The sequence below is a fragment of the Falco peregrinus genome, chromosome 3 (genome assembly GCF_023634155.1).
Source record: "Falco peregrinus isolate bFalPer1 chromosome 3, bFalPer1.pri, whole genome shotgun sequence".
In the NCBI taxonomy this organism is placed as follows: domain Eukaryota; kingdom Metazoa; phylum Chordata; class Aves; order Falconiformes; family Falconidae; genus Falco; species Falco peregrinus.
Genome location: NC_073723.1, coordinates 40,325,033 through 40,397,121, shown reverse-complemented (window position 1 = coordinate 40,397,121; position 72,089 = coordinate 40,325,033). Strand labels below are relative to the sequence as shown.

The 72,089-nt window shown below is 38.8% G+C and overlaps 1 protein-coding gene across 2 annotated transcripts; it reads left to right on the top strand.

Moving 5' to 3' along the window:
- The first annotated feature begins 18,900 nt into the window (after positions 1–18,900).
- PI15 (peptidase inhibitor 15) lies at positions 18,901–48,194 on the top strand. Of its 2 annotated transcripts, none has more exons than XM_027792060.2 (6): positions 18,901–18,966; positions 20,338–20,679; positions 38,225–38,343; positions 38,626–38,758; positions 38,926–39,041; positions 42,028–48,194. In XM_027792060.2, the coding sequence occupies exons 2-6, from the start codon at positions 20,407–20,409 to the stop codon at positions 42,161–42,163; spliced, it is 777 nt and encodes a 258-aa protein (XP_027647861.1). In that variant the 5' UTR covers positions 18,901–18,966; positions 20,338–20,406; the 3' UTR covers positions 42,164–48,194. The 2 variants fall into 2 exon arrangements, with proteins under 2 accessions (XP_027647861.1, XP_005229947.1); XM_005229890.3 differs by lacking the exon at positions 18,901–18,966 and adding an exon at positions 19,586–19,784.
- Positions 48,195–72,089: the final 23,895 nt, after the last annotated feature.

Genomic DNA, 72,089 nt, shown 5'->3' with positions numbered 1-72,089 from the left:
ACATATAGAGTTTTAGTGGGAAGACAGGGTAGCTGTTCCTGTGGGTCTTCTGTTCAATTTGAGGAAGAAAACGTGCCCCAGCTAGGGCCATGCTAAATAGAGGGATACACCAGTTCCCCACTGGCTCCAGTTCATAACATTGTGGGGCTGCCAGTCAGCATACAGGAAATCTTATTTCAGGCAGAAAGCATAATTCTCAGATTTGGGATGGGCTACAGACTAAATATGATACATGATTTGGCAGAATTATTCAGACTGGCCCACAGTGCGGAGGAGGAGTAGTAGAAAGGAGTTAAATTCCCCTAAAAAGAGGATTTCAGTAAGGGGCAATCTCTAAAATCCCATCGTACAGTTGGTCATTAAAGTACTAATAAATAAATGAAGGTGTAACCATGCAAGTATTTACAGCTTTTATTTTATTTCAGAAGACCCTGCCATGTGGTATATATATATGCTTTGTCCACATATGAGCTTAAAGTTTGATGTGATGGGTGGTAGTATAAGTGCCTAGAATAATCAGAGAAAGAAATGGCCTGCATTGATGCAAAGGAGAAAATGTCTTAGATTTATTTTATGAAGCCAGACATTTCTTACAACTCTGCAAGGAGCTTTTATAGAGGTTGACTTAGTGATCAGGTCTGGTGGCCGGCCCTAGATTCATTCTCTAGCTGCTGCCAAATGCCTCAGTGGGTCACATCATACAGTGACGGCTACCCTGGACTCTAAAGGAAATATTTTAATAATGTTTCTGGAGTGGCTAGTGCAGTGCATGACGAAAATGCCTGTGCCCCTGCCAATATGGAGCCAAACCAAACATACATAAGCCTGGGATACCCTAGAGTTGATCCTATTACCAAACTTCCAAATAAAACTCAAAATATTACAACTTCCTTTTTCCTTACTTTTTTTAAAAATTGAATGAAATTTTTAGAAGTGACAAGGGAAAATTATAAGTAGAGAGAAAATGTTGCATGATCCCTTAGCTAGGCGTCTGGAAATCAGTCAGCCCTGGAGACAATCTTGGACTAGAGATCTGATTCCTTTATCTTCTTTATCCACAAGTCCAGTTCATATAAATACAAATCAAACCCCAAACTCTACCTCTGAAGACCCAGAAATATATTCCAAATATTTTCATTGCTTTTCTTGTTTGGCAGGAGATGGCAACCTGGGGTGAAATTATCTTTCCAGTTTGTGCTAGTCTGCAGTTTGCAACAGAACTGGGGTTTTGGTTGTTTTTTTTCCTTGGTGGTTTGTTTGGGTTTTTTTTTTCTTTTTTCTTTTTAAAGTAGGGATTTTTCAGGAACATTGGTGATTTAAATGGCAAAGTGTTTGGGCTCATTCTGCTTCCTGCTTTCCCCTCCTTAGCCTATAATTCCATAAGATTGCCACCAGATGGCCAAAACGTCCAAGTACTTTCTGGACACGGTTCTCCAAAGTGCTCTCAAGAATGAGAGAGAAGGTAGAATGTGCCATTTGAGCTCTGTGTCATAGGCTTTCTCAGCGCCTAGGGAATAGTACAAAAGGTTTTTCAAACTTCTAGCATTCAGAAGTTAAATAATGATCCCATCTATGAACAGTGAGGGCAAAAATGTTATTGAAGAACTATATGTCATTCATATGGACATAATCTTTCCACAACATTACCCCAGAGGACAGAAAATGCTTGCAAATTCTTGTACTCATTCGGAATTCTTTCTCTGGACTAACTTGGTAATCCAAGTGTTGTATGTCATCTCAGGTCACATAGGTTTACGATATTTAACATGTTGGGTGCCAAAGAGATATTACATAACAGCAATACTTTAATGTAAAGTGATATACCAAAAAACTTACGTTTACGTTCTCATACAAAAAGTGTAAGATCCTTTAGGTACAGTTATGAAATACAAAATAAACAGTATTTGAAGATAAATTTTATTTGTATATGCAAATACCTCTTCTTTTAGTACTGGCTAAAACAAGCCCTCCAGTGAGAATGCAGTTAACTGCTCTTTGGGGTTAATCTATAACAACAAAACTGTAGAAGAGCAAAGTAGCAGACTAGGAAGAAAATTGTCAATGCAAATAGGTCTTAAGATTCAGCTCTACTAATATTCTCAGATTGTCTTCATTTGGCATTGTGACCAGGAGTGTGAGTATATGCCATGCTTCATGATGGAGTCCAAGCTCCTGAGTCACCCCCACCTGAGACTTGGGCACAGTGTGCTGCAGGTTGCTTCCAGGCCACTTTCCCAGTGGTCCTGTGGAAACAAAGAAGCAAAGAATAGGGTTAGGGAGGGCTTGTGGGCTCCTGAGTCTCACCCTCACCTGGAATGAGCAGAAGGAGAGAACATGACTGCTGGTGAAAGTCTCATTAGGTGCAGCTTGAAGAATTTATGTTTCTCTGCTGAATACATTGGGAGTCTCAGGAGACTGAGAGGATGGGGAATTTTACAAAGGTTCCCTCTCAAGTCACTGGTAATAAATTAGATTCCTCTTCTGAAAAACTACTCTCTATTGACTAGCAAGGGAAGCCAGGGCAAGGAGTCTCACCAGACTATGTTACTTTATGTGAATTACCTTCTAAGCCCCTAGCTGACTGGGTGATACTTCAGTGACACTGAAACTGGGTGATATAACTATCCCATGTTGATATGGTATATGATACTCTTTTTCATTCATACATGGTAGAATAATATTTAGAGCTCTATGTTTTTAAGGTCAAGAGATGTGTCTTGCTCTCCTGGCAGATTTTAGTGAGCTACGTAAAAGACAGGGATGACTAGGTTAGTTCTCTGGGTGGGTATCACTCCCATGCTTTTGAACCAGGAAAACATTGCATCCGGTGCAGATGACAAATAGCAATAAAGCAATAAAGTTTCAATTAAAATACTATCTTTCTTTGAGTTTAAAAATGGTGCTTTAGTCATAGGTCTAATTCCTGTGTTTGCATTTTGAATCATTTCTACTTGGTTTACTGACAAAAATAACATATTGCTACATTTTATTTTCTCCGGAGCCAGAAAAATACAAGATAGAGCTGCACATTTGGTTCTGCCTTTTCTTTCCAAATCTGAGATTGTAAGGACCCTATTTTTGTCATTAAAAGAAGCAGCAGTTTTAAAAGAAAACTCAAGATTTACCCCTTTCTTTCCTACAACAAAACTGAAGTACTACAAAAGTGCCTCTGATCACTTAATTTCACAGAAAAAGTTTCATTACCAGTGATGATGCTGGAAGAAAACCAGCATAAGCTGAAGATTCCATCTAGAATCTAGGGAGTATCTAGAGTGCCAGTTAGAGACAGTATTTCTGCTTAGGAAAGTAGTATGCTGGCTTCAGAGGTCATTGATATTTAATAAGCCTGGAGTCTCATACTCTTTTGCAGCAAAGTTTTACCTTAAAAATTAGGGATGGTATAATTTTTACTATTTCATGATTACATTTCCTGCTACGCTGTATAGACTCAACATTTCTGCTACATAGACATGTAATTCATTACAAGTATGATCACTTTTCTGTTCCTGTATAATTTTTTTCTTAAGTTTAAAGACTTAAATCTTTAGGTCCTATATAAATAGATTTTCATCTGAAGAAAAATATTAAGAAATTAACATTGGCAGCATAAATCCTAGGGATTTATGCATCTTCTCTTAGTTGCTGTTCAAAAAGCTTCTCAACATATGCACTTTTCTTATAATATCAGAAAGCTATAATGTCAGAACATCTTAACTGAAAATCATTGTAAAAAGCAAACTTTTGAGGAAAGCATACTTGAAATGAAAACACAAATTGCAGAAGGAGTCCTTAGAAATAGGTCTCAGGTCCACTCAGAAGATTCATGAGCTGTTTAATAAATACAATCTCAGTTTGAGGATTCATTTCCCACAGGTTCATGATCATGCAATAGTGGTTTTTATTATTGTCTACTACCTGTACACTCTTAAGTTGTTCACCTGACATGCAAACTCTGTCAGTGGCAGCGGCATCCAGTAGTTTCTTTTGTATGGAGCCAAAGGATACTGAAGTAGGATGTGGCAATTTTGTGATGATGTCACTATAGGAAAAGAACAACCAAATAGATGGACTAGTTAAAAATACCCAGATGTTGATGAAAAATGTTTCTTCCATAATAATTCCCTAGGTTTTAGTGGGTAATTTTAAATAAGGAGCTTTAGTCATTTAAAATATCATTCAGCATAAAATTAAATGTCATTTGTGTCACAGGAATACCCAGCTTTGGAAATCTTCACTTCAGACTGCTTTTGCCACTCAGTTTCTCCTTGTGGATGGTGTTTGAACATCTCAAAACTCCTTCCAATTGTCACTTGGCAATGTTAGTGTTAAATCATCATTTTCAAACTATTCACTCAATGCTGATGTAATTTACATATGAATATGGCCCCAAGTTCTGGTATTAGTTTGGGATAATTGTTTTTTCAGGTTTTAGTAAATACATGTGCTAAGCTCATTATAGAGTGTGTTTGAACTATCTTGTCAAGCATTGTTCATCTTTTGAAGCAGCAAAGTTGCAATTAAGCACCAAAACAAGAGCAAAAAGACCTGTTTCTTAGTGGTGCTAACCCAGTTGTAAAAGCAACAGCACTGAACTTCAATAAGGTAAACCGATGAACTTGCTGAAGGACTCAGGTTTTATCTGGTTCAAAGTGAAATGAAAACATGAAAGAACAGAAGAAATAATTTTCAGTGCAAAATTTGGTTTGACACAAATGATATTTCTCTGTTTTTCAGCTTGTTAATACCCTTTTATTATCTTAAAGTACTATTTAGAAATATTTTAGGATAAAATGACAAGGGGTATTTCCAGTTAATCTCAGTAAAAGGTTGGTGTTTCTCCTTAAGCCAGTTCATGCGTCATACTGCTTTCACTTGTCCAGCTACTAATATAAATGATGATCTGTTGAAGCGCATCTCTCTTGGCAATATATAAAGCTGGCAAGGATTTCTGGACAGTTGTGTGCATTTACTTTATGAACAAGTACACCATTCTGTGTACCAGCACTCACTGCATTGCATTAAATAGTCTTGCAAATATAGAGTGACTTTCTGAGAGTTTTAACTAACAAGTCTTTTGTTGCAGGGATCTAAGACTTGCAGGAATTGTGGCTTCTGTTTTGTCAGGGCTGGTAAATTTCTTTAAAGATTATGAGGGAGAGAAATTAAGCTAATCTGAGAATGAACAAGGGGATGAAAGGCCTCCATCTTCTTTGCCCTGTACCATATCTACACTTACCGTAAATACCTGGAATGAAACTATGGACACATTTAACGACAGACATCCTTTGACTTCAGTGTATCCCAGATGACACCATTAACATACGGTCTTCTCTGCTCTTACAGCAAAAAAAAAAAAAAAATCTGCTATGACTGGTTACACTGAGATAGTAACCAGTTTCAGGATAATGTCTTGTGAGTATGGCTAAGGGACAGCAGTAGTATTTTTTTGTGGAAAATCTTCTGGAATTCCTAATTTACCTTGTCTGACAATCTGCTCTACAGGGTGGAGGTGGATGCAAGATCAAATCCTGACTAATAAAGATTGAGGCCTGTACCAGGAAAGCACTGGTATGCGGGCTGGAGTACCATGTTTGCACTCTTTTTAATCTTTGAGCTGATTGAAGACTATTCTGTGAAAGCTGGGCCTTTTTTCATGTGTTGGCAGCTAAAATGTTATAGCATATATTGGAGTAGTCTGTGTTTGCCTGTGCAGATTATTTTCTTAATGGACAACGCTAAAACTGTGAAGAAAATGCAAAAACGTAGTTTTGCATTCTTGCTATGTAAGTCTTTGCATTGTTGCCAGCCCATCCTGTTCTTCACCTATGCTGCAGCATTTTTATAGCCTTACAGAATCTGGCTGAAAGTCTAGACATGCTTTTTACAATATTGATATGTACAATAACATAATTTCATATGATGCTTTAGAATGTAAAGGTTTGTAAAAAAAAAATAGCCATAAAATCTCATTTGCTGTGTCACCATATTTATGGCACACAATTCGCTGATGGCACAGCGCAGGGATTATAAACACAGCAGTCAGAGTTTAATCATTCCCATCAGCAGTGATTTCACTCATCCTCAGACATCCTTAAATGTACCATCTTTAAGCTGACATAATACAATCTGTCAGCGTTGTGCCTTTTTGTTGAAAAATAAGGCCCTTGACTCTAAACTTGTAACCCTAGAATTTAAAATAACTAAAGGAACCTGCATGGTCACCATATAACTCCTGGTACAATGCTTTTTCACTGCTAGAGAGAGTGCACAGGCATGAAAAAAAGTTCAAAGTAAGATTAAGTGGAACATGAAATGGTGATTTAGCTAGCTGCATTGTTCTTGAAAGTCAGTAATGAATCACTGACCCTGCATCATTTTGCAGGATCAGATTTTCCGATAAAATTTGAAACTGAGCATTTGACTAAGTATAGTCATTAAAGTTCACATTGAGCTCTGCAGAACAGTGGAGGTATTTTCCTGGATGTTTTAGCTGTATTATAACTTGGATACTTGCATTCAGCCTTCTTATATTTCCCCTGCTGATTGACAGGAAATGCTCTAATTTTTAATCTATTGGGTTTTTTTGGGGGGTTGACTTTTTTTTTTTCTGTCTGCTGTATTCTGCTGAATGTATTTTGTGCTGACAGGGGCACACCTGGCTTTTGCAGAGAGGAAAAAATCAGTTCAAGATAATGGTAGTGGATTGTCAGGTTTGTATTTGAGTTTAGCAGTCTAATGAAAATAAGATGCTCATCTTCCTATTTGCATCTGGAGTTTGCACCTGCAAGTAACTGTTGACCAATAGCTGACTTTCTGGCAGATCTGGCTGTTATGGTTTATACTGGTACCCAACTTAGGGGTTTTAGCCTCACTAATTTTCAGTGCAACTCAGGTGATGTAGACACCTTTGATGGTCAGTCAAGAGAAACTGCAAACAAAGTTGCAGGTGAAATAATTTGTCTGAAGGGTTAAAATATGTAACACACCCATTGAGATGACTTTGTAAGAATGAACAAGACGCATTATCCCTGTTCCTCTGAAAACTCTCCTTAATTCCTGTTGACCAGAACTGTTTCGTACTATTAGGGTAAGGCAACATAGTTAAGTTTGTGATATGTTATGTATTACTAAAAGTCCCTCTCAGATGCTGAAGAGTATGAAATTTGGCTAAATAAAGCCTCTGTCTTCTCTCTAGTGTATTGATGCTGACTGTGATCCATACCATTTGAAGAACTGGTAAAGCCCAGTCGTAAAATATTTTTAAGGTGAATTTTTCTGATCTGGGGCTCTCCTTTTCAAAGACTTCTGTTGAAATACAGATTGCAGTTCTTAACATATGTTGGGATAGATAGAATCACCCTAACTTCAGTGTTCCTTTCCAATCTTAAATATCTCTTGAGGGTGAAAGCAGATGAGAAGAAAATAATATTTGTTTTAGATAGGTAAAAAATCAGTTAGAATTTCAGCTAGCCTTGGAGCTTTGTTAGAACATTTTGAGATTATGAATGGTGCCTATGGCTCTATGGTACCGTCGGTACAAGATGAGCAAGTGGTGTCTCTCAGCAGGTCACAGTACCACTGATTCTTTAACATCTGCACCAGAATTTCTGTTATTTTTTCTAGCATTCAGGAAACACTTGCTCTAATTTCTCTTTCAGAAGAGAAAAGATGTTCTGTAAGACATAAAAAGTGTATGAGTAGCTCATTAAAGAGTTATAAGTAACCAAGGAAATTCAGGTACAAATGGAAGCTGTTGTTACATGTGGATTAAACCACTTCCGTTATTTAATATGCCAGCATAACTTTCAGCCTTGCTTAGGTAGCCTAGATGTGCCTTTCCATGTTCTTTACAGCACTGCGTTCTCTAACATATGCACTGTTGGCTGTTAAAAGCCGAGAGTTTCACAGTCAATAGAAATGTCTGACTTTAGGGGCCAAAAATACCAACAGGAGGAGGACTGAAATAAGAGTGGCAGCTTTTCAGTGCTGAGAAAAACTATCCTGTATATAGCTTGTAAAACACTTTATAATCTTCCCAGATTAGGGTCATTATGCAGTATAAAATATTTATTAGCAAATTAATAAAAAGAACACACACAGTAACTAAGCAAACTTAGAGGCCAAAAGAAACCCCAGTGTAATCAGTGGAACTTAATTGATTTCATATGAGCTGTTTCTACCTCCACTTTCGTTGAACTTAGTCATTTATACAAGTGCTTAAAAAAATTCATGAAAACACCCTGATTAGCACTATGTCAAAAAGTCTGATGAAACAATGGCTTTGTTTTACTAAATTAAAGGATTTTAAGATTAGGATTAATTGCATTTTATGAACTTGAACTCCAATCAAGAAAGGAATGTCATTTTCTTACCAAAAAATCAGCATTGTTGTATACAGCTGGAAAAAAACATTCAGAGGGGCATCAAAGAATAATATTGTGCTGTGTCTCTTGTTAATACAGAATGTGGAATTCCAATTTGCATTTGCATCACTTGGCAAACCTGCTGTAAAAACAAACTCAACACCACCATTCCCCTTTTTTAAAATATTTTGTCTAGTTGTATTACCAGAGATCTTTGTCAGAGATCTTTGCTTGAGGTCAAAGAGGCCATTGTATTGCCTGTATTCATAAAAGTGTAAATAATCTAACAGGACATAGAAGATTGACATGAGTTGAAGGTATCTCCCTTAGTCTTTTTCCAAATTGAATGCAGATGTTTTTAGGGGAAAACTACTGATGACAGGAGTGATCTCAAAATGAAGCAGTAAAAGAATTACCCTTCCAGTGACAGTATTTTTAATTCAGGTGATATAAATAATTGGAATGGATCTCTCTCCAAATCTTTTAGCCCCAAGGACTAAGTGTTACAAAATTAGTTGAAACAAAGCAACTATAAAAAAATACACCTTTCCCCAAGTCCAAGATTTTAATTCAGGATCAAGCGTGATAAAACCATTGCCACCACTTCTGTTTAGCAGTACGAAATCCTTTTGCCCATCCCGTCTACCTCATAAGGTACGGTTTCCCCAGAATATTTCCAGCCAGTGGCTCAATGGCAACTAAAAAATGCCATTTATCCTTCTTCCCTAATAAATGTACACATCAAGATACTGCTAATTGTCTAAGAGCCAGTGAGTCCCACATGCTTTGCCTAAAATTGAGCCAGTTTCTTGCAGTTTTCTAAGCAGATCACAGGACTGAGCTTCATTTCTTCTATCAATGCTAATAAGAAACATAGAAACAGATGTGAAATTTCTTTAACATGAAAGGACTCTTAGTTCAAATGCAGCACTACACATTGTTTGCTTTCTACACGGTGTGCTTTCCACCTCTTTGTTGAAAATAAGGCTTTTATGTATTTAAGAAAACATTTTGTGAACCACATTTGGACCACTGGCTGCATGATTCAGTTCATACATAAAATATGAAACACATAAAAAAAGGTCATTTACCCAGGATCCGACGTGATTGGGGTATCTGCACCAAAAATGTCAACACTTGGGAACAAATTCATGTAAGGCAAAAATTCCAGAGGGAACCAAAATCAAACATATGTCAGATACTAATGGCTTTCTCTTTCTCTCCATGTCATTAGGGTTGGACTTGCTTGAAATGCTTAAATCACCATTTCTTAACAGAAGGCTACATATAACCATAAGCACGTTTCTTCTGATGTAAATCTGATACTTTACTGGATGTTGCTGTATTTTTCACAATGACTGTTGAACCATAGGGAAGCAGAAGAAATGAAAGGGGAAAAGTAGAGTAAAAGCTGAAACAGCTGTCCTTCACACATCTACAATGGGGGATTCCTCACCTGAAAGGCCTGTGATTGCTTACCTTATCCTTACACAAGAGTAACTGAAGCAGGGACAATATCACTTCAGAAGCAGACAAAAAACTGAAAACTTTTTGATTACTAATCCTTCCTTGGAAAGAGGAAGAGTGAAGAAAAATTACCCAATTTATTTAGAGGGAAAAAAAAATAATACACAGTTTACATTAATCTGCTTTTTAGCATAGAGTATAGAGTATACGGTAAAAGGTAAGTTCACATTTCTCACCATCTTTGTTGCAGGCTAAACAGGAGTCACAGGAGTCAAACCAAACCTGCAGAGTTGCTTTCTCCTCTATAAAAAAATAGTCCTTTAGATGGCAACTTCACAGAATATAATTGTAGCTGGATAAGCAGTCTATATTTTCTCACTGTCAAGTAGTAAATGCGAGCAGTGTTTTAAATTCAGTGGTTTAAATGAATGGGTTTTAATGTCATTTCACTACTTTGCCTAAGGACAAAGCTAAAGTATACCATGTTGTGAACAAATAATTCTACTCAGTCTAAAGCACAGCCCTGAAAGCATAGCATAGCAGGCTCTTCAGAAGTTTTGGGAACCAAAACATTAAATCATGTCAGAAATCAGAGTAACTTGACCTAGGTACAAAGACAGTTAACAAGTTCTTCCTAAAATGGGAAGAAGCTTTCTGTAGATAGAGGGTTCTTTCCCCTGGGTTCTAGTGTCAGAGGGTTGAGATGAAGTTCAAAGTCAGATAAAGTCAGTATCTTTGACCTTATTTTAGAAAAACAAACACTAATACTGAGTGTCAGTAACAGCTCAATAGCAATGAAGTTTTTCTTAAAGGATAGCATAGGGGCCTCTGCTCTCCCTTCCTTTCTGAGGGTGATCTTGTTACACTGCTGGAAGACTGCACTTCAAGTCAGCTCAGAAACTGAAGGATGTCAATGTATTAGCGTGGTGAGAGCAGCTCCATGGACACGGACAAAGAAGGAAGGATTTGGATCTCATCAGTATTGTAGTTACTGAACACAAAAGCCAGGGACTTGCTTTATGACTGTACATCCTGAATGAGAAGAAACTTCCAAGAAGCTGTCATTCCACAATGATTCTTAGTCCACCTTTTCTTGATCATGTACTTAAACAAATGTTTCTTCATTTTGAACTTTTTTCCGAGTTTGTACAGAAGTTTAGCATTGACATTTTCTTCTATGGCATCTGTCCTTTTGGCTTTTCACTTGCTACCTTTAATCAGTTTTATCTGCCTTTAATGACACGTTTTGCTCCCTGTCTTCTTGACTTTTTATTATAAACCTTTCAGGTAGGTCTTCTGACACAATTCTAAGCCTTGCCTTTTTAAGATTTGATTTACTTTTATGTTTAGTAAGTAGGAATCATCTTCCCCACATACGACTACATTTTAACGGTGTTCCAGGATTTTGGATTTTTTCAAACTTTTTTTTTAAATTTCATATATAGTGGTGATCTGTGATTGTGCATCTCACTTATAATGTATAAGGGCTTCATCAAAGTGTTGTTTCAATCTTAGAAGGTAACTGTGCAATAATTCTTGACAGTTGCAGAAGAAATTATATTGGTTGCTGCTGCGTTCAGTTCTGTCCAGTATTGCAAATGCTGTCTTCATGTTTAGAGCATTTCTAATCTTATTTCTTCACAGCTGCAGTCTAGACTTTTCCAAAATAAAACCTCTGTCCAAAAGCAGGATACAGTTTAGGGCTATAACTTGCTTCTATACTATATGCAGTCTTTGCTGTGTCTCAAAAACAAGAGTTGTTTCCTGCTTCACTTTGCTTTTGTCTTACAGTTTCTTTGGAGCTGTCACTTTTGACTTCATGTTAGATATTCCTGTGGGATATTGCTTTACAAGTCCATTCTACAGTACTATTGTCTTGCTTTTCTTCCAAGAAATTGATCTGGCTCTGCTCTGCAATCATAGAACAACACAGATTGGAAGGAGTCTCAAAGCAGGGGCAGCTCTGAGCTCAGACCAGGTTGCTTAGGGATTGTCCCTGTTGGGTCTTAAAAGTCCACAAGAGTGGAGATTGTCCAAACTCCCTGGGCAACCCATTCTGTTGCTGGACCAGCCACAGGAGGGAAAAGCTTCTTAATAAATTCCAACCAAACCTCTTGTTTCAATTTACATCCATCTTCTCTTGTTCTGCTGTGCACCACTGTGACTATACTGGCTCCATCTGCTCAGTTACCTCGTCATAGCTTCTGCCAGACTGCTGTCAGGTCTTGCCCAAAGCCATCTGTCCTCCAGGCTGAACCAGGCCTACTCTTAGCCTCTTCTCAGGGCAAATGCTCCAGCCCTTGATCATCTTGGTAGCCCTCTGCTGAAGTCACTCTATCCTATTGGTGTCTTTCTCATATTGGTGCGATGTGTCTGGGGAAACTGGATGCTCTACAGTATTCTAGATGGTGTCTAAAACTTCCAAGTAAAAGTGAATAATTGCTTCTCTTAATACATCCCAGAAATCTGTCAGCCTTTGATGTGAGGACACACTGCTGGCTTATATTCGTTTTGTCTACCAAAGCCCCAGGTCTTTTTCCACAGAGCTGCTCCCTGCCAGTATCCCAGTAGGTCCAGCTTGTATCAAGGGTTTCTTCCCAGCTGAAGGATTTTACATTTGTCTTTGCTGAGTTCCTGTTGGCCCATTCCTCCAGCCTGTCTGTCATTTCTCCAACCTTTTTCACTTCTTTTCCAATCAGTCAAGCATAGTAGGACATTCCCTCCTTCTGTGAAGTTGGGTTCCAGCATCTCATCTCTGCTGGGTCTCTGTCATCTTCCCAGATGCTGTGTAGTCTGTTCCTTGTCCCACATCTCCTTAATGCAGTGATCTGACTCCTCAGCCAGCGTACGGCTCCTGCAAGTGAGGACACAGTCCCCCGCCATGTCATCCTGCAGGCTAGGATGTGGATGGCCACAGCCTCCCTCCAGAACTCTCTGCCTGGGTCAAGGCCTCTGCTGTGCCAGAGTTAGCTGCTCCAGATAGGACAGGGGACAGTGCCCCATGGTTACCAGTGCCACTTTGTCCTCAGTTACCCATCTCCCTCCATACACCCAGCTGCACAAATAGCTGTTCTAGGAGCTGCAGGCAGGACCTGACAGTCAGTGTGGGTCTCTTCCTAGCACTAGCTGAACGGCTGCTTGACACTCCCAAATCAGGTGGCAGCTGAAGATAAAAGATGTATGCACTTTTGGCCATAAATAGCTGACAGAAGCATTTAGAAACTGCTAGATTTGGTAGAAGAAAAAAGTGTGGAGTAGCTACCTTTTCCCAGCGATATCAGTCACTCCAACGTTCCTAGAAGACTTTCTAGAAGTCCCCAAAGATATTAGAAGGCCTCAGAAGATCTAAAAGAAGAGCCTGGAGACTACTCTGCATACTATTGTGTCTGTTAGCTTCAGTTTGGCATATTTTTGTAGCTATCATTTATGTTAAAGTCTCATTCTCCTAGCAATCTCATTCTCCATTTTGGGTCTCTGATTCTTACTACAATTTAGTCTTGAATTAGGGATTCCATAAAACCTCAAAATTACATGTTTAACTCAACAGTCTCAAATCTGTTGTAAATGTTTGAAGAGTTTCATCCTTTGCATTTTGATAGGAAATTGATATATTTCTATCTAGGAGTTCTGTTTTCCTAAAATATCTGTAGTGGAGTCTGATAGCTGCCTTATGCCATTTCAATTTTCTGGAATAATAAATGGTCCTCCTACCTCTGGCCCAACACTGTGTTTGTGTGTGTGTGTGTGCATGTGCATGTGCATGTGTGTGTATATATATGTATAAAACATCTTTTGCTTACCTTTTTTATTTTTAAGTTGATTTGTTCATCCTTAAGAAGAGATGAAATCCATGCTCAACCTTTGTGCTGCATTTCTGAGGAATTTTTACTGCACTGAAACTTTAGCTTATTAGTTATTAGGCATTTAATAACTCAGCACTCAATCTTTCATGTTTTAAGAAAGTGTTCTTCCATTTCCTTAGATGGTGGTCTGTGGGAAACTTGTGTCAGAACGTCTAACAATACAATGCTGAGCAATTTAACAACATAAAAATAAAAATGTTGTGAAGGTGAGAGAGATCTAAGCACACCTCTATCACAATAAAATAATGGTTAAAAATCACAATGCTCACACAATACTGTATTCTACCCCAGGCCTCAAAAGCTTATCTGTTTACTGCAAATAGATGAGATGGAAAGAAGACAGAAGGGCATTTAGAGACACAGGTTTAGACCCTTCCCTGAAGCTGTAAGCAGTAAAGTACATTGCCCAGAGTAACAGAGAAGGTCAACAAGTGGTCCAGAAATTGATGTTAGATTTTCTGTGTCCAGTACAGTGAACTGGTCACTAAACCATATTGCATTCAAAGTTAATACCTAGAAACTGTTTCAGGTTTAAATTTAATTTCCTTAAGCAAAGTTCATTTGGGTATATTCAGGTCAAACACCATTTAGGTTCTTTTGCTCACAGAAGTTGCATATGAAGGAAGATGAATTCTCTAAAGGTCAGGAAAAATACTGCAGAATATACACACCCACTCCTCAAAACTGATGCCAAGTTTCTATGTATCTTTCCACTGAAAAAAAAAAAAGAAATATTTTAAGTGATGAAAATGACACAATGCTAGAATCAGAAACTGATTTGCAGTTGACAGATGTTGAGCACCCACCCAAATATTCTTTTTCACTTCAGTACTCTTCAAGTGAATTCTTCAATCCAGTGGAAATGAAACATGAACTTCTGCACTTGGAATGAGAAATGTTGCCTTTTTTAGTATTGGTATACACTGGATTTTTCAACTGCATTTTCAATTATAAAGATGCTTAAAGCACCATATAAAGGAACTACATTACCAAGGAACTATGAGATAACACAAAATAGTGCTTAGGTTTGGTCACGATGAGCCCACAAGGCAAGCACTGCAGACACTACACTGATGGTTAGGGAGATTTTGTTTTACAATTTATGTATCCAAAGAAGTTAAGCACTGATGCATTTATGCTAGTTATGATAAGATTCCTAAGCAATGCCCAGAGTAGTGAAATATGACACAATATCCAAAAGAAAGTCTGGAAAATGTATCCTTAATATGACAAGTACACAGCCTAGAAAATTCTTAACCCTTCTACTTCTCTGTGGCCAGTGGTTTCTGCTGAAGTATTAGTGAAAAGAATACTGATTTTATCAGTGCCTCGAAGTGTGCTAATTACCTCATTTCTAAGAAATGTTATATTATGCCTGGAACAGCTCTTTAGCATCCACTCTACTCAGCAGTAATTTCTTGGCAAAGCAGAGTTCTTGCTACATGTAATTAGCATTTCCTCCCATTATAAATAATTGTTCCTCCTTTTCTACTAATTCTTTTCTAGGCCGTTGATATACTTCCAGTAACAATAGACAAACTGTTTCATGAGCCTTCCATATGCCAATTTTATTACTGTTGTGACCCAGTCCTGTGCCATTGGCTCCACAGTATATTAAGAATAATAATGATTGTGCTTGATGGAAGTTATATTCTAAACTTGTTTGGAAATTCAGGAAAAAAAATTAATACTGAGAATATGGTTGCCCATATTGTACTTGTTCTATCTTCTTTGTTTAAAGCTTTGATTTCTGGGTGGAATTTGGATCTAGTACATGTCGATATATTGGATAGCATTCAGCTGAAGATGGAGAGACCAAAAGTGGTGTTTCTGTATAAGCTGAGTGCTTAAGCCTCCATTGTAGTTAACAAAGATACAGTCAATACAGTCACTGATGTTCAAGCAGCCTGCCAGGGTGGGTGACTGATGCAACTTGAGATGTCCTCATCTGGTCACCTGCCGTACTTCAAAAAGGCACAGATCTTCTTAAGTCCCACGTCATATCTGTGAAGCAGGTATCTCAAATGTCTGTGCATCTTAAATGAAACTAGAAGTCTATGTCTGGGCAATGAAAAATCTACCTTGGTGAGCTGAAATCGTTACTAGGCTCCACTGTTCATCAGCCACCAAACTGAAAACTACCACTACAAGCCTGATTGTCTTGTGGTTCAGACTTCATCTACGATACTGCTGTAGTCGATGACATTCCTGTCACTGTACTGCCAGAAGGAGGTAGATATTGCCAAAGCATTCTTGAATGAAGGATTTCTTTCCTATTCTCATTTCACTTTGTGATAAAAAGGTCATCCTTTTTTTTGTTTGTTTGTTTTTTGGTTTTTTTTTTTTTGTTTGGTTTGGTTTTGGTCCTTGAGGTACAGTAGAAAACTTAGCTTCTTTCCCAGGATGATCCAGAGGCAGAAGCAGATCTATAGTCTAGGACCTGGCAGAGCTCAGATCAAAGTACCACCCCCTACGTGATTCTTGAGTAACTACAGGTATGCTACTTCTCAATGAACCATTGTCTCTGTGTGATGGCTATCAGTATGATGAAGTATCAAAAGTAAGCTTTTTTGAGAAATTTGAATGTGTGAGACTTTTTGAACTTCACTATGCCTGGAGATACAGAACAGGAAAAAATACACACTTTGTGCTTTGATTTTATGAATGAATTCTCTGAGAGTAAAGTTATAATATCAAAAGTATCTGGAATCCCACAGGTATTTCTAAGGTAGTTAAAAATAAAAGAAATTATACTAAATGTTTCAAGCTTAACTTGCTTAACAAGCAACCAGCATAAAATTAATTTGGTGTAAGTATGCTATTCTTAAATGATGACAACTCTGCTTCTATACAGTCATAACTCATTTACTAAAATAAATGTCAGTCAAAATGATAAAGTGCGTACTACTTTGTTGAGTAATGGAAGATTAGAAGATCAGAATTTATGTTTTTAATCCAAGGAATACACTGCAGAAGAACCGTAAGTGTTGTAAGTCATCACTTTTATTGTGCAATGAAGGTAAAGATGGTGTATTTCATAAACTTATATCCTATTCTTTCTGACCCAAGCCTATCTTCCAGATAAAATCTTGATCTTCTGCTGATATAGTGTATTGCCATTTTTGCTTTTTGCCTATTTGTGAACACTGTTTCTGTTAAAAGTAGATATTTTCCAGTGAAACCTTAAAATCTAGTCCATTTCCTAGAATTGAGAGAGTCTTTCAGAAGATAAACAGAGTTATTTTTCTTTCTTAGTTTCTTCTACATTCTTTCTCATTCTTGATTGTATAACTTTTTTCATTGGTAACATTTGCCGACATTAAATACAAGAATTATTGCCCCCTTTTTTTTTTTCCAGGCTGCTCAGTAACAGTGTTGTGGCTGCCTCAGCTGGCACATTCTGTTCTTAATTAGGTTTACAGATATTTTGACTCATTCCACAGTCTCACTAATGTCTCTCTCGGGCCTGCAATAATCTTTTGTCACTAGTCTGATTGTTCTTTTTTTGTATTTTTTGAGTGGGCTGAAGACTCGGGAAATAGTTCTTTTTGTGTATGTTGCAGACAGTTCCATCCACTCCTCACTTTTCTCCTTATGAGCCTGCAGACATCTTAGATCCTTCTTTGCTTCATTCTTCCTCATTTTATCCATTCCTCTCCTTGGTGTGGACCTTCATGAAGACTTTAGTGTGGCTTCATTGGTCTTGCTTGCCAATTTTCACTGCATGTCAGGCCATTGACTCATTTTTCAGAAGAAAACTGAACACACACATGCACGTGATTGTCTAGGGTTCCTAAGTTGTCAAGTTTGAGAGTTACTATTGCTCTTTCACTATTTGCTACTGCTTCTTATTTGAGAACTTCAATATAATAGGCTTGGGTCGAGGCACTCTCACGCCCTAAGGCCTCTCCCGCTCATCATGTACTTTTTGCTCTTGTGCTTGTTAGTATTGCTTATAACCTTTTTTCCTACATTTAGGTGAGTAGTTACACCGACTGCCTGTTAGACATGGAAACAAATAATTAGGCAACGACCACAAGCAATGGAAATCAAGGAAATTTCATAAGCTGGCGTGTTCTTAGGGAAGTACAGCTCAATTTTACAGCTGTGAATGTTACAGCTATTTTACATTTGCTTGTCTATCCTAGCTGTTCCGTGTACAGCCCTATGTCATAACAGCCTCCAAGTACTGCCACAGTGTGAGTATGAGGAAGTAATTATAGCAATCTAAAATGTGACTAAGTAATAAAATCTACCCTCTGAACTTCCTGAGATGTTAAGCTCGAGTCTTCCCTTTGATAACTTATTGCAGCTCAGATGAAATCAAAGGACCTGCGGCAATTCAAAGGAGCAGAGAATTCTTCCCATTGTATTCAAACAATGGGGGAACAGTTTTTAACTGTTTATTAACATTAACAAATAAGCACTTCATTTTCGAAGGAGGAAAATTGGATTAAACGAATCATCCAACATCTAGTCCTGTAGAGATAAATGACGTATAAGTTTCTTGTACAATCATGTAAAGCAATACCTGTAGCTGCGTTGCAAGGAGCAGTTTTGGACAGGCTGGGTTTACATATGGTAATATAACTAGTGATGATACTTTATACTTACTTAACACCTTTCATCACAAAGCACATTATCAAACATTAGTGATTTGAGCCTTATAACATGTCTGTAGAAGGCTGGTATACCATTGTAGAGATTGCACAAAGAGATTAAATGGCTTGGGTTAGGCCACACAGCGAGTGAGCAGCAGAGCCAAAAGGAAAGCGTGAGTGTTGGCTTCCAGCCCCGTGCTCCAACTACTGGACTTCGCTTCCTTAATACTTAATTCCCATATTGCTTCTCTAACAGAGCTACTGAAACTTGTGGGTGTAGTATCAAACCGGTTGTGTTTCTCCCTCCTAGCTCCTTTATGATGTCACAAAATCCTGTAATTACATTTCTACGTGTCTCATTTTACGGGTTGCCCCAGGTCGCCGAGCCCTGGTGGGGGATCAGCCTGACATTGTGTTGCTCCTATCCCGTCTTCAGTACACAATTGCTGGCGGCGGCAGCGGCGGCTGCTGCTGCTGCTGCTGCTCTCTGCTCGCTTTCGTCATGGCCTCAGTGTTATGCCCTCAGCTCTGCTGTGTGAGTGGCTGGGCCATTCTGTGCTTAAATAATCCCAGCTATATGCTAGCTAATGTGAAACAGATGTCTCCCACGCACCGGCGAGAGCTTTCTGTCCTGCTGCTCCCGTAGTTTCTCACGGGCAGCCAGACGCCCAGGTAACCGACACCGGCTACCCACGGCCTGCCTCCGGCGCCGTTCGCCCGGTGCCTCCGCGGGTGCGCAGCCGAGGCGGGGTGTGTGTGGGGGGTGGGCCGCGGGCCGTCCCGGCGGAGCAGCTCCCCGCGCATCTCGGCGACGGGTGGCGCGGGGGCCCTCCCGCTGCCCGGCGTGGCCCAGGGGGAGCCCCCCACGCCGCAGCAGGGCAGGCTGCCCCGCGGGCCGGGCGAGCCGAGCCGGGCCGGGCCGGGCCGGGCCGGGCGCCGCGGGTTCCGTTTCCTGTGAGTGGGGCAACCGCGGCGTGCGAGCCCCGCGCCGCTCGGCGGGCGCTGGGGGAGCTGTGTGAGACAGCGTTCGCCAGGCCAGCACGCCGCTAGTGAAACGAGGGGCGAAAATCAAACGCGGGGAAGGGGAAAAGGTAGGAAGTGCCGAAGAAAGAAAGTCCTGCATGTTGCCCCTTTGTACTATAGAAACCGGGGGTGTGACTGACTCCCCAAACCACCTCCGCGGCGGGGATGCCACCCAATGGCCGCCCCCGCGCTGCGCAGAGCTCCTCCCTCTGCCGGTGGCTGAGCGAGACCTTCAGGGAAACTGCCCGGGCTGCTGCCGGCTGTGACATATAAAGGCTGCTAGCAGCTCCTGTGGCCAGAAGCTTCAAAACCAGCAGAGTTTTGTTCTTTGGGGGTTTATAATAAGAGACACTCCTTCAGAAAGGCTCATATCATCATATAGGAGAGTGCTATATGTACTGGGAGAACAATAGACTGTATTTTTTTTTTTTTCTTTGCTTTCCTTTTTTTCTTGGTATTGTCCAGAGGTAAGCCATTCAGCTCAGTAAGTTTGCTTTGCATGCAGTTTTATCAATGTTCATCACATTTTGCTGAAGTTAAGATTTGAATGCTATTTCTAAGATGTCCTGCTTTCATGCTTCATGTGTTGTCTTTTGCCTACTAGTTTATCTGTGCCACATTGTGTCAAAACAATCCATGCATATGGGATAGGCATAGCCTAGGGTGTCTTTTTAATTTTCAGTGGAAAACACGCTGTGAGGTTTTTTTGCAGTCTCATGGTTCAAGATTTAATAGTGTGGTTTATGGACTGATCTGGTGTGATAGCACTGTCACTATTTCAGGAATACTCCTAGCTCTAATCATGTAATTAATGGTATAACGATACTTCTTTTAGTGTATTTGTAGTAAGACCATAACATTTCATGTGGTTATTGAAAATTGCTTAGAAACATGTGTTCTGACTGTATTGGTTTTATGACTGAGCTGATAGAATAATTTTTCTGATCACAGCCTGCCAGTTCACTTTGTCTTCCTACCCAGATGTACAGAATCACATCTTTGACATCTTCTCTTCTACAGATCGGTTTCCTACTGCCCTAACTTAAAGCAGAGTACTTCTGTGGCCTGTCTTTCTCCTTTGGCCTCAAAATGACAGTAATCACTGCAATCAGTTGTGCTTTCTTATTTTCCATTCTCTGTGAAACAAGTGCATTAGTGTTACCCAACTCCAGTGACCTACTCCTGTCAGACAATAATTTTACTGACATTGAGACGGCTTTGGCAGCTCATCTGGACTCTGCAAAAATTCCCAAAGCTAGGCGGAAGCGCTACATTTCGCAGAATGACATGATTGCCATTCTTGATTATCATAATCAAGTCAGAGGCAAAGTCTTCCCACCTGCTTCAAACATGGAATACATGGTAAGTGAACTTTGTTTATCTCAGAATAAAACAAACTGTAAGTCAGTGATTTCATTTTCTTAAACAAATTGTGAGTGTTTAGTTAAGTAGATAAATGATTTTAAATTATTATTGATTACTAGGATGTTCTTTCCTGAATTTTTTAAAGTTGCATTAACTTAAGCAAGCAAAAGCTAAATACTGAACTCTCAACCTTTTACTTGCCCTGTTGAATTTTAATTTCCATGAGTAGTCCCAATGAAGCTTCTGGGACCCAAGAAACGAAGCTGTGAGTTAACGCTTGTGGGCCTGAGGAATAGTATGTGATCACCTGTGTTTAAAGTGCTAAGCATTAGTAGCCCTGTTGCTTTTATGGAGTACACTGAAAGTCATTGATGAAATGTATGCAAAAGGGTAGCCAATGACCATTTCTAGTTTTTTTCATATATACTGCTTTTGGAGACTGTATGGTAAAGTGGTGTTTGCAAAGTAATTCATCTGGTGCACTGTTTTTCTCATGCTCATGTGTTTTACTTGTGGCATATTGTTTGTGCGCACCTGATACGTTTATTTTTCCATCGAATACAATGCTGCTTTTAAATGTTTCTCTAGTGTGTAGGATTTTGTTGTGCTCAAAATGTTTTGTTTGTGGCAGGCACCTTTTCCCCTCATTGGCAAATACTCATTATGTGAATTATCTGTTCCTGCAGGTATGAGAGATGTTATTCATTCACTGTGATTTCATACTTGGCACTACTAGCTAAAGCAGTGTGGTTGCTATTTTGTGTTCCAACTTTGAATGCATGCATGCTGAGGACCTCTAATGTTAAACATAGGTTGGCCAAACAGATATTTTTTTTTTGCCTCCTAAGTAGGGTACTCACACTGTTTTGAAAGCACAGACAAGTTGTGTCAGCACCATAATATCTGCTTACAGTCACAGAGTTTCTTATATGACAAGAGATTTAAGAGGTTTGAGAAACAGGACACCATCAACTTGACATAAAAAGGGGGTAACAGTAATTAAAAACTCCTCTTTTTTTAGCAGCTAATGGCTAACAAGTCAGTCATCTTTCTGTCACAGATGTTACCTAAATCTGGATTTGATCATATAATCTGTTTAGCACATCCCAGCAGCACCTCAAAATGCTGAGTGCTCTCAAAACACTGCAGGATGAAGGCCTGTTGCCATACCATAGGCTGAGTTTGAAGTTTGGTTAAGTGGAAAGGTCAGAGACAGAAAAAACAGAGAGGTCAGAAGTCAAGCTCACTCATCGTTTTCATTGCTGGGCTCTCCACTGAAGTTTCCTTTGATTCTGCATAAATAAACTTTATTTTAATGTCTGAGGGAATGGCAGCCTACCATGCCCATCCTTGACTTGTGTGTTTTAGAAATGTGCTCCTGCAGTTTGCTTAAGTGAAGCCAGCACCCTGTCATATTCTCAAGAGTGTTGTAAGTGCAATGTTCTTAGCCTGTTCAATAAAAAACAACTTCAATAGAGAAAGCAAGCTTCCTTGATTAAATCTAATTTAATGCACTCGTATGCATAAACTGCCAAGATTTTACCTATATTGGTCAGGTATTCAGTGTTACTCTGCAACAGCACTATGCAAGAGTTGGTACAAAATCAAGACTGAAGCCATGCTTTTTACAGCTTAGATGCTATTCTTTTCCTTGCCCTTCTTACTATTGCTTTTACCAGTACCAACCAGCCATAGGATGTAGCTGTGTTCCTGTCAGCATCTGTCCCATCAGTAATCTCAAGGGCAAGGTCTAAGGCTTTCTTTCATGTTTTGTTTCCCAGTCTGAAAGTACTTTGGGACTTCATACTGCAGAATTCAGAGCAGCACCTGAAGCTACATAGGTAATGATCCAAAGCACCACTTGAACTTGGATGCCCAAGTGGCAGGCAACCCCTTTGCCACCTTTGCAACTCTTTCAGAGTTTAGTCAGTCTGTGCGCGTCCCATGTAACTTTACAGAGCAAAAAAACCAACAACCAGTAAGCAACATCGTACATAGCTTGCTCTGACATCTGCTTTGTAACCATGGCAGCATCTATTTAAAGTTTTACCTGTGTGGCTACAGAAAGGTTTTGGTAGGAAGGTCTTGAAGTTAACATGGTGCTGTAAGCCATACCAGAACTGGGGACCCCTGTATCAGTAATGCCCACTTGAATTTACTTAGTCCGCTCTTCAGTCTCTGTGTAGCTTCAGTGTATGGCACCGTATCCGTTGTGTCTTACGGGGACATAAGGTTGCTGCTGTTATATATAAAAGATGTGTCACTCTACTCATTTTCATAAATAAGACAATCGCATTGTTACCAGCAGACAACCTGCACTGTGCCTGAAAAAAAACTTACAGAGTGTGTGTGTCTGTCTTGAATACTATGGAAAGCTGCAGTGGTAGTGGTGAAAGTGGCCTTTCCCATTTCTCCTAATGATGACTAAAAAGGATGTCACATGTAGAGAGCTGGAATTACTTACAGATGCAGTAGATTGTGGAAATCTCTTGTAAGTGTGTTGAAGCAGAGAAGGACTAAGCAGTTTGGAAGTAGAAGAAAAAGATGTTTTCTCATCTTTGTCCACAGTCCTATTAAATTGTGTTTTATTCTTTTTTCGTAATTCTGTTGGGAACTCTGTTCTTCTCATGAATTGCTGTATCACATTCTCACTTCTATACAGTTCCATTTGCTTTTTCTTCTCTACTGGTAAGAACTCAGGTTCCTGTGATTCCAGTTTCCCACACCTAACCTTTTGGGGGGCTTTTCTCCTGGACATACTCTGTTACTTCCCCTGATGCAGTCTGCTTCTCACGCATTTAGTGCTTTGAACTCCTTGGACTATTCTGTCTGCTCTTACTGTCTGGAGTTTGGGTGGTATAGAACTTTGGATGAGGGGTCTCAAAGAATGGCTTTGAATGCACATGTGTTAGGCAGGGGAGGTTCAGATCAACACTGCAGTAACAGAGCCCGGGGAGTGTTTTAATTCTCTTTGAGAGAGGTGGGTCGAAGTGCTGCTCCAGCCTGTTGTATGCAGTCCCCAGTGAGTGTGGATAGCTGGGGAGCCAAAAGCACTGCCGAGAGGCATTGTTTTGCTGTCAGTCCCTAGTGAAAGAACTGGTGTGTCTTACGTCAGACTTTGGGAAATTTTTCTCTTGGCACATTAGCACCCTATGTGTCAGACTTTAAAGCAGTCCTCCTTTTGGTTCTGGTTCTGGTACTGATGATGGCTTCAGTTGGAAGTTTTTCTGCAGGTACAAAACTACAGTCAGTGTGTGTGTGAAGGACAGTGAAAGAGAAACAAGAACTTTCAGGCCTATAATGCAGAGGTAATGACATCTTTAAATTTGAGTCTTAGGACATCCTTCATTCTTTCTCATTCTAAGACTGTCATTCTCCTGTCTTTACTTGTGCTCTAAAACCTGATACCTTACCTGCAGAAAGAAAGATGACACCATACTTTTGACCTGGCAGAGGGTGAAAATCATCCATTTGGCTTTGTATATTTTTTTTCTGGAGAACACAGAAAGATTCCATAAAATGAATGATTTAGAAAAAGTGAGGTGTAGAATTGCCTGCAGCTCTCTAGTTTGAAAGGTATGAAATCTGCAAATGCAGTTGAAGTCTGTGAACAAACAAATCCCTTTCTCTGAATACTAATTCTGTACTACAGAGGCCTGTGGTGCCTTTCTGGAACATCTCATCTACTTGGTAGGCCAGTAAAGATTTGCAGTATGTTGTCAATTGAAATTTGAGTCTCATAAAACATGCCATTTAGTATGCATTGGTACTATCTTTAGGCTCCCAAAAACATTCATTAATGAAATATCTTTTTGTATGAGAATCAAATGTTATTTTTACCTTCCCTACAATCATTCCTATTTGAGGCCAGTTCCTTAAAAGTTTGTGTTGTAGCCTTTGTTGTAACCCACATCACTGTGTGCGTGCAAAACCTGGTGGAGTAGGTACTTACGTACAGGCATGCTTTTTGCAGTTTGCACGTACCAAAAAGGAGTAACTCTGATATAGCTGGGCCTTAATGAGCATTTAACATTGTCTCCATGGCATTCCTCTAGGCAAAGAGGGAAAATCCATTCCAGTTAAGAGCACTCTAAGGTGATCTGAAAACTTGTTAAAGAGCTAGACTGAAAGAGGAGCTGTGAGCAGTTCACAGCTGGCTCTGCAAGGATGCACCTGAGCCCAGTGCTGATCAACGTAGTCATGAGCAGACTGGCATGTCTGAAGTATAATAGATGGGGCAGGACTGCACACTCAAAAACATGAAGCTGAATGTTTGTGGAATGCTGCCTGAAGATTTTAAGAGCAGAAAAACGCTCTAGATAAACTTGACCCTGCTTATGTATAGAAAATGTTCTGATACAGTTTCAGGTCTTTTTTGTTCAGATTGCATAAATGCGCTTTTATATTTGGGAAAATCTGCCCCTTGTTGAACATGTCACTTTGTAGGACTCAGAATAAAAGATTGCCAGACTAGCCTGAAATGGGTTAGTTTGGATACCCAGTTATTTCATGGCAACGTAAAGGTAGTTTCTCATGAGCCGCTAGCAGAGGAACTGGGAGGGAATGGAGAAACAGAGCCTATTAATTTGTAGTAAATCCTCATGAAAGACTGTGATAAAATGGACAAAGGAAATGAACTATTGTTCTAAAAGAAAAGTAATTGTGTTGCAAAAGAAGCTCTTGGTAGTTGTATGAGGGAGTCCATGTGAGTCATGGGGGAGATCTGCGCACTCCGTATGGCCCAGGAGTGACCCTCTGCTGAGGTGATGACTTTGGAGACTTTGCTTCCTGTGCATGAACATCTGCAGACAACTTACAAAGTCAGGTCAGAGAAGCAAGAAAATAGCCCACTTGGTTGTCACAAATGTAAACAACGGCATTATTATTTCACTCCTAAATTTGAAAATCTTGATAAAACTTACTTGCTGTCAAGGTGATCTTAAAAACACTGTGCAATGTGTGACGTGTAAGACAAAATGAAAAAAAAAAAAACCAACCTACTTCAAGTTATCCAAAGTCCTATTTAATACCTAAAGCCTTTTATATGGACATGGAAAAAGTGAGTTAGTTTGGTTTCCTCTTAAATGCAAAAGCATTTCTGATAAATAAGCTTCTCAACTTGTTTACCTATTTTTTGCTGTTGTCAGTGTGGTTTCTTACAGACCGTTCTAAATCTTAGAGAATATTTTGTTCTTGCGTTGTTTGCCCTGGCTCATCTACATGGTCCCACTGAAATCATCCATGTCTGTGAGTAAGGATTGCAGGGCTAGTTCCTTCAAGATTTATGTCTAATGAGTTGGATAGGATCTCTTAATTCATGTAATTTATCCCTGTCTTGTTGCAGGACTTCCTTCTGCTTTAAATACATATGGTTTTCATCTTGTCTACTCCTGAACACATATAGTGATGCTGTCTCAGTCACATCTCTTGGCAAATATTTTACCTTAGGAATAGAAATTATTTCCAAATGTCTAACCTAAATATTTCCCTCTAAAACTCAGATAATTAATCTTTTTATACACTTTTTCACTGCCCAATAGAATTTATCTCCTTTTTCATTTCAAACATTACCCTTTGCATATTTACTGACAGTTTTTTTGGCATTAATTGAGATGCATGCTTGCATATAATCTTTCCGTAATTTCCATGTGCACGTCTTACAATACTTCTGCAGATTGGAGCAGATTACAGTTGCACTCAATTTACAGCTCCTTTGTTAAATCAGTGAACAGCACCCTTAAATGTCAAAGCAGATTAGGCCCATCATTTTAACTGTGCATGTTTAAAGACACAAGTGCCATAATGCAATGGAGAATTTACTCTAGAAGTTACTGGCAGCCTTCTTTTTCCATTGAATAGCCCTGTTATCTTAAATCCTGCATACACAGAGAAGGTTGCAGTAAAGTAATCAGATGATGAGTCAGGGTACAGAGATCTTAATCTGCTTTTCATAACGCCAGAGCACAAAGTAAATCTAAGTACAGTCCACGCCAGACTTCTGAGGGGAGAGAGATGGAGGAGTCTGGAGCTTTCTCAGTGTCGTCCACTTATCGCATTCTGCCATAGCTTCCAGATTGCTCTGTGCTGGGAATTCAGAAGGGAGGTGACAACAAATGAGAAGCGTTGCAATGGTGAAAGGTGTCCAGTGGTTCCAGTTTCTCCCTGCTACCACTTGTGTTTCTGTTCAGCCAACTGAGTATGTCCCTTCTGCCTGGTGCGCCTGCCAGCACCAGGAGTGTCTGAATATCACGGGCTAATGAATTCTGGACTATCAATCCTTTCAGAAAACGAGAAGGGTACAGAAACAACGGATATGGTTTATATGGTTACAGTTAGGGGTGTCTGCAGGACAGCTTTGAAAGGCAGCAGTCGTTTCACAGCATAGTCGGCCTTTTTCTGCAGTGGGAGCAAAACATGGCAACCAGCAGTAGGCTGAGAGAAAGCAAAAGCAGATGGAGCTTACATTCTCTTAATTTTTGGCACAATAGTTACCTAGCTCTCTTGCCTCACAGGTGAGATTATCCACTTATCTATTTCATATTGTCAGTAATGCAGCACTGTACTAATCATTGGCTATCGGTGAGATGCAGGATGCTGCCCGCTGTTCTAGCAGTTTCATCTACAAAAGGCCAGGAAACTCCATTCTGTCTCGGTAACTAAACTGGTGTTCATCTACGGTCAAATCAAAGTGGATGCTAGCTATAAGAAGTATATCTCTTAAAAAGCCATCAGTTGTGTTCAGAGTGAACGACAGAAGACCTGTTCAAAAGTTGAACAGAAAGGACCTTTGCTGGAAAGCACTCCTTGAAAAATATGGAGAACTTCCCCCAAAAAGCTATTGTTGATAAATATATGTTGATAAAGCATGACTGTGTTAAACTTGCTTTGGTATTAGAGCTCCTTTCCAAAGTTTTATGCATAAGAATTTTAAAACTTCCATCTTGATAGTGTTTTAGAAGAGAATATTTACATTATTTAAATTTAGTATTAGCAGAAAGCCTTCTAGGAGTTTAAGCAAACAAAAAACAACCTAGTAAAGTCTCAGATAGAAAAGCAACTTGCCCAGAGCCCTCAGAATTAGACATTCCTTTATTATTAAATGTAGCACCTCTTGAACTTCTTGGCTAAAAACAGAGACAGGGCATTTTTCACAAGAATCTTGATCCAAAGTACACAGTACTTCATTTCATACATGAATGGAGATGATAGTAATCTTAAGCCTCTAATCATTTTTATCCTCTTTCCATACCTGAAAAGAAAATCTGAAAAGAAGAATAGTCTGTCCAGGTCTGTGGAAATGTGTGACCTAAAGGCAGCAAAAGATGGAAACCCCAGGATAACCACTTCATAGGGTTTAGTACACAGAATGCTGTCTTCAGCACAGGCACCTCCACCTATGAACGTGTCTGCAGGTGCCCTGGGATGCGGTTTGAAGTCTATTTTAACTCAGCCAAGAATGAACTGGGTTTGCACCTCTATCTGTGCAGTGATATATGCTAATCTGCATCAAGAGAAAGAATCTTAAACTGAGCTTTCTTCTTCTGAGAATAAAGAACTATTGTTCTTATTCTTTATCCTGCAGAAAGAAGAAGCTATGTGTTTTCTTTTGTGTCATGCTGCCATGTCTTTCAGTTAGAGCTACTTGGAAAATAATAAGTATTTTCTTTGAAAACTTTTAAAGAAATTAAGAACATTTTTTGTTTTAAGGAAAAACTTCAGTGGTTAGTAACAAAAAAAAAGTTAAAAGTGTAGATTTTTTTTCATATAGAAGAGAAACAAAACACCACAAAAGAAATACATTTTTCATTCACATTTTGTGGTTGTGAGAAAAAGCACTTTGTTCTGATCACATTTAAAATGATAGAGGTCAGACACCTTCCTCTTTAGACTCATGACGAATTGTCAGGGTAACGTGGAGCTAGACAAAGTTTGGTCCTTTTTGTTACCACTTCTGAGATAAGCTCTTGCCAACTAAAATATGTCTTGCAGTAGGTTAGGAAAGCACTGAATATTTTAAGATACGTAGTTCTGATATTTAACTTTTCAAAAAGCTAAACAAATAATAGCATATCAGGGAAGCTTATTGTTATTAAATCTGACAGCTTACCAATTTTCTTTTTTTCTTATTGTTTAAAAGCCTGGTGCCAAACATGAAAAGAAGCGCGGACAACATTTAGAAGAAACAAATTGACTATTAGCAGCAGTCAAGCTTCAAATGTTAGCACTTTGAATTTGGACCAAATAGGCACCTAGGAATATAAATTTCTGTATAAAATATAGACTTGAATTTTCATAGGAATTTCTGGCAATGAGGTTTCTTGGACATCTGTCTGGTGATGCCCTGATTACTACAAGACAGACTTTCTAATACTGAGCCCTTCAGAAGTGTGAATCAGATGTTTGGAGGTTTGGTTTTATGAGAGTAAATTGACTATGAAACATTGCACAGTTTTACTTTGAGTTGCAGTGGAGTATTGGACAAGCAGCTTGATGTATTAACCCTGTATTTATTTGCAAAAGAATGAGGTACAGAACTGCGATGCCCATCAAGATTTTTTTTCTCTGCAGGGCAGACTTCAGCAATTGTATGTGTAAACTTTCTAATTATTACCTAATGCATTTAAGAAAGGTCTTGCGCATGTGGTAGGCATGAATTACAGTGTGCACAGTAAAATTTCTAACAGGTGGCAGCTGAGAGCAAAAAGTATTCATATTCAGAGAGAGAGAGAGACAGCCTAGAGTCCAAATGATCTCAGAGCCCAAATAAATACATGATGTTTGCCAAATCTGTCTATAAATTCCAATGAGCTCATATGTTTTCATCACACAGTATGTATTGAAAAAAGTGAAGGCAAAGAGACGAGGCTCTTTCAGTCACTCTGCTGAAAAAGCATGCAGGTGAAAGGGCTGGTGGGTTGTTTTATTAAGCTTTGTGCCAGGTTTGGGATAGTGGACGTGGTGGGGGGTCCTACAGAAAGTATCTGAACCTGAAAATGCTACAGGTTTGGCTATACAGAAAAGAAGGGGAGAAGTTGCACAAGGGACTCCTGCATGGGATTTCTGAGAAACGGCCACCACATGTGCAAGTGACACGGCCGGTGCAAGGCTGCATGGCTGAATGACCCGTGAGGACAAGACCTGCATGTTGGAGGGCAGCAGCCTACATCTGCTAATCCACTCTGGGGCTTGCACGAGCAGCTGTGGAGTGCAGCTGTGCAGATGGGCTGGACAAGTCAAATTTCATCCCTCAGCTTCCCAACGTTTTTTTCACAGGAAGAAACTGCTTGAATCAAAGTTTTCTTCTTTCCCGCTTGCTTCCATTCTGGAAGTAAGAGCTTCTGATCTTCAGCTGGGCAAACATGCGGAATTACAGGGCTAATGGAGAACAAAATCAGAAGTCTGAGGTAGAAAGGTGAATTTTTTGATTGGTCACTGCTAAAAGAAGGTCCTACTGGCCACCTTTCTGAGGTGTGCAGGAACGCACCATGGATTTGTTCTGAAGACACTAGTGTGAGTCCACAGTAAGCATATATGAATAACAAATAAGATGCCAAAACTGGAATACAGATTGCCACTTTCTATTACTGCAAAATGTAACTGTGTTGCCATGGAACTATATTCTTATTACGTATCCCCACATTTCATTTGCAATCTCATCACATAACTGCAGTTGTGTAAAGAAGGTGTGGAAAAGGAGAGTGCTTAAACCAGCATACTTCACTTGTTAGCTCTGGATTTGTGCTCAGACCTGTACCCGGTGCTTGTCACTCCAGCTGTATAGCTGCTGGCAGCCAGCTGAGGGGCTGGTCACACCATGGCTGTTGTGGCATTACTGGCAGCAGCCCTCACCTGATGGGCACTCAGGGAATTCTTAGGAGGGTACTGAGTGACCAGGATGTGTATGCTTTGCTTAAAGTACTTGTTTTACCACTAAGAAATATGCAGAATATTATCCTAGCTGATACATCATAGTAAAACCAAACCAGTAAAATACTGAGGGCTGCTGCTGGTGTTTAATATTTAGAGCAATGCTCTGCTGAAGTTCTCTTGTACTCATGCAAGTGAGGGGAGCTTTCTTGCTACTGGCAATAAGACTAAGCCAGTAAAGATCAGGGATTACGATGGCGAAAGAAGAATTGAAGCATGGTTGTGTGTTGCTTGAATGCTTTAAAATGATCATTAGCAGACCCCCTAGGCTACCGGGTTAAAAACATGTTCGATTCCCCAGTTAGCCCCTATCTTCTATCTAGCAATCTGTCTGCTGGCAATCTCAGAGAAGGAGCGCTCCTACTGCTCACATTTTTTTCATATTCTCTTTGTGACAATGAGGGCTGTAAAATTAAGTGCTTCTAAAAAACCTCCAGTTCACACACAGATATCCACATGGAATGAGAAAAGCATTTATATGGTGCATCACTGTGTATTCTTCTCCCTTTGTATTTAGATCACAAGTTCTTGCTATGTGTTGCTACTAACAACCATTTCGGAGTACTTGCAGAGAAGAGGAGAGTTCATTGCCGTTTGCTTTGGTAATGATGTCTCAGAGCTCATGCAACAAGGCACAATACAGATATAACAATACTAAGTCACATATTTTATTTTGTCACTGGAAATACGCATTCTGAAATTCAGGGAAGGTATCTGATTCATCTGAAAACAGATTAATTTTTGTCTCTGAAAATCAGGAAATCAGGAAAATTAAATTAAAAATGTTTCAGCTTTCTCATGGAAAGTCATCATCCTTGCATAATGAAGAACTAGACTAGCAAAGCATAGATTGATGTTTGGTTTTTTTCTCACTTCCCATATTTGCCAGGAATAATGGATCTTAACTTCCACTTCTTCCAAGTTCTGAACTTTAATAACAACTTATAAAGGGGTGCAATTCCAGGTCAGTCATTCTTTCTCTGGTGTAGCATCTCTAGTTGGGGCAACTAAAACGTTAGTTATCAAACTACCTTTCAGGTCTAAAGATATTACTGATTTAAGTATCTGTTTTACTTGGGAGGTATTTGACTTGCTTGAATCAGCCCTTTTTGTCTACCTGTAAGAAAGCTGAAATAAACATTTTATCTGCATGTACTTTATTTTTACTTTTGAAGCAGTGACTCAACAGAAAAAGACAATGCAACATCACTTTTAAGGAAAGTAAATGCAGTGAAGTGTTGACAGTTTTTACTGATGACTTTGGAAGAAGACAGAAATTGAGTGCTGTGGGAAAAAAATAATCATAGCATGTTTTGAAGAATTTGCCAATCAGATCATAAATCTGTGGATAGGTATCAGCAACATAAAAAGTGAAAATTGTCATTTGTCTTTTTTTTTTTTTGTTTCTTTGACAGTGTGTTGAAGGGTTGTAATAGAAATGGATGCCCATTTTTAGATTTATAGAGCAGCCAGGTTTTTTTTTTCCATTTTAAATGCTGAGGAGATGTCCTCTTGCAGAAATGGGAAACAATCATTAACATATTCTAGTATGCATGAAAGCAATTTACGAATGTAACATTTTTATACTTGCAGGGATAGGGATTGTCTGTTTGTTAAGAAAAACGGCCATTAAGGGTCTATGTGAAATTCCAAGACATTCATCCTTTCCTTTCTTAGTTAGTGATGCTTTGGATGATAGATAACGTCCCAGAACTTATTTGCATCTTTCAAAATATGAAAGAAAGCCTTGACAGAGTAAGGATACCTTCCTTCTCCCCTCTTTTCACTAAATGTTAAAATAATTCTCTTTAAAAAAATGAGAAATCTTAAGACGTGATCAAGAAGGTAAAGTAATAGCCATACATGGCCACTTCTGTGATTGACCTTTTCCTCCTATTTCAGCAAATTATGCAATTAATATGCATTAAATGCGCTTATGCAGTATGTTTCAAACTCTTCCAGCTATGGAAAACACATCAGAAAATTACCTGATGTACATTTTCTCCAGGTATTGGCATCCTTTGGATGGCCAAGCCAAACTCTGAGAGACATGAACTACTTCCTAGAGCTCTGTGGACTGCAAACTGACATCTCACAATGTCAGCTTGAAACCCAGTGTTTTAATACTGGTTCCAGGCAGAAATGTTGTGGTGAGTGTTTGGACCATCTTACTGAGACAGGCTAATGAAAGGGAAAAACAGTCATGTCATGCGCTTCACTGATATCCAGAGGTCCTGAATCAGCCTTTACACAAGAGAAAGATTTGGTTTCCTAATCTTTATGTAATTACACAGTACAAATACTATTAAGCCAGACTAAAAGGACTCCAGCCTGTTGTGCACCGAAACTGAGAGGTGCTCTAAGAAAAGAGAAGGTCCTTAAGGAGGTTCTGACATCAACTACTTCACCTAGTCATTGTGGAGGCCTATAGCGAACATATGCTCCTGCTTTAATAAAGGTACAGATCCCAAATGATGCGGTTCCTTGATACCATCAAAATCCTAAAGCCTTAGGATGTTTCGTTAGCACCAGTGATGGGCTCTAGATTGTGAGAACACTGCTTTGAATCCCTGCTCTGTTTTAGTCAGTGTAATTTAACCATGACTTCATATATTCACCATTCACAGATGTTCTCAGCAAAGTTTGCATGTTCAGACTGTTCTACTAGATGTTGCAGTAATGCATTTAAAACTAGGAATATGAAACTTTACTTTTCAAGTAAAATTACCACACGGTAAATGTATCCAGGGTAGCAGTATGGTTCCAATAATACAACAGACATACAACAGCCCTTTAGAAAGTTTGAAGTAAGAAAATGTGAATTGTATTAAGAGTGCTCCGTTTAATTGGTTTTGGTAAACTTGTTCAATGTTTTCTACCTACAGATATAGTAGTACGGTTGCTATCTGAAATGCCTTGTTGCTTTCAGCTTTACCCCCTGTTCTGCAGCAGGGTTTGCCCCCTAAGACATGTTTGAGCATGCTGTCAAGAGAAAGCTACTCCATTTAAGCAATTGGTATTAGGAGTATAATTCTGGCTGTAATGAGAATGAGCAGAACAACTGTGTTTTTAAGTTCAAATTGTAGTTAAAAATGGTTATATGCACCATTCCTCAAATTAAAGCATAGCTATCAGTGTAGGAAGGGAACAGCCAATTACTTTTCAACAAATGTGGACAGATCTTTGTGATATTGTAGTTGCTTCTCTTCTTTTTCTTCATCATAATATTTATTCAGCTTCACCACCATTTTAATTTCTAAGTGAGTAGTTGTGACCAGGACCACCTATTTCAGAAAAGAAAAGGACAACTCCATCCCTTCTACGTATAAATTATCTAAGAACAACCAAGAGACAGCTATAGGAACAGCTATAGAAAGGGAGGGTATGAGGAAACTGTGACCCACAACACTAAAAGGCTTCTCTTGGGGAAAGAAGCTCACTTTTTGGGCTTCAAGAAATATCATTCAACGTTAAAGAGATTTTGCTTTACACTCTGTTGCTCATTATACCTTATGAGAATAAAAGAATTTATGTTAATATTTGTTTGCCTAGTGAAACAAACAAAAAACCCATCTTGGGTGAAATTCTGGCCTCACTGGCAAAATTCCTGCTAACTTTATTGATGCTAAGATTTTAATCCTAAATTTCAACCAGCGTGTGCTGTGTGAGTGCAGAGAACACCCCAGAGCTGCCTCACAAAGTGGTCTCTGGTGTTGAAACTCCCCGTGTAGCAGCAGTGGCTTGTTCCCTGTGTTTGATCTGCTTGACAATTTTCAAGTGTAGTATAGTTTTGCAGGGAGCAATGCAGAGAGCACAGTCAGACAGCTTTCTAGGAAAATAAGCTTTGGCTTAGGAAAGAAAAATAAATTGGCCAAAGGATGTTCGCTTCAAGTTGCCAGTGGATGTGTGGTGAGATGCTTTAACTCTGTCACGGCTCGGTCAGACCCAGCTGAGGAGTGGGGAGGGTTTCCATGCTGGACCAAACTCTGGAGAGTTTGGGGTGGGGTCTTTATAGTGGGTGGAAGGAAGGTGACTGCTTCCCCAACTACTAACAAACCTAGAAAATGAAGATTTGCTGTCCCCAGGGAGAGACTGAGCATAGTTTATTGTGGGACTGCAGCCAGGTCAATTGGGACTTTGCATGATAGCATTTGAGGATGAATCACCTCCTTGGATCTTGACCCACTGAGTATGCAAATCTTTCTTCTTTTTCTCTTTTGCAATTTTGTGTCCATGTCAGGCAGCTTTCCCTAACATGTTAGGACTGGCCATAATTTCAGATTTTATCATTTTGTTTATCACACTGTTTTTGTAAAGTCTTTGCTAATTACCACAAGCTTTTTAATTTCTCCTCATACGGAAACTGGCCTGGCTTTCAAGTTAACTTCACTTTCTCTTTCTAGGATATTTTTCTATTTCTTTATATGCTTATTATCTATGTACAACAATGAAGCATCATGGATTCAAATATCTAAATGTCTTTGCACTGTACTCTCACATGCCCAAACCAGGGGACTGAGCTGAGATACAAGTTAAACCAAGTGTGGACTCCGAGTCAGACTTCTTTTGAAAGGGGTGAACTAACAGTACAGTCTCGTACAGTTTAGAAGATTGTAAGTCATTATGAGATATTTTTTCTGCTTCAGTCTATATTAATTATTTGCCTTTTCTCATGGAGATGATCTAGAGCTAGTCCTAGAGGGACTGAGACCACTTTTTCTTCTGGTAAATTAAAACAAAATAAGGAGGGTAAAGTACTTCATCTTTTCCCATGGAATACAAATTATTTACATAGCAGGAGGGGACCCTGTACAAAGGCTTTCCACCAGCCTGCTAAGGAAGGAATGGAGGGAATTAAAAGATGCTGCACATGCTCCCCTCTACCTTATTTCTTATTCAGTGGTTATTTTCTTTCTCTCTTTCTCTCTCTTTTTTTATGTTTGCCAAATCTTTCCCATGTCCAGAAAGTGGTCAAGAGTGAAAAGATAATGGAAAGCAGAACGCACTATGTATCACAGTAATGCTTACCTGCCAAACCCACAACTTTTTAAATGAGTTCGAAACAACCCCCTGACACTTTACCAACCAAATACTGCAGATGATTCCCAAGAAGTGAAAATGAAGCTGAGGAGCCATGAAAGTGAAATAGCAATGTTCTCACTGTCCACGGTAGGGGAGCCGTGCCTAGTTTAGAGGACATGAATAGTGAAAACCTAATCCAGTCTTCACATTGCTTTCAAACACCTAACGTGCTATTTTGCGAGGCAGTTTAGTACACGAAAATATGCTGGGTGGAAATCAGGAGCTCAGTGCTATTTGTGCAAATACAGTACACATTTAGATATTGTGGGACTGCAGCCAAGTCAATTGGGAGCAAGCATGCAAACCTTATGTGCAGCCTCCTGGCAGGGAGCAGTCGTGCCAGAAGCATGATTAATCCCAGCAAAGGAGGGTGTTTATGGGGTGTCACAGTCCTGGAGGAGCTGCCCCTAATGGATGCACACCAGGCAGCTGTGTTTGGACCCACACGCTGGATCCATGTGCTGCTGTTCCCCTGGGTCTGGGCAGGCTCCAGATGCCAGCCGTGGCCCAACCTCTCAGGAACACTCCCCAGGCACACTTTTATGCTCGCACTTACTGTTGCCCACTCTTGAAGCCCTCTTTTGGGAACCACTGATGTGCCGCAGAGATTGTAAAGGTTCTTTTGTACACCATCCACATGCAGCTAGTCAACGTCGGCAGAGGTACAAAGCAGAAGAAATGTCTGTACGCAGTTTTCTTCCCCTTGGGCCCTGGAGCATTTCCTGGGTTTTGGATGGTGCCATAGCAATCCTGGGTTCCTTCTCTTGTACCCTAGTGCTCCAGTTTAGCCTTCTCTTCCCAAGTTACAGACTTATCCCTAGTTCCCCTGAGAAACTCCCTTCATTTTTTCAGAGCTGAAGTCCAAGTGTGCCCTGGCTTGAAGACCATTCCTCGTTAGCATACTTCTTCCTAACACTTGTCTGTTTTGTCCTTTTACTGGTAATTTGCTTTGACATTGTTCTGGGACCTTTTATGAACAGGTGTAAAGTAAATCTGCTCTGCTTTAAGCACTATCCATCTTAACTTTCCCTAAGGTGGTTCTGCTTGAGTGAAGATCGTTTGTGTCAAGGGTTCGTATTGATCTCTGTTGTGCTGCTCCGGGTTCAGTCTAGGATGTGCCTCACCCACTCCGTGTTAGCAGCAAAAGCTTGGTTCAGTGATATAGCAGTTTCATGAAATTTACTAGTTTTTGTCCTTTTCGCTGTAACACATTTCACAAGCTACCAGACAAAGCCAGGGCATGGATTACTGACCTAGTCCAGTCTTTTCACTCTGCAAGTTTGCAAAATTAAAACTATGAATTCAGTGTTAGAAATCAGTATTAGCTCATAGTACATAAAATATTTGTCATGTTGGCCACCTTATCCTTTGATAAGTTTATTTCTGACTTTGCTTCTTATTTCATGCCTCAGAGAGCATATTCTTTATTTCATAGCCACTCAAGATTTATGAGTTTGGGTTTGTGTTTAATACGCTGCAATGGGCTGGGTGGACAATTTTACTGTATTCTGTTCCTGCCTTTCTACCTGCAATTCACTAAAGCTGTCCTGCAGCAGAACACTCCACTGAGGGTATTCAAAATGTGCATCTACTTCCAGGATATACAGCCTGCTTGGGTATCACTTAAGCACCAAGATATACTAGGATTTGTACATACTTGTAATACAACGGTGAGATAGATATTCTTTATCTGGAGCTCCGGTGGTGCAGTAGGTTCTATTGCTGATATCTCCGTTATCACTGAGGCAAACCTGTTTGCTGTGGAGAAAACAGCCGAATTAGAAATCAAGTATGTAAGTGAGCAGACAAAGCATATAAAGGAGACAGTATTTAAGTTCACTTGCCATGTTCCTATCATTGGAGAACTTAACAAGTAAAATGGTCTCTTCTTACAGAGAAGCTGTTATCTTTTTATTCCAGGCAGGGAGCAACGTTAGCTCCCATGCAGAATAAAGTGGTGAAACTCATACCGTACCTGGAAACTATCTGTAGTCTTTGCCTTTGTGGAATCCCTTTTCTTGACCTTGTGGCCTCAAATATAAAAAGCTGCCACATACAGTCTCTCTCTGGCTATGGATACTCTTGAGATCCTATTTCAAAAGTGTTGGGGTTTTGTGGGGTACGTAATACCTGTGTTGGATTGTTCTTCCCTGTGTGCCTCTCCTTCACTTTAACCTTCTGAGTCCCATCCAATGTTTCACTCCTCTTCACACATGGATCTCATCAACGCAGAAGGGAAAATGGTAGGAGAATGCCTGTTCAGTAAAGGGCTGTTCCAGAAAAAAAGGGAGAGATCTGAATACTTGGCTTCCTCTGATAATATGGGCTGGAATTTGTTCCAGGGATAGGGCAAATCCTGCTAGATCCTGTCCATGCTGCCCCACAGTTTTCTGAATTCAAGAGCTCTCTGCCTAGTTACAGCTCTGTGTTATGATAGTGTATTTGTGACTTAAGATACTTGTTTCTTGTGTTCTTGCACTGTGATTGCTATTTCTTTTTCTGTTTTGCTGCTAAGGATATTTTATTTTGTCAGGTTTGGGATGAAACTCTTGCGAAATCTGCAGAGGCTTGGGCTGCTACTTGCATTTGGGACCATGGACCTTCCTACTTACTGAGATTCTTGGGCCAGAACCTCTCTGTAAGAACTGGAAGGTAGGCACACACCCTACAAAACAGTTATTTTGTAAGCCTTCAAACAGCCTTTGAGATCCAGGTCTTAGACTGATGCAAGTGTCATCCAGTATTATAGTAATAATTCATATCCATCTATGTTCATTTAGCTTAAGAGTATTATTGCTTAATACTGTGCCCCTAGTAATGCATGAAGAAAGGTGTATTTAGGTGACTTGCATCAAAGGGATTAGCAGCAGAAAGTTCCAAAATGCCTAAATCTAAAATGACATGTTTTTCTTTCTGTATTTCAAATAAACCCAGGTATCGATCTATTCTCCAGCTGGTCAAGCCATGGTATGATGAGGTGAAGGATTATGCTTTCCCTTATCCTCAAGATTGCAACCCCAGGTGCCCCATGCGATGTTACGGACCCATGTGCACCCATTACACACAGGTTATATAAATTACATTCTTCTATTCAAAACCTACCGTGCAAAACTGGACTTTTCTGTGATGTATTTATATCTCTCTCTCTCAAATAAATGTGTACATATATATATATATATATATACTTATATTTCTTTTCAATTTGGACTTCACCAATAATAAATATTTATTCAGATGGTTTGGGCCACTTCCAATCGTATAGGCTGCGCAATCCACACATGCCACAATATGAACGTCTGGGGATCTGTTTGGCGACGAGCTGTTTACTTGGTATGCAACTATGCCCCAAAGTGAGTTGCTTTCTTTTAATATTTTTATTTTTTTACTTCATTATTTATTTTTATACTTCATGCATGTTTTGGTCCTCTCATAGGACTGCTTACTCCTTTTTCTGCAGCTTGGCCTCTATTTGTGCTTTTTCTGTGGGCTGCTCCTTCATTCTAACTTTACATCTGAAAATACAGAAAATGCATGACTTTGGTGTACAAAGAAGAAAAGGCAGTAACTTGATGTGTGTGGAACAAACCCTAAAACTGTTATTGTTGTTATTATTGTTATTATAATTCTTCTCGTTTTCTGCCTTTGTGTTGACTCCAATTTACTTAGTTCCTTATTTCTTTGCTCTTATATAAACTCACGGTGAGCTAGACTTCCTCAGGTAAGCCATCCCACTGTAGATCAAGCCCTTGATTTACTATGAACGCATGTTGCTGCCCACAAGATACCTTTGCTTATGACCATGCTGCATAAGGGCATCCATAGCATAGGTTTCCCACAAAGTCCATCTACCTAAGCTCAGTGTCTACAAATCTCATCTTGCCTTCTGTATTTGGGTCCTTCAAAGTACAGACCATAAGCACCCATAGGTGGCCCTATATCAGGTAGCTTTGCAGAGATCTGTATTATGTTGAAATGAAGAAATTAATTTTCTGCCAGCATTTCCTAGATATCATCTCGAGCTTACATCAGGGTGCAGAATGAATCAATAAAGTGTGGCTCTGGGAGAGCTTCAATTTAAGGTCTGGTTTGGACCAGTGCTGCAAAAGCAGCATGAGCAGGGTAAATGTCTGGTTTCTCTGACTGTATTAGACAAAGCCATAGTTCTGTATAGGAATCTAAGTATAATTAATTGAACATGTTTTCCATAAACTATCAGTGGCACAGGTCCATCTGTGGTAAAGAATATGTCATTACTCTAGCTGTTACATGAGTAAAAGAATTTTAAAGACCTTGCAACTTAAAAAAATATAGGATTTAGTAAGACAACTGACTTGGGGAAAAATACACCTTTGGAAATCAAGATTTATCTGTCTTTTTGTCTTTAGTATCTACTGGAAAAGGATGGTAAGAAATGAACGTGAGGGAGCAAAGATCAGGCGGCAAAAAATGTATCTGACTTTTAGCTCCCTAACATGGACAAAGTGAAATAAAAGTTTATAAGAGAAACCCACATATTATTTTTCATATATCTCCTGAAAAAATAAAATAAAATTATAAACTTCCAAGAATACATCTCTCGTGTTCATATATAGGAAAAGAATGATTTTATACATTAGGCATTACTGAAAACGGATGCATTGTTTATGTATCAGTTAACAATGAATTAATGACATTCTATATTTTCTGGATCTAAACCCCCCACTGTTTCTCAAACAGCAAAGCAAAGCCTGGAGTTACAAGCTGCTTCTCTGGATGAGATTTTGAGTAGACCTTTGATTTGTAGGTCATAGAATTGGATTTTCACATCTACTTACTGTGCAGTCACATAGAGGATACTGAGTGGTCTTGCCTGGCTTAAGTTTATATTCCTAAGAATTATTTGAGTTAAGGACATTGGGCTTAGAGTCCTTGGGCACCCATGTAGAAGTCTCTTTGCTAATCCATAAAGGCTAGTTACTCCTTCTGAGTAACTAGCACATCAGAAATGCCCCTAAAGAAGGGGGTGAATATTAGAGCACTGACCTGAGGTGCTAAGATTGGTGTTTGGCAAAGATTTAGGATTTAGAACTCCTTTTCACTGATGCTATGCTGTAATGCTGGAAAATATCTATGCTTCTGAAATTAGGGAAAAAAAAGTTGAGGGTAATAACAAAGTTTAGAAATGCCTTGTCCCTATGTAACAGATTCACACAAATCAGCCATGTGTTGTGTAGAAAATTAAGCAGAAATCGGCTTTCAGCAAACTCTTTCTGGATTTCCATATCTGTTATCAAACTAAATGTATTTCCTGAGCACTCAGTCTGCTGTACCCATTTGGAAAAGATATAGAAATGAGCGAAGTATTTGAGAGATTCCTACTGTCTTCTAAGGCACAGCCCAGACCAGGGCTTTTGATCCAATGTTATTGGCTGGGAGGTGTGGGATGAGAAAATGTTTCATAAATAATTGCATTACTCACCGCTATACCACGTCACATGCAAACTAGAGAAATTTCTCTGCTCAGTGAGACATAACATTTAAATAAAAATCTAATTTTAACTTTCTTTCTGCCTACATCACTAGTGTTACATGAATCAGTAAAAGCCTGGGGTTTATATAAGCACCTAGAAGTCTGGATGTGTTTTTCAGATGTTCCTGGATCTTTCAGAGTTACCTTTTTTCACATGATCACTCTCCAGACTGGTACCCCTTTCCCCCTGGGCTCTATTACACAGCTGTATTCACCAGATAGGAGCCCACCTTCTCCTCTCATTAACATCTATGACACCCCTAAAAATGCCCAGTTCTTTTTAATACAGTACTGGTGCAAACGTTTTTATCTTCCCCTTTCTCTAACCATGAATTCAGCCTCAGAGCTTGAAAATGTGGGTCTAGAGTAGTGCAACAGAAGAATAAGATTTTGCTCAGTTTGTTTTTCTACTTTCCAAACCTAAGCTTATTTAAGATAACTGCCAGGAAAAAAAAATGCTCAAGGAAAACCTTACACCAATGCTTAATTTCTCATAAACATAGCCCTCTAGTAAAAAAGTCCCAGGCTCGATGAATCAAAAATCACTTGCTGTAGCAAAAGCAAGAAGACTGGGACTTCAGCACAGAAACTAAAGGAGATGGAATGGGCCGCTGGCCTGAGGTGACATGGTCATTCTCCTGCTGTTTTTTGGAATCTGCGGATCAATGTTTGTCAGTAATCTACAGGAATATGGTAATGTATGTTTTCAGTAACAGGGCATTTATAGGATATCAGTGAAGACATAAACTTTAGTCACGTATGGTTAATTATTTTTTTTTCTTCCTTTCTGAAATTACTAAGCATTCTTTTTCCTTTTTTATTTTCAGGGGGAATTGGATTGGAGAAGCACCATATAAAGTAGGAGTCCCATGTTCGGCTTGTCCTCCAAGCTATGGAGGTTCTTGTACCGACAATCTTTGTTTCCCAGGAGTAACATCAAACTACTTATACTGGTTTAAATAAGTTAAGTTTTACATTATTTTGAAAAAAACCCACCAAAACCCAAACAAACATGGATGAGTAACAAGAAGCTTGTATATTGAATTTTGCACATATTTTATATATAGAGATATTGTAATAATACTCTGATGTTTTCTTTTTGTATGCTTTTGTATAATTAGCTTTCAAAGTATAGTATAATTTGGTTTTAACACTTTGGGATTTAAGATTCACATTAACCCTTTTAGATTAACATTTTTTTATAGGAGATCAAACTAATTTTCACCTTTGCAAGTCTAGCTTCCTGAAGATTAGGTTCTATTAAAAGCACATTAGAAGATAAAATGTGACTTCCTTTTAAAGATAATAGCTCCAGAAAGAGAAGGGTCATTGATTAATACTGTGCTTTAAAAATGGAGTGTGATGTGCAAAGCAACAAATTGTCCTCACACTCCAAATGGTTCCTTCCATTTCCACCTGTGCTTTCACCTGCAATGTCAATGGGACTCTGAGCAAAGGAAAACATATGTGCAAGAGAAACTGCAGGATATTACCTACCTCATGCACAACATCAATTTGTTTATGGTGTTTCAAGAGTTCAGCACACGGCTGCTGCTATCATCAATGATGCCTGTGTGCAGACAGGAGAATTAAGAGAGAATGAGGAACCACACTGGCCAAGATGCAGTGGCTGTTAACTTACATGCCTGAAGTCTTGTCTAGATACAGAAAGCTGCATCATTTTGAATATGCTGGTATAATAGCACAGTCTAGCTCTACCTTCCATGTATCTGAACGCAGCCATAATGGTATAATGGTGCTTTGCAGCAGTATATTTATACTTGTACAAGAAGGCAAAGAAATACATTGCTACAAAGCAACATAAGTGACATCAATACATGACATCCATACTGGTTTTTACACTACAAGTTTGCCAGTTTATGAGTTATCCCCCTGACTGAAACTCAGCCAGGTGAAACTTTCAAGGTAAGATCAGACCTAAAAGTAGATAAGAGGATTTCCAAATAAAAGACATCAGGCAACTTTAGCACTTCATGCAGATTTGATACAAAAATTCCCAATGTCTAAAGCAATTGGTAGGGCCCTTTAAAATATATTGCACTGTTTCCTAAAAATATCTCTATGGATTAATTAGAACCAAATCTGTTTATTATACCTTCCCTGCCAAAACCTGAATGCCTTATGGGTGCTTACTAGAACATTTATAACGAGCCCCTACACTTTGAGCTAGAATATTATACAGGTATTTTTCTTGAAAAACAGATTATAAAAATGAGGAAACAGAATGTCTGCCACAACTACTACATCACTGAAATAGCCTCGAGTTTTGGCTTTATATTACGGGGCAGAATGTACTCCACTTTAAATATACATGTTTAGTCTGCTTGCACTGCTACATTTAGACCTCTGAAATTTATGAACTTTGAAAAGCAATACTGAGTAGAGCAAGCAGAGCAACAGAGGATAATTGCACTAGTACTACATATGTGTGTCTTTAAGTCACTAATTCATTTCTTTTGAGGGTGTTTGAGACAGTCTGTTACCAAAATATGAAGTATCATATTGGTGATATAAAAAAAAAAAAGATCAGTTTGAATTCTTTGCATTAGTTATGCCTTTTCTCCGGCAAAATAGCTGGGGGTGGGTGGGGATGGGGTGTGTGTGCGCAGCATAGTGAGACACATGCCACGGGCTTTACAGCATAAAGCATGAAACTTAGCAGCCCCTCTCCATCTGTCCATAATGTGATCCCTCAGAGAACATCAGCAATGGATCTATGACTCTTCACACATTTCTGGTTAGTGACACTTCTGCATCTGACAGGACAATAACTAGACAAGTATATTGTCTTAAATGTGTCCATGTTTTAAAAGAACAACGTTTGTAATATTCTCCTAACTTTTATCCTAACAGTTACAATATAAATGGTTTTCCTTTTGGTTTCAAAGGGACTTGGACAGTGCTCAATCAGTCAAACACTTTCGCTGAGTAAAATCCAGTCCTGTTTTGAGAGTGAAACACAACCTCTTTGCATCATCTTTGTACACACTGAAAGCATTCAGTGAGAAAAAACTAGGTATGTTGCTAGCCCTCAGCCAGCTCAGTTTTTGACAGAGATGCATGTGACATACTTTTTTGGTTTTTGTTCTGCATAAGAAATCTTCTCTAGAGGTCAAGACAGCACAGTTAAAACAGTGCATCTAGCCATTTTCAGTAATTTTTTTTCATTTTATATTTTTTAATACCAGATAGGAAGCAGAGCATAAGCAAAAGTTCAGGTCAAACCGTGGAACCTACAACAGTAGGTCTAGCAATAAATGACTATGCACTTTGGAACTTGCAACTTGTATGTTGTATGGTACACTTTCCAAACAGGACTAGACATTGTAAATTAATTTATAATTCTTTAATTCAGCTGAAATTTTTATAACGGGTATATATGTTATCGTATCTGTTACTTTTTAAATTGCTACAAATACCTTGATTTTGTGGAATATTTTGTTTTCTGTGGATATAGAAAACTTTGCTTTTAACAAACAGGTATGCAGGTTTCTTAACAACATCCCATAATGGTGCTAGGGATTAAGTATTGTAATCACACTGTAACTGACAGCAGCAAAAAGTGATCTGGGTATAAGCTATTTCATACGAGCAGCTCCTGATAAAACCAGCCACAAGCACTCAAGCTCAGTTGAGTATTTTTCACTGAACAGAGAGGATTACAGCTCATCAGATACTTGATTACCACATGGAATTTGCCCTTCCACTTTGTTTAATAAGTAGTTTACTGAAGGCCGTTCTGTGTTGCCTATTTGAATCGCCCCAGTTTCTCTCATCTCATTCTCTTGGGCCAGGTAATGATGAAGCCAGTAAAGCTGTGCTTTGATTGCCTGTGTTGGTTCTGCCTGACTGATTACCTGACACCGAGTGCTGCTAGAACAAAAGTACTGAAATGTGTGGAAGACTTCAGATGTCTTTGGCAGCATATCTGCTCTGATACATGCCGAGGAGAATTCTTGATGAGTTCAAGGCTATGCCGAGGCAAACTACCCCCAGTTGTTATTCTGATAGCCTTTAAGATTTGTACTAATTCCTTCAGAGCAGCATGGTGTGCCTTTAAAGACAGAGAAATTAGCTCAGACTTCTGTTCTAAATATAAAATTACGAAAGTATACACAAACTAAAATAAGGCTAGAATTTTTTTGTCAAAGTAATGTGAGAGGCATAAGAGTAAAAATGAAGTAACTGATACCATTAGTTCTTGAGTGCGGCTGTTCATAGTATCTGCTTGTGATTTTTTGCCTCATTATACGTCGAAGATGATGGGTAGCAGTTGATACCTTTTGGTGCTAGCCTCTATGTTCTGGTGCTGAAGTTATTGATTATTTTTTGTGGAAGATGAGGTATACTTCCAATATTACCATATACACTCCAGTTTTTGTGAGATCTTTTTCAGCTAAGCATATAATTAACCACTGGGCCAGATTTGCTTTCAAAGTTCCTTTTTATGGTTGTTTCAGGCTATAATGAGAGTCTTCTGTGCATCAGAGAGGAAAATGTATTCCAGTTCAAACCCAAAACAAACAGCACCCTCCCGTCATCACAACAGTGAAGTGACTGTGGAACAAATTATGGGGAGAGTAAGACCTCTGACAGTCATGAGTTCAGATTGATGCTGAGCAGGTTTTAGTGATCGCAGATCCTCTCTCTGGGGTAATACATGACTTCAGAAAACCTGGGCTTGACCTCGCACAATTATCCTTGGGATCTCTTCTCTGAGATCACCTCGCTCCCCTCTGAATTGGGGTTGAGTTGGATCAAGCCTCAGTGAAAACCATGGGAGATTTAACATAACTTTTAACTTTTGCGTAAGTGAGAAAGTTAGATTCCATGAGAGCTTTATGGACAGCAAAATTAGACTAAATGTGCTGTCCCTTGACAACACTGGGAAATACCATGGGGCTCTGAAAGAAGAAACCTCCCAGAGCAAAAGTGCGCTATACCACAGCTGGGATCTAACAGATAGAAATATATCTGTATCTGTATCCATTTCTAAGTCTCTAGATACATGAATAGATAGGTAGTTAGTTCTACATGTTTATGTATTATCTGCAAGGACCAGGTTGCAGACATGGATGCCCTCTTGTGGTTGAGAATACCAGTATGTTGGTTTGATTTCATAGGAAGCCACAAAGTTTAAGGATTTTTCAAAAATACACACACACACAAATTTAGTTTGTTTCCCTTAAAATTTTTGGCCTTTATTTTAAAGACACATGAAATTGTTTTATTTGAGAAATGAGGTCCGCTGTGTAACTTCTCTATTCCTTAGTTTTACATGCTTTGTAAGTACAGAACTCAACCAGAGTTGTATTGGCTGTTGGTTACCCATCATACAAAGTTTTATGAGTATGAGGTAAAACGGAGGTATTCAGATGTCAGAAGAGTTTTTAGAGGTGTAAATCAGATATAGTTCTTAAAAAGAAGAGAGTGGGAATCCTCATTACTCAGATACTAAATTCCTAAACTATCCCTAAAGAAACAGGAGTTTTAAAGGCCCAAATTACTGTTGAAATTTGACCAATATTCCTAAGTTTTCAAGAAAAAAAAAAAGTTGCTTTTCTCTTCTAGAATGAAGATCTCATAGAATCCAAGCACGCAGCATTTTTATGGTGCTTTTTAAAACTGCAAAACAGAAAATTTGTATGGTTTGGTTGTCAGACCATAATTGGTCTGATGGCCTCAAAGTGCACAAAATTTCCCATTTGGATTCATAAGGAGAACACTGAACTTCTGAAGTAGCCACAGCCTTCTCAAAATGCTTTCTTTCAAAAGAAAATAAATTGAAAATCAAGACAAAAATAGCAACGACCCACCTGGTTAATTCAATAAAAGAAAAAAAAACCCCAAGGTTACTATAGGTAATTTCAAGACTCTCTTGCAGCTGAACCTTCATTTACTGAGTTTCCCTCAAGATTAGTTATTTTCTGTTAGAGAAGATTTTTTTGTTCGTATTACAAGACAATGAATTTTTAAATTCACACAAGTCAGTGGAACAGACATAAACTTTTGATAGTTATCCCCATTCTTCTGATCTTCCCTGAGAGTGAAGTGTGAGAAAACCAGACTGAAATGGTTGCAATTCAGTGTTATCTCTTTGTCTTCCACCAAAAGACAAAATTCAGAGTGCAAAAAGATTTTGGCAGCTTACCATTTGGCAATCAGGTTGCAAATTCTTTAAAAATCCCTTGTACTGACAATCCTTGTAAATTATGCTCGGGGGTTTCTTGGCCAAGAGCAGAAGAGAGGGAATATCCCGCAGGTTATATGTTTAGCTCACAACAGCAATCACTATTTAAATCACATCATGCTGCAAGCTCCTTACAGCTTCAGTAGATCATCATGTAAGTCAGGAATTATCTTAGATGCAATATTTAAGTTAATAAACTTGTTCCTTAGGAGTGAATGGTAATATTGGAATCTAATAGCTCTGAGGGGTTAAACAGCTTTGTTTCATGTAGGGTGCTCTTACATAATTGAAATGGTGCTTAAAGGCAGGGTTCATTTAAGAAGTAAACCATCGACAGTTGCTTTATTTTCATATGCAATAAGGAAAGATATTTTTGAGGACTGAAGATGTTGAGGATTGGAAATGATGACATTTCTATGCTTTCTATCTGAACCCAAGCCAAAAAAAAAAAAAAAAAGTTCAGTGTTTATACAGTGAAACATCCTTTCCCTCCCCTCATTATATATTTTCATCATTTCTTGTTTAGATCTTTTTGAAAATTGTGTGGGTGGGGTTGTATCTTGTTCTTCAGAGAAGAAAGCTTGTTGTGTAACACGTCTTGCAGTGGACTTTTCAGTATAACAATTCTTTCATATGATGCTATATACATGTTATACCTGAGATATAAATTTGTATTCCTGTTTCAACTTCTAATGCTATGAAACTATAAAGAAGTGTACATCACTTTGATCTATTTTGTAACATCTGTGCATTTAAATAAATAAGTAAAATTATCAGTATTTACACCTGATGTTCTTTTGAGGATTCTTTTGTTGTTTCTTTTGTTGATTTGCTCCCTGAAGGAGGCAAATTTTCAGGGAGATAGTAAAAGACATATCTAAACTGAATTTCAGTTCAGTTTGAATATCTTTATACAAGTGCATATGCCTTACACCTGGGCTCCATTATGTACTTGGAATCTGTCTTTGTGTATCTACCTGTATGGATAGGAAGGAGCCTACCTTTTAGTATTGAGCACCTAAACTCTTCATCAAAATTAGTGGTCAGGGGATGTTTTCTTATGTGCCTCTGGCCAAGAAGAAAAATCTGAACTGTGACCAAAGGAGATATCCACAGAAAATTGGGGAGGTACCATTGTCAATTTGGTCATGTTCTCTTCCATGGAAGGAACCATGCTGCAGTCAGGAAAAGGTAATTTTTCAGTACCTGAGTAAATCATGAGGGAAAGGGAGAAGGAGGAAGAAGGCATATATAAAATAATAGTTGGTGTCACAAAAGCTATTCAAACTCTGTGAAAATCCCTGGTTCCTTCGGTTCATCCTTCACAAGCTGGACACCACAAAACCCCTTTCTTTTATAATTCAGCATGACACAAAGTTATTTTATGCATCATTAATTTACAGATTCAGCTGGAAGGACACAATCTCACAGAATATGGGAAATAATAGAAGAAAGAGCAGATTCTTTCAGAATGCCAAAATGCATTTTCTCTAGTATGCTCTTTTTTGATTAATGACATTGTATGCTTTTTATCACACCTGTTTGTGATGTAGAAATCCACTGAAATTTGGGTTTAATATTATGTGTAATTATGAATAAATACAGCCCAAGCTGTTGGTACCCTCTGGGCAATTGTAATAGGATTATGGCAAATGTCAGTAGCTGGCCAACAATATTCAGTGTTGTTGCTCATCTCTCCCTGATCTGAGCCCAGTCCTGTTTGGACTACAACAAAAAGAACAATGGTTTTGCCTAATTTCTCACTTCTGGATGGACTTGATTTCTCTCTTCCTGTCTTGCTTCTCTCCTTTCTCTTGACCTATGAATTGGTCTGCAGTTTTTTGAAAGACAATGCTAAGGTACATAAATCCACTGTATTTTTTTTCCATTTTCTCTCTATTGCCCTTTTATCTGGATCTGAGACTGAAACAGAACTGACCACTGCAGATTTCTACTAGTTCCCTGTCTTAGTCTCACAGTTTTCTAATCATGGTTTCCATCAGCCCTTCACACCTTGATTTTTCACCTGCAGAAACCAGGACATGGAGGAGCTGATGTGTATGTAACTCACCCTGATACGGAGAGTGGATGTAGTTGGGGTGTGTGATCTCAGGTGTGGGAGCTTCAAAGCAGTCACAAAGTCCACGGCTCAGGCATGGCACAAGGTGCTCTAAACTGTGACTGCAACAGGAGGAATGGCACCACTGCCGTCAGGAGGCAGCAAGGCCACTTGTTACAGTAGTACCATGGTTTGGAGTGCTTTCATGTAGTAGCACGGTGGTTATTTCAGTCTGGGAACCTCTCATATAAACTAGGAGATTCAATGTTCTTTGTTTTTTTTGAGAAGATGGCTACTATGCCAACAGGGTATACAGTCACAGGGTGACAACGCCATATATCTGCAGACAGGCAGTGTGGCATCCCACCCATTTACTACCTAGGACAGAGGCAGACAGCTCCCTTCTCATGAAATCACACAGTGCCTTAGAGCCCAGTTACACCAAGTGTTTGGGTTTGTCTTAATCTCTAATTCTCCAAGTCCCCAGTGACTTTGACATCAGAGACATTAATTTGACATTCTTTGACTTTCAATTTTTTTTTTATGCTTGTTTTCTTTCATGTTAGTAACACAATAACCTGAATATTACTTGGTAGCCTTTTCATATGTCTTTAACACAGTCCTTTATGTTTGACTGGGGGACCATTATAGTAGTAGCATTCATTACACATATGACAGGTCTTTACAGCAACATCATGAAAACAACTAATGGAAAATAATATAAAGAGTTCTCCTTAACAGATAATAGGTTAAGAATATATTTTCTCAACCTGGCAGTACTTATAGCTTTTTTTCGCTTTCTGTGGGATTTCATCCTGAGCTCTCTAGCTCCATCATTTTGAATCCCCTTTTCATCTCAGAGAAGACAAGTTTATTTGATTTTGCCTCTGAAATCTAGTAGTGGACTTGCTCCACTGCATTTTTTGTCAAAAAAAGTTTGAAAGTATGTCTGTAAACCCAAAACTGTCTAAGGTCTTGCTCATTTTGCAGTCCATACATCTGCAGCTACAGCCTCACAGTACTGTTTTGCAGTTTTTGGAGACATTGGCCACACTGAGGTGACGGTAGTTTCAACCAACAAGGACTTTGCATAATGATGTGAGTTTTTTCCATCCATCACATCCAAAGTCTTGTCTGTAACAACTTACTGAAATTCAGTTATTAGCAGCCATGGCAGATTTTGACCGTATTGTTGTACTACAGTGTAGAACAGAGCACAGAGAGAGGGATGTATTCCATTTTGTCTTCTCTAAACTTGCAATATCCCTGTGTCCGTTTAGGCATTGTAGGACCCTTGGCTTGCTGCTTTATGTTGGATTTCATTTTGGCACCACTTTTTCTGCATCATTCTTCAAAGAGTTTGTATTTCTTCCTTTTTTACTGGATTGGAGGTCATGAATTCTTCATACTTACTGTGATCTACCTGCAGATCTTGCTATATAAATTTCTCCCCATGTCTGCCATTTTCATTACACAGAATTGGTGGTTATACTTTTTTAGATTTTCTGAAAATCTACAGCTCTTTGCATAGCTGCATGAGCTTCTAGTCATTCTCTTCTTCACTCCTCCCCAGAAAAAAGTGTACTTTCTGTTTAGTATGCTGTACACCACCAACATTTTCTATTTTCCAGTGAAAAACATATGTGCCAAAAATAACTGAGATGGCAGTCTGCAAAAAAAGTGTCTCCCTATGGGTGTTTTGAATGTGCATAGACATGTGGTCTATTTTCCTATGGGCAATGCCAAAATCCTGCTGATATATCAGACATGGAAAAATATTTGGCATTAGCCATCTCCTGAAGGATTTTTCCCCTCACAGGTAGTGGAAAATACTCCTCTTTTACGTATCTGTTTGATTATTCTAAGTATGTCCATAAGCAAAAATAAACACTCTGGGTTTTAGTGAGTATCTATTTTATCTATTAACACCAGTGTCATCACCTGGAGCTGTATATGAAAATGTAATGCTTGGGAACAGTATAGTTCAGTGAGCTGGGGCATGGGATGCTCCAAGAGTGGCTCAAACCCAGAGGATGTCTTTGGTGGTCCCAGAATACTTTTGTTTCCTTGCTGATTAAGGCCACGTGGGCCCTGCAGGTGGACCTCATGATGATGGTGTGGTGTTTTCATCTCCAGATTATGTTTCACTTCCTTCCAGAGCCATACCATGAAACTTTCACACGAAAGTAGCCTTCATGATTGTATGACAAAGCTCTAGAAAAAGGTCTGAATGTAATACCTTTCAAGCTGTATCACAACTCAAGACCCATAGGTGGGAAATATCTGTTCCACTCCTGGGACCCTATCTAGCACCTTTGGAAACTCAGTTTATGATGAAGGCACTTGTCATGGGTACCCAGATTGTGGCACAGCCTTACGGGATGAGGCACAACAGTGGAAGATCCTCCACTCCTTGAAAACGGTGTCAGTTTCCTTATGTTTTGCTTCTCTTCTTTCCAAAGCGTGAAATTTCTTCATAAGATCAATGGAATGACATGTTTTTATTAAAAAATAAAAGCTCTTCATCCATGTTCCATTAAAGTTTCAATAATTTCCATTATTTATTCACCCAGCTATGCAACTGATCTACTCTTTTGTGGGAATAATCTCAACCTCAATTGTATCCACTTATCTTCTACTACTTGCTTCTCTGAAAAAGTTGTGAGAAGTGTTTCAGGAAAAATCGAAGCTAACTTTTTTGACTACCTTACTTTTTATTTGTATCCATTTATTATCTTTCCATGTAAAAAAAAAAAAAATGTTTTAACTGTAGTCTGCAATCTTTGGTATATACATAGATTTTAACCTTCTTGGTTCTTTTCAGATTTTTATTCCTTCATATAAGGTATTCTAATTTCCTTTTACCTTTATGCCATTCTTTTGTTCAGGTGTTTCCCAGAAGGGAATGGTGATCATTGCAACTTTTGTTGCCGATAATTCCCTTCTCCCCCAGCCTACTTAACCTCAGACATTATCTCTCTATTATGTCATCTTTACAGCCTGTCACTCATTTTCTGTGGGTATCGATGTCATTGGATCATCTTAATATTTGACAAGTTTGTCCCTGCTGGTTGCAAGAGATCACTTTTTCTTTTCTTTCTTTCTTTTTTTTTTTTTTTTTTTTTTGGTGATTGTTTGGTTTGTTTGTTTGTTCCTTTTTCTTCTCCTGAGTTGGTATCTCAGTGTCTGTTGGATGCTAATAACAGCTTCACAGAGCCCCACGTAGTGGTACCTTCTGGGAAACTCTCCTCTTAAATACTGTTATTTAGGTGCATGCTCTGCTGTATAGACATAGCTACAGAGTCAAACAGCAATGCTTTGAAGTCAGTGAAAGTTTTGTTCATTTCATTGGAGCTTGAATTTCTCCTCTACTAAGCTGAGGACTTCTGCTTTTCCAGATCTTTTTAAGTGTGTCACTTTTCCTCAGATAAAGAGAGAAGGAACTTTGAAGTCACCTGCAAGCTCTATCCACTTTTCCAAAAGGTGTATAGGTATTTAATAGACAGGGGTTACAAAAAGGAGAAAATATGTTAGAAGAATCAAAAATGCCAGCTGAACCGAACTAAGCAAATGGAAAATATAATTCTGAGTCTTCGGAAATGTCTGCTTTAGCACATGCTGTTTATTCAAGTTTTTGTTCAATGAAGACATCGTACTGTGAAGCTTCCTTTAAATGTAGACTTTTTTTCTGACAGCTACATTTATCAAATGTATCAAAAACCATAAAGTCTTAAAACTGAAAAGGACGAAATAAGTGAAATATCTGATTTGGGGAGAAAATTAACTGCATTAAAGGTCCTTATTTTCTACAGATAAACAATGCTGTTTGTGTACACAAAACCTTTTGGTCCTGACTGGTGGTATAAGAAATGTGTCTCTACTCTAAATTCCTATGGTCATATTTGAATTTTTCAACATATTTTCTCCAAGCACACTTTAACTTTTGTCACTTCAAAAATATTTTCTGCCAATTCAGCTAGTGTTATGGTGTATCTTTGTTAATGTTAAAACAGTCTTTTGGAGTCTTTGCCAATCTGAAAATGCTGGTTCTTAAAACTGCAACACATATTTTACTACTTATTGTCATATAAATTATATGTTTTCAAAACAATATGAATTAAATTAGTTTTAACTGGTAGTTCATAATATTGTTTATGATATGTTTTTTCAAAATTGCTCACCATTATATTAATGAAAATCTTATTCCTCCTCACAATAAGTGAGAGATATTGAAATAATAGTCCATGCATCATGTGGTAGAGCAACTGGGTAAAAAGGCAAGATCCAAAAAAATCACTTAAAAAGCTACTTAGAATATAAGTTCCTAAATCAAAGAAAGTGATAAATAAGCCTTTCTTCCTACCAGTAATGTCTGCGTAATTGTAGAAGACCCTGTTCACCTCTTTTCAATGGTAAAAGCAAAACTGAATTTCGACATGCCATGCATGAAGGGCTGAAGCCTTCTTCCCAGGAAGAAACAGAGGGCTCAGAAGAGCTACAAAGCATGGAGTTTGCTCTTTCTGCTGGTCAGGGAGAAGAAAAGAAGTTAAAATTGTGGCAGCAAGTTCTGCTTCTATAAATGTTTAGATTTTTCCATACTGTCTATTTGTCAGATAACCCACATGTGAAGCAGGAGCCTTAGAGTTAGTTTCTTCATTGTCCTGGGGGGGATTCAACCCCTCTGTCACAGTTTCAGTAGACTCCCAAATAAAACAGCTTATACATGCGGAAAAGCTTTGTTAAAAGACAGGTAGGCAAGCAATAAGAATCCACTGCTGCACCAAGTATGCAAGTCATACCAGAAGCCCAAGGGAACACACAAGTGGTGGTTTGGATACCTAACTAGGAGAGCTACAAACCCCAGCCTCTGCTCTTAGGACTGTGGCTGCTGTAGAGAATGATTTTGGTATGCAACATTTGTAACATTATTCATTTATTTTTAAACATAGAATGTGAAATGAAACATTCCACAGAAGACTGACCAGAACCTACAACTCGCTGTGGAACAGTATGTGTCTCACCTGAGAGAAGGGGTATTGCTTTCTCTCTAACCCTTACATGGGCTGGGTGAGCCCCCAAAAGAGCTAGGTAGAAGCTAGCTCTGAAATGTGTGTTCACCTTATTCGTTCATACAGAAAAATTCCAAAAAAAAAGGAAGTAGAAATAAACCCAAATGCTTTTTAAATATAATGAGTATGCTGTCTTGGGTGTTCTGTACATTTAGAATGATGAAGGAATTCTTTGTCAGATAAGCATGGGTCTTACCCTACATATGGGGGCAGGGAGGGAGGAAGTGAACTTCACTAGTGCTAGGATCATGGAAGGCCAGATATTGTTACTTTTATTCCAGCCGTGTAGTTGAAAGGGTTACTGACTGTATTTAATGGAATTAATGGCAAAGTAAGATAATACAATGGTAAAGTAATAGTGGCAAAACAAAGACTGTGCTATTTGTACGTGTAAAATTATGTTCAGATCTGCATATATTCCTAAGCTTTCACATTCTTCATCCATGAGAAGTCTGGCAAACCTTAACATTACTACAAAGAATATATATCAATCCATAGAATTTACTTCATAACTTTTTTCCCCTGTGCCTTAGCCAAGCCTCACCATGTGTGTGCATAAGAAACCCTTGACAAAAGCCAGCTGAGGGCTGAAATGTTGGGAATTTGCCCTCTTCACCCTTATGAATAAATCTTTCTCTAAAAGCAAGGAAAAAATCCTCTTGGCTTGGAATATCTCAGCATGCTGACTGTGCACAAACCAAGGCTGGAATAATCATGCATTACTGTGATTTGTTTTTGCATTGCCTCCTTGTCATGTTTTTTAAAAAGAATACAGGCATTATAATTTCTTATTGCTGTGCACCAGGTGCTTGCCAGATAGTTAAGGAGGGCCAGCTGTTAGCTTTCAGGAGATGTGAGTGGAAGGACTGATAGACTTTTTTTTAACTGATGCATTCAGAAACCTGTAACATTCCTGCAAGTAGTACAGCGTTTGCTTGCCTTGAGGAGCAGTACTAGGAAAGCACTGAATCCAGTTTTAGTTGTCTTTATAGAGAACAAGAAAAAGGCAACGAAATACACACGATGTGATGAGCTAATGCTTCATGGACCACCAGTGAATGCTCTGCAAGCCACACTTTGGGAACTGTTTCTGTACGTGATGCCAAATGAAAGCATGGTCTGATAAAAGCAAATAAAATGGTTCTGTCTGTCTCTACCTACCCATAAGCTGTGCAGTGAAAGCACTGATGCCTGTTCCACTGCTAGTCTTGGCACCTAGGTTTATGAAAGCTGCAGGTCTATGAAGACAGTTTGGAGCAAAAAGAACCTGCCATCAGAAAATCTAAGTGCAAGTCCTATCAGTGTTGTTAAAGCGACTGTTGCAAGACAATTTTAGTTTTCCTGCAGTTAAAACACTAATTCTCATTATTTGCCACTTGATTTATAACACCAGCTAAACTTTCTCCTGTTCATGCAGATGTTTTAGTAACTAGATGTGTTCTTTCTTGTTCTATCCCATCACGTAAATTAAAAGACTTTCAATTAGGCACAACTCCATTGATCTGATCTGGCACTAGCCCAGACAGCAAAGTTTGCCAATGACTCCAGTGGAAGCTGGTTCAGCTCTGCCCAGCCATGGGTGTCATGGGAGCAGCACTGCAGGTTTCTCCCGTTCCTGTCATGCCACCACGGCTAGGGTCTGTGCGAGCTGATCAGGAGGAACACGAGTAGAGAAGGCCACAACTTCAGCAACAAAACATTTGTGCTATCTGAGGAAGTCCAGAGCAAGGCTACAGTGCTTCTACTGTGTAATCACAAAGCAGCTTTTCCACAGTCACTGACACCCTGATTCTTCTCTCTCCTCTTCTGTAGAAAAGGTAATGAAATAGAGCCCTCGCACGGTAACACCTTGGGACTTGTGCTTCTTTAGGTTTAAGGTCCACTAGCAAAGTCCCAATATTCTTTTGCTCCTGGTACTTGGGTCTTTTATTTTTCTGTGCAAGATGCCACTTGGAATAACTTCAGATGTTCTTACAGAAATGACCAGCATTCAGGTCCAAGTCCTCCACCAGTTTGGCTTGTCCTGACATTGTGAAGACGAAAAGCTTGCCAGTTTATCTCCAACAACAAAATCAACTGCTGGCCACAAAAATTAATCACTAGGCAGAATCTAAGTTGTTTTGAACTATATTGTACAAAAATTCATAGACTCTAAACCCCGAGAAAACAATTTTATTAAGGGAATAAAGAAGAAAGAAGTAGTTGCTCTCTGTCTCAACTGTGGGAGGCAGAGATATGCTAGAAGAGATGGGATCCGAACTAAGGCCTGTGCCTTGCTTCCTCTGTTCCTTCTAGACATAGTCATGGGATGGTATATTTGTTCCACTTAAAAATCAAGTCTGTAGTAGTCATTTCACTGAGTTAGGAGGTAAGCTAACTGTAAGTATAGTCAATGACATAATGGCAGTATTAGCAGCTGAAATACTTAGCAAAGATACGTGTTCATAAAGCGTCAGAAAAAAACTTGCTTAAATACAGCTGGATAAATAGTTTACATAGATAAAAAAGGAAAGAGATTATAGATCCTAGCATCTGGGCCAGTCTCATTCTTGGCATGGTCCACTGAAGAGTAAATAGACAAATCTATACCAAATAATCTTCAGCTACCTTTTTTTCCTGAATAGTTTCCTGCTCGTTCAGCAAGGTAGAAAAATCTTTTTGAGATGCACATTTTTTGAGAAGATAAACTAGTTCAGTTCTTAGAAGAAATCTTATTGTTCGCATTTTTTTAATTAGTTCTGAGACTCCACATGCAAAGACTCAGATATGTTTTAAAAAACCCACCTGTCACTTATTTCAGCAAGTGGCTTCCCCTTATATTTCAGAAGTTTAAGGTCTGCATACATCTGAACTGTGCGTCTGGACTCTATATATTTTAAAAAGGGGAAAGTAAGATCCTACCAATTTTTTCTGTGATTTCTTTCACTTTCTGAACCAGAGGGTGGTTTATTAAAAATAAAGGAAAAGATACAAATCTGACTGGATATAGGAATTCAAATTTGATGAAGAAATAAAAAATACTGTTTGGGAACTGTTTGCACATAAACAAGCTTGCTGATAGATTTTTCATAACAAATTAATTTGGTAGATCAACAAGAGTAAGGAGGAGTATGAAGTAAGGATACAGCCACAGGGTTTGGTCAACAAAGCACAAAGAGAAAGAGGCATACATATAGCCTGGAAGCCAAGAGAAGGCTGAAATCAGAGAAAGGGAGAGGAAGAGGAATTGCATAAAAGGTAAGCAGAATAAACATCAAGATGATAGAAACATGCCCATTAGATTTAATTGAAGTAGCAGTTAAAAGAAACCTCTATCTTAGATTATCTGCTGGCAAATAAAAAACATTTTTGGTAAAATCATCTTTAATCCCTGTAACTTGTAATTCTATGGCCCGCTTTTACATACCAAAATAAACTTTCTCCCACATTCTATATCACTCTGTCATTAGGACTGTTATTTCAACTTTTTGTTTTGAAAAATATTCAGCCCTCTAATAGCCAGTCAGGGACAGATTTATTTTACCCCTTTTTAAAAAGAAAATGGTTTTAGAAGCTAAAATTTACAGAAGAAAGGTACAGCAGAGTAGTTCCAATACACACCACTTTTGTCGAAATGCAGTGAAGATACAAGTCAGTCACATGAAGCACAAGACAGCACTGAACAAAAAAAAAAAGTGATTCAGTGCTATGACTGGTCTTGCCTGGGCTGGGAGACAGTTCTAACTTCTACCGTATAATAGCTCTTCTGACTGTAAGCAAGTAAAGAAAAAAGTTTAAAAATTAAGACAATGTCAGACTAGCATGTGTACCCCAGCGGGGCAAAGGGTAAGACATGGCTTCTCCTTCCCTCCAGTATGTGTGTTGGACAACATGCATTGCTGCTGAATTCATCTTTAAGACATCTCACCTCTTCTCTGGGCAGCTGGCTTGCTTCCTTCCCCTAAACCGAGCTCTTGTTAAAAGTAATGTAGGAGAGTTTTAGCATTCTCATTTCAGGTTTTCACCATCTTTATGGCAGTAGCAATTTTATACCACTGAGCTTTACTCCATTTCTGTCAGCACTGAGGCCCCTGGTTTCCACACCTGTAGGAGAAGAAAGCGGAGGATCTATATATTCTGTCTGCCTCTCTACTTACTGACCTTCTTGCTGTCCTGCTGCAGAATTCAGAGCCAGCACCTATTTCTGGTGGCTGAGGATATTCAGCATCTTGGTCAAGCCTCATACACCCATCTTCCCTTCTACAGGAAGCAGCTGCCATTCACTGCTGCATCTAGAGCATTGCCTCAGGTACACCTGCATCCTGCCATTGATCCTGACTGATCATCTCCTGCATCACTTACAGGCATGGACAATGCCTCTCATCTCTTACTCATTATTGAAAAATGAAGTACCTTAAAAGAACCAAACCCACTATTTTTTACTAGTTTGGGCTATCTTGCTCATCCCAGTATTTCTTCTCATCACTATCTTGTTACATTTTCCATTTCTCACCTGTTTATCAGTACTGGAGTGGGCTTGTCGTTGGCCTTGGTGAGACAAAGAGACCTCTTATGGCCAACCTCAGAAACTGAGAATGACAAATTGGAACAAGTTTCAGCTTGTATTCAACGCTGTATATGAATTATAGCAATTTGCAGCTAATGGAGTTTTATTGAAGAGTTCATTCTCTCTCTCAAGCATGAATTCAATCAATCAGTTCTTATTCTGGAAAACAAAGTATGGGTCAAACTTGAACTTTCAGATGTTTAGCCTACCAAGGAAGATTTTTGGGGAAGGAGGAAGAGTCATAATCCTCCAGTTTTACCATATGATGTTCCTGTGTTTTGTTTTGAGCAGAGGGAGGAAGCTGACAGCTTTTTCATCAATATTACAGTGACATCCAGGCATGATCTGCCATGGATAACCTTCCATCCACTGTCTGCATTCATGTATAGAAAAGGGAATGGGATATGCTGCATTTTGTATAGACAGAAGGACTTATATTTAGAAAGGGGAGGAGAGTTAGTCCCTATAGACCACTGCAATCTAAATTCAGTCAGTTAATGAAAAACCACATTCAAATGTTTTGGGGAACTGTAGAGATGAGAAAGAGAGAACCATAATGTTGGATAAGGGGATATAGACACATTTGAAACAAGTGTCTGCACAGCTCATTACAATATCATAATTTTTTATACATATGCTGCTTTTTAACAAAAGATCTATCTATTAATTAGCTTAAATTTAAAAAGTTATTCAAGCTGATTTTGTATGTTCTGGCTGTGGCCTCGTGTTCTATTACTAACATGAGTCCATCTGTGGGAGCGCTAATGTATCTTTATCTTTAATGGAAGAGCATATCACATTCATACGAGTTGAAAAAGTGAAGACAAACCCCCGAAGTGTCTAAACTAAGGTTTCACCACATAATAAGCCTTCTTGTTCTCTGTCTACTTAATGAGGCATGAGTATCTTGAAGATCATGTGAAAATCAACATGACTAAACAAAGGTAATTTCACCACCCACTCTTTTTCCTTAAAATGAAGTGTTCTAGACAACTATGTGTAAATCCATGGGATACAATACTACAGCTGTCATCACATCAAATCAGACAATATAAGAATCATCTTTTCAGAAGCTGTATTAGCCAAGATATATGTTATATGTTTTTTATTGCTGCTTAATTGTGAGATATTTGTGTTGGACTAACATTACAAAGCGTTGACATTATGCAATACCTCTTACTTTATGCTACTCCTGGAGCGTTAATGATTGAGTTTCTTCCAATTATGTCATTCTAGTTGTGCAATCTTCAAATTTCACCAATTTATGCTTCCTCCCATTATTTATTAACATATCTTCTAATCAGATATTACAAAATCCTATAAAACATCAGACTGTACAAAACCTAATACTTATTTTTTAAGTAGAATGTCATTCTTCAAAAACTAAATCCTGAATATGTGTTAATATGGTAGAAGAGTAAAGAGCTATGTTAGTAGCTTTAGCAGACCAGCTTGAGCTTCCCTGCCAGCATCTTATAACCATCTGTCTGACGGCTGCCTGTGAAAGCCAGGGTCATCTGACAGAAAGAGTGAGCATTAATAGGTTTCATAAGGTACAGAGAAAAAACAGTTAGATCTAATTTTCACAAAACTTTCATCCATAAATTTGATACTCCTGAAAAAAAGAATTTCTGTTGGAGCATCTTACTCTTTTTCTTCCTTTTTGGAAGTAAAGGCATTTTGGGAATTTTAACATAAGTTTTTTCTTATGGTGTTATTTTGTAAAATAAATATATTGTCATAATATAAGAAGTTAAAATCAGAACAATATATTTTGACTGACTCAAAGATAATTACTTTTTTAAAAAACATCTTTGATTTTTAAAAAAATGTTTTTATTACATTGAAATTTTTAAAATATCAGGGTTGCATTTCAATTTAATCCCTATTACCGTAAGTGTCCTCAAAATAGTTTAAAAATCACAGTTTGTAATCTTTACATGCTGAATGTGTGAATTGCCATTCTGTTTGCCAATACAGATGACACTGAATTTCTTCAAATGTAAATTACCTTTTTCAAGATCCTTCATACGAGAGAATTTTATTAAATTAAATTAAAGAGTGGGCTTTTTCAGTTTCTGTTTCTATAGCACTGTTTTTATTAGGATGAAAGATGATAGGAACAACTGTTAGTTTATCAATATCTGTGGCATGCTGTAGATGGTATAATTTTATCCATGCTGGACAACTGATCCATGTCAAACCTTCAGAAGAGAGAATAGCTGCAACCCGTTAGCATGTACAAACCTACAATTGCAACACTGCTAGTTGGCACGTTGGCTGTCACCTGAAAAGGCCATGTGCTCTGGAATACACAAAACTGTGGTCTTCTGGAAGAGGATGGTGTGGCCTTCTGAAGGCGCAGGACCTTGGCTCCAGCTCCCTTCTGCAGCATGGAAGCACACTGAGGCCGGCAGTGAGCAAGTGTGAGGAGTGTAGCAGAGTGTAATGGTTGCTGCTGCATACTGCTAGACCTACCTATGTGCCAGTGTGGGAAGGGACTTTCTGGGTGTTTCTCTCCTCTCTTCCCGCATAATCGCTGCTGGAATACTTCAGGTCCTTGGTTTGTGGCCCTCGCATTCCCACTTGCTGAGGACCCACTAAGAGAGGTGAGCAAAAGGGCTTAGCTACATTGAGGATGGGCACTGCAGCGTTTTTAACTTCCTGCCAGGAGGAATTTATGGCCCTAGTTTCAGTCAGTTGAGGGAGTGTATGGGGAGTATAATCAGCTAGTACAGGGTGAGAAACTGTTTAAAGTATCCATTAGGAAATGGTGGCATAAGAGGGAAGAGGGCCATTCTAGAATATTCAGGAACAGAAATGCTTACTCGGGGTGCAGATTTCTTTTAGAAAGCAGGGTAAATGAAGCCCTTACCGATCACATTCCAGTTGACTATTTATGGGACCTTTGGGACAAAATGAAAGTAAGGATATTTCTACCTGTGACATCATTGCTTTGTGATAAACCTTATCCTGGAGGTTTGTCTCTCATAGTTAGTTGCTCATAATGTGAGTGGCTTGATTAAGCCCTTCACAAGGAAATTGTAGTAAGAGCATCATAGGGACACTTAAAGCATCTGCTCAACTCTGTCAAGGGATGACTGCATTGGAGCGCATCTGGATTTATAGGGAAAATGAGCTGTATCATTGTGGTTACAGTAGGAGTCTGAAGCTCCGTGGTTTTGGTGTAGCTTTTAAAGAGCTCCATTTTTTGTGGATCTGTTGCAGGCCTAGGGAAAGCTTGGACATGAAGCACTCCGAAGGAGTAGTTTGAAAACCGTGAGTAAGCTCAAAGCAAGTCCCCTACTGAGAAATGCAAAGAGAAGTTTATTTTCAAAGGAAAATAACAGTTGGTTTCAAAACAATCTTGTCTTTCCAGCAGAGTTATTTGTAGGGAAAAAAGTATGAAAATATTGGAATGAAGTGCAATCACAAGAATGTGGGGTGAAGTTAACAACAGCAACATTGTCATGAAAAATTCTAGAATTCAGTCTCCCTTGCCAAAACATACATAAATATATACAGTGCTGTTAATGACACATACACCTCTAACACTAAACAGTATAATTATGTCTGAGCATTATTATAAAAGCTAAATAGGTGTTAATTGAACATTTCCTTTTTTTTTTTTTTTCTTTCCCGTGGCCCCTCCCCTTGTCTCCGAGGTCATTAGCTCCTTGGCAATTTGCCTTGTCCCTTCACCACAAGACGGGAGGGAGCTCCAGGCAGCCAAGAGATGGAAAAGTCCCAGCAGTTCCACCATGTGACTCCATTTGTAGTGCTGAATAGAAAACAGCCTCCAGCACCTCTGTTTGAAATAATACTCCAGCACCTCTGTTTGCGATCGTGCCACTCATCTGTAACTGTTACATTCCCTGGAGCTGGCAGAAGGACATCATAAACACACTGTCCATTAAAGGGGAAAAAAACCCCTCCATCAACTGAAAAAACTATCCTTCATGAAGGGACGGGAAGCCATCAGTGGAATTGAACCTTCCATGGTGCTGACCTAACTGCATCTCATTACAGAGGCATTAGTGAAGAGATGTGTAATCAAGGTTTTATAGCTTAACAGGTAGAAAAGCAGAATTTAGTACAATTAATTGCCTCTTGGGAATAGCTAGTGACCAGTCCTGAGTGACAAACACTTTTGATCTCAGATTTATGTTACTAATTTCTTTCAGAAATACTGAATCTGTTTGATAATGAATTCCTGGAACTTCTCAGGTGTCATTCAAAACTTCCAAAGGAATGTTATTGTTGTTATTTCCTCTGCTAACCCAGAAGCAAAGTATGACCCAAACTATTTCACTAGGAAAACTTTCTTCATAAAAATAATTCTTCCTTTGCTCCTGTGTCCAACGTTTTGAGAAACTGTTTTGTTACAGCATACACACATTAAGTATATTACCCTATGTATACAAAACATTAGTACATATTTTTCAGTCAATGATTTAGAAGCTTTTATTCAAAACCAAAATCCAAAATAAATGAATATATGGACTATTTTTATAAAGGTACAAATCAGCAAAAATAGCCTTTTTTAACTCCATAAGCCAGGAAAAAAAATATCATTACTGGAATAAATAACTTGACTGCTAAATATAAACTGGAAGCAATATCATAAATTCTCAAAACTTTTGTGGTTGATATTCAATCCCAGTGGATAATATGAACAGATCAGTCCTTTCCAAAACACCAGATAGGATGTAGTTTTAGTAATGGGTAGCTATATCCCTTCTCAGTGTCTTGTTTTTTATATGATGACTGATTTCAAAGTCTAGTCCCCTTCCTTGCCTGCAGGGAACTTAAAATCTCATCTCTAGGATGCTGCAGTAACGCAATGACTTAGTGCAAGCCTTTACCATAGCCTAGGTGAAGCTGCTCCGCTTTACAGAAATAATTTACTCGAATAAAGGGTCCCAGTCTGCCCTTCCCAGGGAGTACCTTAACTTATTAGACAATCATTCTCACTTTTTCATTACTTTTCTCCTTCAACATAAAATTAAATATTCTATGTGAACTACAAGAGACAGTGACACAGAAACCATCCCAGAATATACCACAACCTGGCAGTTTATGTTGTCTTCTGGGAGTGGGAAAAAAACTGGTGAAGAAGGGATCAAAAATGTTCCAGAGCTTTAATGACTGGCCTATTGAGTAAAACAGGAATTACACTTTCAGCTACCTTGGGAATGTGTGGGAAGGGGGGACATGGGGAGGTGTTGATAAGCACCATCATCTACCAAATCAAACTGTATTTTGAGAGAAGTGGAGGAATGCACGCTTTATGAGCCCTGAAGGAGTTGAGCTATGAGAAAGGAACTCTGCAGTTTGCTGCTGTCAGATTAGAGGCAGATATGTACATACCTAGTAAAAAGGTTTTGGTACCATAGCAACATAGCGTAATGGAAATATAGACTCTGAAAGACCTAAGTTTTGATAGATGGCAGTTTTGTGACTGCCAGTGCTGTCTTGAAACTAAGTTTTTCTGGCATTTGGGTGCTTAAGTAGCTATTGGATGTCTAATAGATAATTTAACAGGCAGTCAAAAGACTGGGACGGGAGGAGAAAAAAAAATTACAGTTGTTTTTATTTTTTTCCCAGTAGCTCCACCTGAGATAACCCTATTTCCCCCTGATCCAGAAGGACAGGTTCAATAGAGTTCTGATATTTCATATCCATTGAAGATCTGACTTTTACTTGTTAATTTTATAAGGTTTTCACTGAAATTACTTGACAGCTTTCTGAAAAATGTCTGAGGAACACAGACCTTGCTTAACAAAACTCAGCTCAGAGCTAACTGAACAAGATGAACAGACTCATTTCAAATCCTTTGTGATTACAGATTTAATGGAAACATTTGGGGAGAATGTAAGTACATTTTTTGATGATTTTTATTTCCAGTGGTTTTTTAACCCAGTTATTTCCAGCTAGTCACATTTCTATAATATGATGGCATAATCTGCTTTAAAAAAAAAAATGTTGTCTGTAAATACACAGAAAAATGGCAGAGAGAATCCTAAATCCTACATGGGTTTCATCAGATGAAGCATTTAAGTACTTGAAGGCCAGTTTGCAAAGTTCTGTTTAGCTGTTGAGAGTCTTTCAGAGTTTCCACCAAAGAAGACTTGTTTTTCACCTCCCTCCTCACCTCATTTTTAACCTTGCTGTTGACGATTTGTAAATATTGTCCCTGGGTAAATGTATTATAATAGCAGCACAAGTGAATTGAGAAGTGTGACAAAGGCTTCTGATGAAGGCTAGCCAGATGAAGCATTTTGTTTTCTCCAATTTTAATATGCTTTTAGGGAAACCTGGCAAAGGAGGAGTTCACTGTTGGAGCTGATAATGCTGAATGACATCTCTTGGTTTGTGAAAATCATACCTTCTCTGTCTTTACGTTTTGCTCTTCCCCCCTTCAGATAAAAGTCATGGGTTTACCAACTTTGCTGCTTTGCCTTTTGAACCTTTAATTTTCTCTAGTACATCCATTACTTTCCTGTTTATTTGGCTCTATCACAGCACTCCATCTCTACTTATGAAGACCAAAACCACTGAATCATTATGAACTAGGCAGGGCTGAGAAGAGACTCCAAAGGGGACCCTAGCCAGGGAGAATGCTCATTTATTTAAAAAGGGACCAAGGCTGCTGTCAAATATAGATCTTCCTCTGTACAGCCTCTGTCTGTGTGTGAGAAGCTTTTATTTTGCTTAACCTTCTGGTACCTGCTAATGATGTGATCACTGAAGTACACGAATGCTGCAATGAAAACACGATGCACCTCCTCATGTGTGTGTTCATCTGTCCTCTCTGCTAGCTGATCTAGTGGAGTTGCTGTTTTAGGTCAGTGGGTGGAGGTTTGTGGTTTTGGAAGCCACATTTAAACCCCAGTGCTGTGTTTGTGGTTGGCTGATGATCCTGGGGTCAGTTTGTCTGTGGTCGCAGATCATTACACCCTGTAGACAACAACTCTCATACCACATCACCAAAAATTATACCCTGTGAACACAATTGTGTCTTCTGAACCATCTGTATATTTTAAACTACTAATCTTTTGAAGATTGTACATGCTAATTGGCTCAGAAAAGACACTTTTAATGAATTTTACTTTTTTTTGACACATTTTAAGGATTTTGTTTCTACATATAGTAATTTTCTCAAGTTTGCTGATGAACAAAAGAGAAAGTATTTTATATTAATGCATCACAAATAAAGTAATTTGAGAGCATCTATTATGGAAAAGAACACAACGCTTTCACTACCTCAGTAGGTGTTGGATCAATCCCTGAGTACAAGAATATGACAAATTCAGAATATGTGAAATTCAGATCAGGCACAAAAATAAAAAACAGGCCAAATCTTGCCCTTTTTCCTCATACTAAATATTAGAAAAGTTAACAATGTTCTTAAATATATATCATAAAATTCTCCACATAACTGATTGCTATATCTCTACCTAAAAGAGACATAGAATCAGGTCATAGAACTTCTGCTTTTGGAGTAAAGCAAAACAGCACACACAACAGACTGCTGTAGTTGGTAAATACAAACCAGTTGGGCTTTGCAGGCTTGAAGATGAAGCTGTAACCTGAAGTTGCACATCTATGACTCACAGATCTGAGTAAATATTTGTTTGTTGGAGTCCATTTCTGCTTTACCAGAAGAGGCAGAGGCTTTCTTATGAGGCTCTGGATGTCCTGCAACTTTCTGTAATTGCTGGCTATGCATGTACAAATGTTGGTTAAAATGACCTGGCATGTGAGAGTACACTAACCATCTTCTCTCATAGATGCAGAAATAAGACAGAATAGTGGGACTTACTTTTGGTGTTTTTGTTTTTTTTTTCCCCCCATACAGGTACTTCTAAAAATACAGATCAGTTTTTAACATGCAGTTTAACCCCTGGATGCAAATATACGTGTTGGAGCTCAAAGCACTTAATTAGAGCTTGTTTTGCTGGTCTTTTGTTTATCTGAGCTCCTCAAAAAGCAGAAAAAATGTGATGCAAAGTTCTAAACTAGTTAATTTCTTTCCCAATCTATCAGGATTCTCAAAGTGCCATCCTATAAATATATTTTGTGGAAGACAAATCAGTAACAGCACTCAAAACTAATTTTCTAAATCAATGCCACTCCCTCCAGCTATGATCTTCCAAGGGGCATATGTTGTACGTGGTATGGATCTATTAATAAAGTAACCACACTAAAGCAACCAAGCATCCAAGTAACCAACAGAAAAACTGAGGTACTTTACTGGCAACGTATTTTGGACTGTGTACTTGCAGATTGTTAGACACTGCAAAAACATGTCTCAATCCCAAAAAGCCAAATCGGAAAAGTTTAATTAGTTCATTGTTAAGTGGCTCATTTCCACACATAAGTTTTTTTTCAAACGTAACTGCTTTTAATAACAAAGCAAATAAGATGTCTAACCTTGTCTGGAATAGAAGCAACTCCATTTTGCAGTAAGTTTATTCATTTTAAGGTTAAGAAGTTGTATTTGTAGCTTCTCTGTTTACAAGCTGGACTTTTTAGGTAGGAGCCATCAGGTTAGCAGCAATGAGTCCCTTGCTGAAAAGAAGCTTGTTAGGATTTGCATCTTTTTATATTTGAACACAGGTTATTAGCCCAGTCATTTCGCTGTTGCCTGCTGTGCTACTCATTTCCTACTTGACCCAATGTACACAATTCCCTGGCAACACTCAGAAGGAAATAAATTCCTCTTCGGTATTAGAAGGCTATGTGTCTCTCCATCTGGTTCTGTCTAAACCCACTCTTACTTCTGAATGCTCCTGTTATCCCCCATTTCTTAGTGTTTTGGTTGGTCTTGTTCAGGCACCTGCCTATTCTGAGCTCTTCCAGATGCTCCCCTTCGCCATGCAGCCAAGGAGCAGCTCAGGAAGCTGTAGTCTAAAAGCAGAGGCAGATAATTATAACATCACTCACAGAGTGTCCCTGCATCTGGGTATGCCAGCTCTGAGTTGCTGGACTCAATTGCCCTGGCTGGAGCATGTTCAGTGCTGGAGCATGTTCAATACTGTCTGGAGAACTGACAGGACACAGGCATCCTTATACAGATATTACAGGGTGAGGTAGAAAATAAAGGATTTATGGATCTTATACTGTCCAAATGATAAAGAAATGGATTGCAAGTTTGTTCTATCATTGAATAATGAAACAATGTAATTACTGTAAAGTTTGGTTAAAAAATCCCATAGATTATTATGGGGTGCCCTTTACTTAACAGGTCCACCCTTCCCAACACCTGAGGAGCTCTTCCTGTAAGACATGGCCCCAAGCACAAAACATTTAATCAGAGCAGCCCAAACCTCAGTGACTTTGTAGATACAGACATTATTTTGCTTAATCAGGGAGACAGGCAAACTATCACTGTGGCCATCAGGAGTTTTTTTCTTGAACAAACCTGGAAATAATTCACTATGCTTGCAGGTATTTTGCATGCCACTAAACAAACATAAGAGTTTTCACAGATTTCTGGATATGGGCTAAATAAAGCAGAATTAACAATTCTCTCATGGTATTGTACAAGTAACTTTCTTCTCTCCCCATTCTCCTCTTCCTTGCTCTTTCTCAGTATGTTAAAAAAATACTGCACTTGTCAAACTTCAAACTTAATTTCCCTGCATAAGCAATTCTTCCAGCGTTCAGTTCCACCAGCCCCTTCCCATTCCATTTTCTGCTTACTGTCCTTCAACTATCTTAACCCATTACATCCTCCGACCCCCTTATTCTCTCTTGCCATCTCTGACTGATAGGATTATGAAAATCGTAGAATCATAGAATCATTTAGGTTGGAGAAGACCCCTAAGATCATTGAGTCCAACTGTTAACATAGCACTGGCAAGTCCATCACTAAAACAAGTCCCTAAGTGCCAATATGTATCGGTCTAAAAATAATAATAACTGCATTGTGAGGCAATGTACTGATAAACAAAAAAGACAAAATAACAAACAATGTACTGGCTCAGTTCTGAGTTACAGTGTATTGTTAAGCAGACTGCAAGCAAAATAGTCCATATAGGTTGAGTTTCTCTTTTATTTCTATGCTGCCTCAGTGGATATTTTTATGGGAAACAGCAGCACAGTATCTGCCTTTGGTTTGCTTATTTCCTTTTCTAAAAGAGTCCTTCCAGTGGCTCTTGAATATTTATATCCAGTGATATAGTTGCCTGTAAAGTACAGCCTAGGACACATATAGACTTACTATGTTGCCACATAGCCACTTAAGCCATCCCATGCATAAAGCCCAAATGCATGTCCATTTTGTAACTTCAAAACTGATCACAACCTCACAGCTATTAACCTTTTGTTACAAAGGCTGGTTTTCAGGGAAAACATTTGGCCTAGGCAAAAGAAGAATCCTTCTGTGAAAGTAGAGGACAGAAATGTCAAAAGTGGAGGCAAGAGAATAAGGAAGAGTTTCACAGAAAATGAGCTCTGTTACCACTGAGATCAGTGCCATGGCTGGTTGTCCCATGTTTGTATCACTAATCTAGTCCACTAGTCACTGCTAGCAGTCAGTGTCCAGGAAACATTTCACCACTGGTGAAGTTGCTTCAGATTAATGCTGTATTTCATATAGCTGTTCCTTTTCCTTCTCCATTGCCTTACTGCCATGGCATAGAAAGCTCATAGACTGCAAACGCAAGTCCAGTGGCTATAGAGAAAATAGAATATAATCCCCTTAGTTCCACCTAAGAAAGTGAAGTGGACATTTCTAAGAGTTATATTCTATACTTAAGTGAACAGATACACTATGCAGACAAGCCTAAAATGATAAGCAAGGGCTGAATGATAAAAAAAGAAGATGGTCAGATGTGTTCAAAGGTTACGGATCATGGGCATCTTTGGATAAGGGTAAGTGAAGGAAGTTTATACTCTGGTCTCATTTCACTGGACTGATCTCAGTTTACTGCTAGTCTTTTGTTGAAATAGCATTGCATTTTCTTGCAGCACACTAAACTCAGATTTGTTCATAGCAAGAATACTCATTATTTTAACATTCTAATTAATATCCTCATGGAAGATGCTTATTATTATTGGCTCTACCTTGTCTGTAATTCTGACAAATTAACAGATTGAGGGAGACTGTGTTGATGTTGCCTATAGCTGTTTGTGGCTTTCCCATTTGAAAGAGCATATTAAAGTTGGATCCAGATTACAAATGTTTAATCTGGCAAAGATATCTGGTGGCCTCTAAAACAAATATTGTGTCATTAATATAGCAGTATCCATAAATGGGACTGGCGACATATAATGCTGTGTCTGTGGGTATTTTCAAACTCTGTTTAGGATCCTTAGCTAACCCCGTTCTGTGTAGGTATTGCAGTTCAACCTCTTCAATACCTAAATGCAACAAAATAAGTTAAGACTGTATTTTTAGCCTTAACTCCAAATTCTCAGGAGTTTGTGGTTTAAATAAGACCCTTACTATTATCTGGACTTAGACTTCTTTTGTGGTTCAATAGAAAATACACAGTATTCAGTTTTTCACTTTTAGTACATTTTTACAATGGCATTAAAAATAGTGAAACCTTTCAAGTTTATTCAAGTTGACATGATGAACCATAATTACATTGTTTAGCATAGTTTATTGTATAAATACAAGCTTAGATTTTTTCAAGTGAATTTTGATCCAATGCCAAAACAGTTCTTTGAACTATTTGTGCCGATCTTTGACAGGATATTCAAAGATGTATCATCTCCATCCAAACCACTGAGCTATTATAATGCTACAGGAAAGAGGTGTGGGCCAAAAAGATATGAATATTGAAGTTAGGAAAAAATTACTGCATAGTAACTGATGTTCACATAAAAATCATGGTCAATTTTATTAATTTTTTTACTACCAAAGCAAAAAAGCTGATTCTCTATTGCAAAATGCAGTCTTTAGGGACTGGGTAGAATCACTGGTGCACTGCTGGGACCACAAAATGGCAGACCTATATTTTGGGCTCTTGCTGCTAGAAAGGCAGCAGTGGAATATACCACCAGTGGCAAGTCTGCAACACCTTTGCCTACAGTTTGTCCTTTAAGTATTTCATATCACAAAACAGATGTTAAATTTAGGTCGTATAGTAACTGCTAAGATCAACCAGTGAAATCATTGAGTAGAAATCTCTTGCAAAGAATTTCAGCATGTGACAGGTAAAAGCATTACTTAGGAACCTTTTGTACATAGTTTTTCAGACCATCTTCTCTTTGTTTCTCCTCCTCTCTCATACTGGTCTTCTTGTCAAGGGCTCTTCTGTGTATGAATACCGTTTTATAAAGTTAGCCAACCATCTGAAGAAAGTGAGGAGGAAACCTCAAGTCTTTAGAGAAAAAGTTGCATACTCCTGCAAGCAGCCATACAACAATTCTCTTAGTAAATGGAATTATAAATGCAAATCCTGTATTAAAGATACTCTTTAGTGGGACTCCAACTCACTTACTACAATTAAAAAAAGAAGTGTCTTACCAAAAATCCAGGGAACGTCGCGAAGAGCCTTACGGATAGGGGATCGATACATTCCACAGGGTGGGAAAAAGATTTGTGTTGTCTAGCGCAAATCATGTTTATAAAGTGAGTGTGTAATTTTTCAGGCTATCAAATGTCATGTGTATCTTTCTGGAAATATTTCACACCTTCTGCTCATTCAGGTAGTTCTCAAATAACAAATATTGATTTGATGGTACTTTGAAGATCTTGCTAGGCTGAAAGCATAATCATAAAAACAGGACATCACCAGTTTTTATAGCTCACATTTATGTGAAGTGCAATTAAATTATGAGTTTTAGCATGAAGCCTTATGGTGAAAAGGGAGCAACAGGGTCCTTGGTGACAATCAGTCAACGACATGCAAAATATTTGCTCTAAGATTTTCTGAAAACTCCTACTGCTATCAAATGAAACTTGGAATATCACATAAAGTGTAAAACAGCCTTCCTCCTCTAATTTTCAAACTCAGCTCCTTCCCTTGACTGCTGCAAAACCTACA

Bases quoted from the DNA above. Each gene is read 5' to 3' on its own strand.
- PI15 (XM_027792060.2), top strand. From the start codon at position 20,407: ATGACAGTAATCACTGCAATCAGTTGTGCTTTCTTATTTTCCATTCTC. The intron at 38,344-38,625 runs GTAGGCACACAC...AAATAAACCCAG, and splicing joins CTCTCTGTAAGAACTGGAAG to GTATCGATCTATTCTCCAGC. The intron at 38,759-38,925 runs GTTATATAAATT...ATATTTATTCAG, and splicing joins TGTGCACCCATTACACACAG to ATGGTTTGGGCCACTTCCAA.